The sequence below is a fragment of the Lithobates pipiens genome, unplaced genomic scaffold (genome assembly GCF_037356315.1).
Source record: "Lithobates pipiens isolate NorthernLeopardFrog02 unplaced genomic scaffold, aLitPip1_a1.2 Scaffold_22, whole genome shotgun sequence".
NCBI classification, from domain to species: domain Eukaryota; kingdom Metazoa; phylum Chordata; class Amphibia; order Anura; family Ranidae; genus Lithobates; species Lithobates pipiens.
Genome location: NW_027507784.1, coordinates 327,282,767 through 327,338,258, shown reverse-complemented (window position 1 = coordinate 327,338,258; position 55,492 = coordinate 327,282,767). Strand labels below are relative to the sequence as shown.

Sequence of the window (55,492 nt, the reverse complement as noted above, 5' to 3'; positions counted from 1 at the left end):
GGCCAGCCGACATATCGGTTGACCTCCAGTCAGGAGGACACATCTCCATTGATATCTGCCTGCCCATATTAGTCAATAGGTGGCCTGCTCAGATACGCCTGAGGAAGAACACCCCACACACAGGAGACCAATCGTGTTAAAGGGGCACAAGACTGGCCATACACCTATAGATTATCTGCAGATTTTCCATGGTCAGATGGGGGGGGGGGGGGGGGGGGTAAAGAAAAAAAAGATTCCATCTATGGCTGAACTGTGGATGGAAGAATCTCCCACTGGCCCAAGCTTCCATATCTTGCTAGCTGGCTGCAGGCATTGCTTAGGTGGGAGCGAGGAAAGAGCTGTTACATCTTTGGGTCTTAAAATGTTAAGTCATGAAAACCGAATAAAATATAAAAAAAAACAATTAAACTTCAGGCATGTTATGAGGTTTAAAGCTAGAGCTGCATGTTCACACTCCAGCCGTTCTCCATTGGGAGGTCAGCCAAAACTCAACCAAAGCTTCTAAAAATGGATCTCCAGCCAAAAAATTGTGTTTGCTTTGGATACAGTTGGGATACACACACACACTTTGGATCTTGTTTTTAGTTTTTCCCCATAAAGCCCCACTGGGAGATGGATTTTGCAGTTGTCCATCTGCATTGGAGATAGTATGTGCCATAATCTAATATTAGAGGGGAAGGCTCTAGATCTTTACTGCTGTCCATGCCTTCATTTTCCATTTCTGTAGGGCATACTGTCCAAGCGTCGGCAGTCTCCGGTATGGGAAGTGATAGAAAATCTTTTTTTTTTTTTTACACTGGCAGCTCCTGACCACAGGAAATGGCAGACAGTTTAGCGCAGTTTATGTTTTCCCACGGCCGGCGGTCAAAACGTTCCAATCCCTAGCGATTCTTCTGCATTCAGGAAAGGGGAGGTTTGACCTCACCTAAACTCTGCTCTAAAAGCCAATGTGTACATGGATATAAAAGGGGATTATTTACTAAAGCTGGAGTGTGCAAAATCAGTCTCACTTCTGCAGAGAAACTAATCAGCTTCTAACCCCAAATTGTTCCATTAAAGTTATTTTTATTTTTTTAGTATGAAAAATAGGACACGTCATACTTTCCACATGGTTTGCACAGAGCAGCCCCCAATCCTCCTCTTCTCGGGTCCCTCTTCAGTGCTCATGGCCCCTCCCTCCTCCCAAATTCCCCCACAGCAAGCAGCTTTCCCTCATTAATATGGTCAGGACACATGTATTTGGGGGGGGGGGGGGGGGAATTTACTAATTTACTAAAACTGGTGCAGCTGAACATAGTAACCATCAGCTTCCAATCTCAGCTTGTTAAATGAAGCTTTGACAATACCTGAAAGATGATTGTGTGCACCAGTTTTAGTAAATCTCCCCAATATAGTCTGTCACACTGGGAAAAAAAATACAAATTTTGCTCCTTCTACTTTTGCCAGATATTCAGCCTATATAAAGGTCAGTCACCTGACCATCAGAGTGCCTCACCCGAAAGGGTGACATCTGACATTATTGCTAGATCACTGCTAAACAGAACAAAGTCACAGACAGTCTGAGCAACAATAAAAGCTAAAACATTACAGAGACCTCTTCCACAGATGATTAGTGAAGTTAAAGCACAAATTACAGGCCGGGCTCAGAACAGTGAGCGTTTTTCTGCACTTCAGTCTTTCACATTCCAGGGAGATGCACTGACTTTGAACCAGAGCAAGTATGTAATGAGAAAGAAGTTAGAGATCAAAGAGATAAGAATTGGACAAATCCCAAGAGGAAGAGAGGGAAAAAAAAAAAAAAAAAATAAAATAAAAACACACACACACACACACAGGCCTTAAAATGTTAATGGAATTTCTCCTAAAGGGTTACTAAACCCAGTACACTGCATTCACTATATCTGGTCTCCCCAGTACCCAGAAAATAGAAGCGCAATTAGTTTAGTAAAATATAAACTGCTAAATATCTTCTCAGCAGTATATAGCAGTCTTGTGACTTCTATCAGTGTCTGTTAATGCTTGTAGGAGTTTTATTCCCTTCAGATAGTCCTTTGAGGCTGCAGAACCCCTAACCCACTGTCTGGACAGTGCTGATCACAGGCACCCCCCCCCCCCCCCCCAAGGAGGTAACCACCCCACCCCCAAAAAGGTACACACAATGAGCATGTGCATAGCAACTCCAAAATCTCTGTACTATTAGGAGATGGATTGGGGACTGTGAAAGAAGGGGAGGATCAGAAGACAGGATCAAACAGCCCGATTACACAATGCGGACAATTAACCCCTTTGGTGCCACCATGAGTGCAATACTTGACCAAATGGTGCTCTTTCCGATGCACTGCAGGTATGTGCCCACTACAGTAGTATGGCTGCAACACTATTTGTCCATAGAGCCTTAAGGTAGTTGTAAACCCTCCAATACAACTTTAAATCTTAGTAATCTACATTAGGGATGCACCAAATTTCAGAAAGTAAGGGGGGGGGAAAATAAAAGGGCAGATAATGGTGGCAAAAATGGGGCGGGGCCTGGGCTCCACCCCGCTTATCAGGGGGGCTTCCTATATCGTAGAAGAGAGGAGAGAGGCCGTCTGATTACAGCATCGGGAACTTTACAGCTTTCATTTCAACCAAATAGAGAAACTATGCCTACTGTGATTGCGTGTAAAATGAACCATAAATTGTTGAATGCTCCAACCCCCATACAGCCATATATCAAAAGAAAAAGCTTTCATTTCAATAGCTGTGTGCCGCCACATACCCACCCACCCCCCTCCCCCATCTGGGAAACTGATAGACAGATCACCCATCCAATCCTGGACGGGTGGTCTATTCATGTGCCTGTACAAGGGGAGGGGCTGTATGACGGCACGCAGCAGGGAACAGCTATAGAAATGAATGCTGTGATGTTCCCTTCGCTGTAATCAAACAGGTGGCTCTCCTCTCCCTTCAGTCTGCAATGGGGACACTGGCTGGCTGCATCCGACAGGCACTGGTGAGGCTCAATTGATCTCCTGTACCCAGTCACTGACCATCTCCTGTAAAAAATTGTTTTTAAAAACAGTCACTTTCAGAGAAAAAATCACCATGCATCATCACCATTTACAATCATTTTAAAGAAACTAACAAAAAAAATGCAGCGGTGTGAAGGGACTCTTAAGTCAAAACACTGGCAGCTTCATCATATTTGTTTCGCAACAGGTTTAGGGCTAAATTACATGAACAATTTAATCTCTTGCTACTGAGAGATTACAGAAGTTGATAGCGGTCACATTAGGCCAGAGCCACACAGCTCAATCAGGAAGGGAGACAGCAGCATACTTCTGCACCAACAGTTGGCAGTTTAACAACTTTCCAATCCTATTTTTCAGGGTGACCACCTATTAGAGCTGTACAAAATTAATTGTTAAAAAAAAGGTGATCTCAATTCAAACCCCTGACGATCTCTATTGCAGAGTTTGCCAATTCTTTCATATAAGTGGAGAGACTTATCTGCTCACTCAGCTGTCAAAAGAAAAAACATCTGGGCAGTCTGCCAAGTTTTTAAGATGAAACAAGGTAACCAACTCTTCCTTCTTAGATATAAAAAAAAAAAAAAAAAAAAAAAAAAAAAAGAAGTATAAATTTCTGTGTGTAAAGGAAAAAAAAAAAAAATCCAGGCAGTCTGTTAAGTTTTTAAACAACCTGTAAATGCAGGAAGTTTAACACTTCGAGTCTAAATCTTTTTTTTAGAGTCAGCAGCTACAAATACTAAAGCTGCTGACTTTTAAAATTATGGACAGTCGGCACGCTTGGGCCCCCCCTCTCCTGGGTTGCCACCGGGGCTGCCCTATGCCTCCCCGACCCCACACATATCGGGCATCAGCCTGTCCCCTCCGTGAAACTAGAAAGCACTTTCCGTTCTGCCGTATAGTGTCCGCCCTGTACTGCGAATACACAGTACGGAGCAGACGAAGCTTCGGAAAATCTCCGAAGCTAAACGGCGCCTGCGCCGTGAGTGGAGGTGGTAGCCCCACCATCCAAGCGGACATAGGGTTGTGAATATTAGAGGGCCCCTCGCGGGCGGGTCGGCCTCGCTGCGCTCGGCTCTTTTATTCCTACTCTATGTCCACTTGGATGGTGGGGCTAGAACCTGGACTCGCGGCACAGGCGCGTTCATCCTGGGCAATTTTCGGAATCTGTGTTGCTGTGTACTGCGCATGCGCAGTACGCAGCAGACACTATGGATGGAGGATGTTATATGACAAGACACCGGCAGGGCCACGGGTCCAAGAAACCAGAGCAGATATGGATATGCAGGGGACATTGCAGGTACTAGCTTAAAGTAGGGCAATGGGTCTTCGTGCCTGACTAAGACCATTTTCTCGTTGCCTCCCTGGACAAGATAAACAGGTCTAATTGTTTCATACAGTTTGACTTGTAATAGGTCCTGACATACTGTCTTATGTGTACTCAAGTGTATTCTTCTGTTAAAATGTTTCAAAATAAAGATTTCATTTTTTTAATTTTAATTAGGGACACTGACCTGTCCAGCGCACCCGTGATGTCTGCACCCAAAGCCGATCTGTCACTGCTCTTGGGTGCTGCCGCCACCCTCTTTAGTGTGGGAATCAGGAAGTGAAGACTTGCACATGTGCAGTAGGGAACCGAAGCTGCGAGTTACACTGCACAATACGGATAGTCCCTGCGAGATGTGTGTTTCCCAGCAGACAGCGGGGAAGGGACAGGAAGTGGTGTAAATACAGGCATCTGTACCTCCCCTCAAACCCCGAAAGGAGCTTGGTTCTGATGAGCAGAAGTTCTACTTTAAAGTGGATCTCCACTTTAAGTTAAAAATGCAATGTTTTTTTGCTAGAAAATTACTTGGAACCCCCTAAACATATTTTAGCAGACCCTAGGGAATAAAAGTGGATTGCTGCAATATTTTGTGTCAAACTGTGTTTGCATAGCGGTCTTTCAAATGCATTTTGGAAAAATACACAAAAAACAAAAACAAAATTGTGCTAACTTTACTGTTTTAATGTGAAAGATGATGTTACACCAAGAGACTCGTGCTCTAAGAAGAAAAATAAATAAAAAGGATTCTCATTTTAGCCAGGATTGTGCAGCTCTACCACCTATCCTTGCCGAGTCCCCAGAAGCCACCGGTAGGAGTGCGCTCCCACCTGGCAGGGAGATGCTCTGTGTGCCGATAAACAGGCAGGAGGGTTTATTACTCTACATGGGGAGGAGTAACTAGGGATTGCTAAACAGTGGAATAAATGGCTCCTTATGGAGCAAGCCACGCAAGCAACCTGCATGCTGGTAAAGCGCTCCAGTTGTATGATCAGAAAGGCCTCATGCTGTAACTAGGGAGGCACAGCTGCAGCACCCAGCCCTGCAGTCAGTGTGTCAGAAACATGACAGGCTGAAATATGTAGTGCCATGGTCTCCGAACACATGCAGCCATAAAGTCAGCTGCCACACTATATTCAGCAGTCCCATCTTTAAGTATGTCAGATGATGATAGGCTGCTGGCAGCAAGCTGGACATGGTACCTGTGCCTGCACAAGAACACTGGGATTTGATGGCCCATGCATGTAACCTATAAAAGATGCAGCTATGTGCTACATGAGCCATTGGTTCTCTCCTTTGTGGTTAATTTCTACACCCAACTATTAAGGATAAGGCCACCCCAACACTAAAATCTTTACATATCCACAATCTAACCCCAACCAGAAGAAGTCAGTATACCCATCTTTGAAGCCGATCTGCCCCCACGCTGAGCTGTGGCTTTGCTGTGGAGGAGAGTGCAGAGGACACAGCAGAAGCCCCATAGTAAGTCTATGGGTGACGTCACTTCCTAGACATGTCACACTTTGTTTTATTTATTTTATGTACCGTATATCGATTTCTTCTCTTCAGGGCTAGATGTCTGTATCGCTGGCAAAGTTACCTGCACATCAAGTCAGTAAAGATCAGTATAGTTTAGGGCTGAAACTTATTTTCATAATCGATTAGTTTGCCAACTAATCAGGTAATAAAAAAAAAAAAAAAAAAAAGTCCTAGTCTTTTCCAAATATGCAGCAGCTGAAAAATCATGGATGTGAACGTGTCCCATAGGAGACCATGTAAATGAAGTGTAGTGTGTTTCTGCAAAAAGCACCAAAAACCACCCAGAGATGTGACTCAGGCCTGAGAAAAAGAGCAAATTGCTACTTTAAGGGGTTCGTTTTTTACTATGGGACAGTGAAAGTAATATTTACAGTAGCGATTTGCTCTTTTTGTACTATAAAAAGCTAATTTTAGTTTTTTTAACCCCATTATGTTAATGGCCGATTTATCGATTATGAAAATAGTAATCAATTAGTTGTTTCGGCCCTAGTATAATTTTAACCCCATACGACTCCAGCAAGGGTTACATTTATCAGTAATAAGATTTACATCAGCCACGTAGCTTAGCCCTTGCTGTGGCCAACGTTACAGAGTATAGTTTATTGCAAGAAATGCAACTAAATGCTGCGGCACTCCTACCCCACGACATGTAGTGATTTTTTCTTTGCCTCCATAACTGTAAAATTACCAATGGTTAAACAAAAAGAACCGTACCAATCCAACAGCCTGCAGGCATTTAGCCCAAAAAAGTATATGTAAATTCCATCACAAAGCTTATATCAGCTGTAAAATGCAATCCTTAAATTGTAAAGATGTAAAAAAATAAAATAAATAAACCCCCCCCCCCCCCAATACTTACCCAAGCCCCTTTCAGGAGAAACAAGGGGATAACAACGGCAGGGCACTGTAGATCTCAGCACTCCAAGATGATGGGAATGAGTGCCAAACTGCACATGCAGGAGTGACGTAGTCCGAAATAGATACAGATATCTCAGCGGAGAGAGGAGACGTGGAAGACTACGCTGTCAACGAAATATGTGAAAAAAAATATGACTGCCGATGGGAGGGATTGAAAAGTTGGATTTACTTAAAAAAAAAAAAAAAAAAAAAAAAAATTGTCAAAGCCCGCATCTGTATAGAATACACGACACTTCTGCAAACCGTTTGCAAGTCTGGGTTTACATTTACGGTACTTTAGTGTACAGGGGGAAAAAAATATATATATATATATATAAAAAATAAATAAAAAAAGAAGTAGACAAATGGCAAAAACTCCAAGTTGCCTATTCACCAAAGTGTCTGTGAGCCTCCTCTCTGCTGTCTGAGCAATTCCGATCTCCCCTAGAGACTTTCTATACATCTGCATTTCTTTTTAAAAAAAAAAAAAAATCGGCACGGCACTCGTTTCACCAAAGCTGCATATGCTCCAATTTCAGGAAAGTTATCCGCTGGCAGAGTAACAAAGACTTATCACCCAGATATCGATTACCTTTCACATGCCCCAGTTGCAAGTTTGGTATCCGTCTCAAAAATACCACCAGCCAGGACTCACCCGACATATGGATTTGGATTCAGTTGTGGAATATAGAAAAAAAATTTACCGAAATCTGAGAGACAGGAGCAGAAAGGAAAAAGCACAAGTGAAAGCAACTAAACTTCTTGTTTCACTTTCCCAGCGCTGGCCAATCTATCGATATGGTCGGCAGCTGTATCTCTGCTCCTCCGCTTTAACCCCAATGAGGATTCAATGCCCTGTGACCAAGAGGACAGTAAAGCAGGGATTTGCTCACTTCCCGTTTTGGACATAGGACAGATAAACCTCTCCAAGGGATACAAAAAGGAAATGAATACAGATGTAGCACATCACAGAGAATGTCCCGTTTTGCATATAAAAAACCTTACAGCGCTGGTGTCCAAAATTTGATTTCCAACATAAGCAGAATCTGCAGAGAGATGAATGTTCATACAGAGTTTCCACAGCTTCCTCCAAAACGTAAATGTAGAGCAGAGGTCTCCAAACTGCAGCCCTTGGGCCACCATTCCATCCACTGACACCAACAGGCCACTGTTGCTCCCCATTGGACATTCTCATTCCACTGGCTCCTATCTGGCCAACCTGAAGACTGACGGACAGTAAACTGGCCCTTTATTTAGACGATTTGGAGACCCGATTTAGAGGGCTTATCAGAGAGAAAAACGTGTTAGGTGTGAATTCAGCCTTAGGCTTGATTCACACTATGCAGTTTTAGTGCATTTTGCACTACAGTCTATGGAACATGTTCTGTAGTGCAAATCAGGAAAATGCATAGGTGTGAAGTCACCCTTACATTATAATTATGGGAAGAGAGACCGTGCCCGAAGCATGGCGAGCCCGTGAGGGGCCCTGTGGCAAAGTGGTCTGACGACAGTGTTTGAACGCATATGGCAGCGTTGCACATGAGCACTCCAGCGGGTAGCAAAATGTGACAAGGGCTCTAGTGACCGAGAGAGAGACAAAGATATCTGTAAACTACACTACAGACCCACTAAAAGACCAAGAACACCACCTTGAAAATAAAAATAAAAAACAGACACAACCCAATTTCAGTACTTCTCGAATTGTTAGTTATTAATAACGGAAGAGCAAGAGTTACATTGCCAACATCTAATATGCAGAGGAGAAATGTCGCTGTAAATACAGATAGTCAGGGAATGAACGCCATAATATTTATATAGATGGGGAACGGACGCCAAATCATCTGTACAGATATTTCTCTAACAGGAAACAGGACTCTGAGAAAGTCAGGTTCAGTTTCTTTGCGTTACACATCAGCCTCTCGGTTGCATCATACCTTGTATGGAGGGGAAAGGAGTTCCTGAGTAAATACCTGTGAAGATAAACCCTCCAGCAGTATACACCTCCCTTATAGACAGAAGCATAGCAGCGGCCAACAGGGACATAAGCAAGCGTGTACACAGACACTATAGCTACAGGAAGACTGTCCATGAAAACTGCATTGGTGGCTTCATACTCAGCTCCTGTACCTATAATATCCCCATAGACCCCTCCATGGTCGGCATTTACCTATACCCCCCCCCCCCCCCCAAAATACATTTCTTATGGCTAACGACAAGAGATCATATAGAGCAGTAGTCTCCAAACTATGGCCCACAGATCAGATACAGCCCTTTGCTTGTCTTTATCTAGCCCTAGGGCTATGATCTCTCCATTAGATTTCTATACATAACACAGATACTTACAGATGTATATGTGGGCTATGCCCCATATAGGTCTCTATTAAAAACAGATGACCCCCCCCCCCACTATAATGGAAGCTCTCCTCTATACTCTCCTTCCTATACATTAAACACCTAAAGAAGCATATATTAAAAAAGGGCCAAGCCCCCCCATATGATCCATTATACACAGGAACCTACTGGAGGTGCATGTATAAGACTAACTCTCCCCCCCTATAGATTGGGGACATTACACATCTAGATATGTATAAAAATCTACAGGGGACATAGCCCCCTTTTCTACAAAGACACCTATAGACGGGCTATGCTCCCTGTAGATTTCTATACATTAGACACCTATAGGAAGTTTTAGTTTATAGTATGCAGGATAGGCTTCCCCCCCCCATTAGAAGAAATTCATACACAGTTGTGCTTATAAGTTTACATACCCTGGCAGGATTTATGATTTTAGCCATTTTTCAGAGAATATGAATGATAAACATTTTTCACTCATGGTTAGTGTTTGGCTGAAGCCATTTATTATCAAATGCGTTTACTTTTTAAAATCAATCACAACAGAAACTACCCAAATGACACCAATCAAAAAAGCGGACATACCCTGATAACATGCATACAAGTTGACACAAAGGGGTTTGCCATGTATGCATTGTAGGATCCTGGCTAAAATGAGAATCACGATTTTGATTAGAAGATGGATCACGATTCTCACAGCGTCTTTTATTCATGGTTTCATATTAAAAACTTGGCAGCCTGTCCAGATGTTTTATTTTGATAGCTGAGAGCAGATAAGTCTCTATACTTGTTATATGAAAGAATTGGCAAACTCTGCAATAGAGGTTGTCAGAGGGATTGACTAGAGATTGCAATTATTTTATTTTTTTTATTATTTTTTTTAAATGATCAATTGTGCAGCTCGTTATCTATGTATGTATCTGAACTCCTGACAGACCCTTGTATCTTTCATCCAGAGCTCCACTGATGTTTCTGGATTCTGAGTCATTGGGAAAGCAAAAGAATTGTCAAAAGGATCTGCGGGAAAAGGTAGTTGAACTGTATAAAAAAAACAGGAAAGGGATATAAAAAGATATCCAAGGAATTGAGAATGATAATCAGCAGTGTTCAAACTAATCAAGAAGTGGAAAAAGAGGGGGGGGGGGGGGGGTTCTGTTGAAATCAAACCATGGTCAGGTAGACCAACTAAAATTTCAGCCCCCACTGCCAGGAAAATTGTTTGGGATGCAAAGAAAAACCCACAAACAACGTCAGGTGAAATACAGAACTATGAAAACATGTGGTGTGGCTATTTCAAGATGCACAATAAGGAGGCACTTGAAGAAAGATGGGCTGCATGGTTGAGTTGTAGAAGAAAGTAATTATGACGCAAATGCCATAAAGTATCCCACTTACAATACACCAAACAGCACAGAGACAAGCCTCAAACCTTCTGCCACAAAGTCATTTGGAGTGTTGAGCCCAAAATTGAGATTTTGGGCCACAACCATAAACACTACATTTGGAGAGGAGTCAACAAGGCCTATAATGAAAGGTACATCATTCCTACTGTGAAACATGAAGGTGGATCGCTGATGTTTTGGGGGGATTTGTGAGTTACAAAAGGCACAAGAAATTTGGTCAAAATTGATGGCAAGATGAATGCAGTATGTTATCAAAAAATACTGGAAGAATATTTACATTCATCAGGAAGCTGTGCATGGGACGTACTTGGACATTCCAACATGACAATGATCCAAAACACAAGGCCAAGTGGACCTGTCATTGGCAACAGCAGAATAAAGTGAAGGTTCTGGAGTGGCCATCTCAGTCTCCTGACCTCAATATCATTGAGCCACTCTGGGGAGATCTCATATGTGCCGTTCATGTAAGACAGCCCAAGAATTTACAGGAACTGGAGGTGTTTTGCCAAGAGGAATGGGCAGCGGCAGCTTTACCATCTGAGAAGATAAAGAGCCTCCTCCACAAATACCATTGAGGTTAGCGGGGGCAATACACGGTATTAAGAACTGAGGTATGTAAACTTTTGATCAGGGTCATTTGGTTAGTTTTTTGTTTCCATTGTGATTTAAAAAGAGTAAAAAACACACCTGATTGATAAATGGCTTCAGCCAAAACACTAACCATGGGTGATAGAAAAAAAAAAAAAAAGTTTGCGTGATCATCCATGTTCTCCGAAAAACAGCCAAGAAATCATAAATTCTGCCAGGGTATGCAAACTTATGAGTGCGTATTTTCTAAGACAACGATGTCCCCTCCCCCCCCCCCCAGGACTAATATACATCAGACACCTACAAATGCCCCCCCCCCATATAGATATCTCATGATAGGAGAGAGATTATATATATATATATATATATATATATATATATATATATATATATATATATATATATATATATATACACACACACACACTAGGGAGTGGATGTATAATAAGACTATATCCATCCCCATAGACTTCTATACATTAAACCCCTATAGATAGAAGGCCTATGCCCACCATACAGCCCTCTATAGATCACACATAGCCTCCTATATGAGAATCAGTCTGTCTTCCCCTCCCCCCTATACACCTCTCTGTATAATATAAGGGAGGAAGCTCTCCCCTCCCCCCCATACAGGCGGGAGCCGTCTATAGCAGCGCCCCCTCCTCTCTCACTCCGCCTCGGACAGGCCGCCCCGGCTCGCACTCACCCTCCAGCAGGCGCTGTATGATGGAATCGATGTTGAGCTTCTCTCCGTCTCCCATGGTCCGGGTTCTCTGGCCCTTGTGGGGAGGTCACGTGTGTGCCGGTTCTCGGTTACTCCGCCGGCTAATGACGTCAGTGCGCACACGAGGCCCCTCCCCTCTTCCCGGGCGTGCTGCGCATTTCTGTGAATGGGAGCCCCGCGGGGCGCATGCGCCGCCCAAGGACGCGCCTCCCCTCCCTCCTCCCTCCATTGGATGCCGATGACGGAGGAATTCGAACTGGGGGGGGGGGGTCACGCCCTTTTCCGTTGCGTTGGTGAGTGCCAAAAAAGGGGCTCTGCCCCGCCGCGCGCTGATTGGCAGAGGGACCAAGGTGGTCGCTGGTTGGCGGAGGGTGGGGGAAACGAGGCTTTGCCGCAGAGGACAAACTCGACACCTCATTGGTTGAAATCGCTTCTGCGGACGTATGAGGGGAGGGGGCGAGCTCAATGATTTGGATGTAATTGATGTATGTAAGGGGCTTGTACGTTGTATGTACATGTATATACACTGTGTGTTGTACAGGTAATGAGTTATTACATAACAAAGGATTCCCAGAGCACCATGGGCTACCTAGGGTAGGTATAGTGCCCGCTGGCAGCTTTTAGACACCTCTGTCTGATTGAATACTGGTGGAGCTGTCAGATGAGGGGGCGAAGTCACTGATCAGCCAATGGCTGCACACAAGACTGTATAGTATGGTGTGATCAGAAGGAGGCGTGTCCTGGATAAAAAGGCTGTGGTCTAAGGGGTGGCACCAAACAATTACCATTAAAGTGGGATGGCACGGCATCTGAGCATAACAAACCATTCTCCTCCCCCCCTCCATGTCCTTCTCCACCCCCCCTTCTCCTCCGCCCCCCTCCATGTCCTTCTCCACCCCCCTTCTCCTCCCCCCCGCCCCCCTCCATGTCCTTCTCCACCCCCCCTTCTCCTCCGCCCCCCTCCATGTCCTTCTCCACCCCCCTTGTCCTCCCCCCGCCCCCCTCCATGTCCTTCTCCACCCCCCCTTCTCCTCCGCCCCCCCTTCACCCTCCATGTCCTTCTCCACCCCCCCTTCTCCTCCGCCCCCCTCCACCCTCCATGTCCTTCTCCACCCCCATTCTCCTCTGGCCCCCTCCATGTCCTTCTCCGCCCCCCCCATGTCCTTCTCCGCCCCCCTTCTCCTCCGGCCCCCTCCATGTCCTTCTCCGCCCCCCCTTCTCCTCCGCCCCCTCCATGTCCTTCTCCGCCCCCCTCAATGTCCTTCTCTCCCCATTCTCCTCCGGCCCCCTCCACCCCCCTTCTCCTCCGCCCCCCTCCATGTCCTTCTCCACCCCCCTTCTCCTCCGCCCCCCTCCATGTCCTAATCTTCCCATTCTCCTCCGGCCCCCTTCATGTCCTTCTCCTCCGCCCCCCTCCATGTCCTTCTCCACCCCCTTCTGGCCCCCTCCATGTCCTTCTCCTCCGCCCCCCTCCATGTCCTTCTCCACCCCCCTTCTCCTCCGCCCCCCTCCATGTCCTTCTCCACCCCCCCTTCTCCTCCGCCCCCCTCCATGTCCTAATCTCCCCATTCTCCTCCGGCCCCCTCCATGTCCTTCTCCTCCGCCCCCCTCCATGTCCTTCTCCGCCCCCCTCCACCCTCCATGTCCTTCTCCACCCCCCCTTCTCCTCCGCCCCCCTCCACCCTCCATGTCCTTCTCCACCCCCATTCTCCTCCGGCCCCCTCCATGTCCTTCTCCGCCCACCTCCACCCTCCATGTCCTTCTCCACCCCCATTCTCCTCCGGCCCCCTCCACCCTCCACGTCCTTCTCCACCCCCATTCTCCTCCGGCCCCCTCCACCCTCCACGTCCTTCTCCACCCCCATTCTCCTCCGGCCCCCTCCATGTCCTCCTCCGCCCCCCTCCATGTCCTTCTCCACCCCCCCTTCTCCTCCACCCCCCTCCATTCTCCTCTGGCCCCCTCCATGTCCTTCTTCTCCATGTCCTTCTCCACCCCCCCTTCTCCTCCACCCCCTCCATGTCCTTCTCCACCCCCCCTTCTCCTCCGCCCCCCTCCATGTCCTAATCTCCCCATTCTCCTCCGGCCCCCTCCATGTCCTTCTCCTCCGCCCCCCTCCATGTCCTTCTCCACCCCCCCTTCTCCTCCGCCCCCCATGTCCTTCTCCTCCGCCCCCCTCCATGTCCTTCTCCACCCCCCCTTCTCCTCCGCCCCCCTCCACCCTCCATGTCCTTCTCCACCCCCCCTTCTCCTCCGCCCCCCTCCACCCTCCATGTCCTTCTCCACCCCCATTCTCCTCCGGCCCCCTCCACGTCCTTCTCCGCCCCCCTCCACCCTCCATGTCCTTCTCCACCCCCATTCTCCTCCGGCCCCCTCCATGTCCTTCTCCGCCCCCCCTTCTCCTCCGCCCCCTCCATGTCCTTCTCCGCCCCCCTCAATGTCCTTCTCTCCCCATTCTCCTCCGGCCCCCTCCACCCCCTTCTCCTCCGCCCCCCTCCATGTCCTTCTCCACCCCCCTTCTCCTCCGCCCCCCTCCATGTCCTAATCTCCCCATTCTCCTCCGGCCCCCTCCATGTCCTTCTCCTTCGCCCCCCTCCATGTCCTTCTCCACCCCCCCTTCTCCTCCACCCCCCTCCATGTCCTTCTCCTCCGCCCCCCTCCATGTCCTTCTCCACCCCCCTCCATGTCCTTCTCTTCCGCCCCCCTCCATGTCCTTCTCCACCCCCCCTTCTCCTCCGCCCCCCTCCATGTCCTTCTCCACCCCCCCTTCTACTCCGCCCCCTCCATTCTCCTCTGGCCCCCTCCATGTCCTTCTCCACCCCCCATGTCCTTCTCCGCGCCCCCTTCATGTCCTTCTCCACCCCCCCTTCATGTCCTTCTCCACCCCCCCTTCATGTCCTTCTCCACCCCCCATGTCCTTCTCCGCGCCCCCTTCATGTCCTTCTCCACCCCCTATGTCCTTCTCCGTGCCCCCTTCATGTCCTTCTCCACCCCCCATGTCCTTCTCCGTGCCCCCTTCATGTCCTTCTCCACCCCCCCATTCTCCTCTGGCCCCCTCCATGTCCTTCTCCACCCCCCATTCTCCTCTGGCCCCCTCCATGTCCTTCTCCACCACCCATTCTCCTCCCCCCTCCATGTCCTTCTCCACCACCCATTCTCCTCCCCCCTCCATGTCCTTCTCCACCCCCCTCCGTGTCCTTCTCCACCCCCCCATTCTCCTCCACCCCCCTCCGTGTCCTTCTCCGCCCCCATTCTCCTCCTCCGGCCCCCTCCGTGTCTTTCTCCACCCCCCCATTCTCCTCCGGCGCCCTCCATGTCCTTCTCCGCCCCCATTCTCCTCCGGCCCCCTCCATGTCCTTCTTCTCTGGCCCCTTCCATGTCCTTCTCCGCCCCCCCCTTCATGTCCTTTTCCACCCCCCATTCTCCTCCGGCCCCTTCCATGTCCTTCTCCGCCCCCCCCTTCATGTCCTTTTCCACCCCCCATTCTCCTCCGGCCCCCTCCATGTCCTTCTCCGCCCTCCCTTCATGTCCTTCTCCACCCCCCATTCTTCTCCGCCCCCCCATTCTCCTCCGGCCCCCTTCATGTCCTTTTCCACCCCCCATTCTCCTCCGGCCCCCTCCATGTCCTTCTCCGCCCCCCCTTCATGTCCTTTTCCACCCCCCATTCTCCTCCGGCCCCCTCCATGTCCTTCTCCGCCCTCCCTTCATGTCCTTCTCCGCCCCCCATTCTCCTCCGGCCCCCTTCATGTCCTTCTCCTCCCCACCTTCATGTCCTTCTCCATCCCCCATTCTCCTCCGGCCCCCTCCATGTCCTCCGCCCCCCATTCTCCTCCGGCCCCCTCCATGTTCTTCTCCTCCGGCCCCCTCCATGTCCTTCTCCGCCCCCCCTTCATGTCCTTCTCCGGCCCCCTCCATGTCCTTCTCCACCCCCCTCCACCATTGGCTCCTGCTGCTGTCAATCAAATCCAATGATGTGGGGCAGAGTCCACCATTGGTGTCTCTGGATGCAAATGCTGGATTCAGGAGAGCAGCCCCTCAGGGAAGTGCTTCTCCCACCCCTCTACTAAAAAGCTGTCAGCAGCTGACCCCTATCTAATGCCTCCAGTAGCCTTGTCTTATTCTCCCACCCAGTGCGCATTCACTTTGACTCTGCCTCTGCTCCCATGGCATCCAGCAGCAATCACCACAGCTAACTGCTGGCTGTGCAGACAGCAGAACATGGCTGGGGCCGCTGGTGACCTGTCAGTATAGTGAACGGGCTCGGCGGCCGGAGGCAGCCACTCGCAGCGGCGGCAGAATTCAGCAGATTCCTGCTGCTGTCATTTGTGCCGGTGCAAAGGTAGCCAAAGGGAATGCAGTGTACATAAAGGTTATAGAGCCAGCCAGCTGCAAGCAGCTCTGTTCTGACATATCACCTTCATACATGGCAGGAAAAGGGTTCAGACTGGAGAGGGATTACAACCCATGTCACCAAGAGTGAAAATTAAAGAAAATCAAGAAATTTTGGGTTGTCACCAGGTAGGAATAGAGGGGAAATTGTCCAATGGAGACACTAGTTCTGGTGACAAGCAGGGATTCCCTCGCTTCCTTTTTTGTCTATGGGACAAGAAGTGCATGCTAAAAAATACATTTGCTGGGGTCCTGCATTAAAACTGTTTCTTTAAGTTGTTTATCATCTCTGAAATGGTTAGCCACCAGGCAAAGCAGTGTGCCATAGAAGTGAATGTGCAGCTGGTGAGCCAAGCTGTCAACCACAGAAGTGAATGGATGGCCACTGAGCCAAGCTGCCCACCATAGAAGTGAATGGATAGCCACTAAGCCAAGCAGAGTCAAGTTATTCACTACAGAAGTAAATGAACAACCACCAAGCTAAGTTGTCTACCTTAGAAGTGAGTGAGTGGCTGAGCTACCATGTTTTCCAGCACAAAAGTTAAGATGGCAGTGGAACCAAGCTGTCCACCATAGAATTGAATGAGTGACCGCAGAACCAAGATGTCCACCATAGAAGTTAATGGACAGCCATTGAGCTGAGGCGTCTATCCTAGAAGTGAATGAGCGGCTAAGGTACCAAGCTGACCACTATAGAAGTGAAAGAGGGACTTCAGAACCAAGACATCCACCATAGAAGCGAATGGACAGCCATTGAGCCAAGCTGTCTACCTCAGTGAGTGAGGAGCTGTGTAACCAAGCTGTCCACCATAGAAGTGAATGAGTGGCCGTGGAATCAAGCTGTCCACCATAAAAGTGAATGAATGGCTGTGGAACCAAGCTGTCCACCATAGAAGTGAATGAGTGGCTGTGGAACCAAACAGTCCACCATAGAAGTGAATGAGTGGCTGTGGAACCAAGCTGTCCACCATAGAAGTGAATGAGTGGCTGTGGAACCAAGCTGTCCACCATAGAAGTGAATGAGTGGCTGTGGAACCAAGTTGTCCACCATAGAAGTGAATGAGTGGCTGTGGAACCAAGCTGTCCACCATAGAAGTGAATGAGTGGCCCTAAAACCAAGCTGCCCACTGCGGAAATGAATGCATGGCTTTGGAACCAAGCTGTCCACCACAGATGTAAATGGATGGCAGATGAGCCAACTTGTCCACCTTAAAAGGAAATGGATGGCCACTAAGCCAGGTTGCCCACCATAGAAGTAAATGGATGGGCCTCTTTCCCAAGCTGTCCACCATAGAAGTGAATGAGTGGCTGTGGTACCAAGCTGTCCACCATAGAAGTGAATGAGTGGCTGTGGAACCAAGCTGTCCACCATAGAAGTGAATGAGTGGCTGTGGAACCAAGCTGTCCACCATAGAAGTGAATGAGTGGCTGTGGAACCAAGCTGTCCACCATAAAAGTGAATGAGTGGCCCTAAAACCAAGCTGCCCACTGCGGAAATGAATGCATGGCTTTGGAACCAAGCTGTCCACCACAGATGTAAATGGACGGCAGATGAGCCAACTTGTCCACCTTAAAAGGAAATGGATGGCCACTAAGCCAGGTTGCCCACCATAGAAGTAAATGGATGGGCCTCTTTCCCAAGCTGTCCACCAGAGAAGTGAATGGATGGCTACTGAGCAAGGCTGCCCACCATAGAATTGAATGGGTGGCCTTCAGGCTAAGCTAACCAAGGGTACTTGCACTTACCAGGCCTCTTACCAATCCTGGAACAGTTTTCCTATCACTGACCATCTTTGGGACAAGGCATTTCTCATGTTGACAAAGTGGCAAGTATGTTGAATCCGGCTACAAACTTGACATGGAAAGGAGGAGAAAGCCTCCTCTGCCCCGGTCACTATTCACTCAAAAGAGCGAAGATTCCATAAATGGGGCAAAGCACAAGTACAAACAACACTCGTTCTGTAGGTTTTTTTTTTTGGCAGCAACGCTTTCATGATTTTCACAAATTAAAGAACACACATGATGAACAGAACAATATTTTATTATCAGCCAATAAGATGACAGCCATTTTCTTTTTGTAGTATATTCAACAGTAAACCCTGCCCGCAAGGATATACATTTTTCCCGGTGAAGCCGGAGTCTCCTCCCTCCACTTCATTATAGCACAGTCAGTGAAGCAGGATGCACTCTCTCTAGATTAAATTTATTTTTGTGCGTGTTTTGATACATGAACAAAGCTTAAAGTGGAACTTCGAGTGTGTTTTATATTACAAAAAAGAACTCCCAGTAGTTGGTGCTGCAGCAATAACTTATAGGACTAAAGTACCCCCCACAGCTCCCAGTAACCCCCCCCCCGCAGTACATGTAACAGTCTGTAGACCAGTCCTTTGGCTGTGTGCTATAGTTGGTGTTGCTGAACTGTGTTGGTTTCTACGACAGGTCCCCTTTCCACATATGACCTTTGTTTATTCACTCGCCGGTTGCCGTATTTGACATAACGAAGCAAATTCAATATGGCGGCAGGGGTCATTCCTTGAATGCGAGAAGCTGCTCCGATCTATAAAAGAGAGTTTAATTTAAAGTGAATGTAAAGCTTGAGTTTTTCGTTTATTAAAAAGAGTAAACATGTCATATGGTACTCACCTGTTCTTGCAATGGTTTTCGGCATCTGATTCTCTTTTTCTAGGGTCCCCAGCTGCTTCTAACTCCTTCTCTTTGGCAAGTGCCCGCATGGAAAGGTGCTTTCTATGGGGGTACTCATGTTTGATTTCCGAGCCGCGCTGCCTGTGTCTATAGACACAGACAACACAGCTTGGCCCTGACCATTCCCCCCACCCCCCCTCCAATTTAAAATTTTGACTGACAGCAGCAAAAGCCAAAGCCAAAATTGCTAAAATGTAATTTTCCTATTGCGTATTACTGCAACCCTGTAACTAGAACCCACATTTACAGGATGGTATAGCATTTGTAAATAAGCTTGTAATTCACATTATTTTAACCCCTTCATGCCCTCTACAACCTCCCCAGGGTCCTTTTAAAAAGTTCCGAAAGCTCGAGGGGTGGGAAGGATCGGCGATAATGTGACTACCATGATTGGCTGTCACAGTGGTCACGTGATCGGGAGCCAGTCCCAGCACAGGTTAAACACAACCGGCGCACGCCGATGTACGTTGGCAGAATGGCACGGGCAGGCATATTGGCATACAGGTACGTCCAATCTTAAATGCCGCCCTGCCATTGCTCGCGTGCTGGCGGCGGAGCGTTCGGGTGCCCGTCGGGACCCCCGTGAGTCCGGTCGCGATCGTCTCACGGGGCAGCTGAACTGGGAGATGCCGTTGTAAACAGCATCTCCCTGGTCTGCCTAGCAACAAGTGATCCTGATCTCTGCTCCATGTGATTGGAGCAGAGATCAGTGTTCACTAAAAGAAAGCCCAGCCCCCAACAGTTAGTAACACGCCCCTAGGAACACTTAACCCCTACACTGCCACCCACTGGTTAACCCCTTCACTGCCAGTGTCATTTACACAGGAATCACTGCATTTGTATAGCAGTGATTGCTGTATAAATGACAATGGTCCCAAAAATGTGTCAAAAATGTCTGATGTGTCCGCCATAATGTCGCAGTCACAATAAAAATCGCTGATCGTCGCCATTACTAGTAAAAAAAAAAAAAAAAATATTAATAAAAATGTCATAAAACTATCCCCTATTTTGTAAACGCTATAACTTTTGCGCAAACCAATAATCGCTTATTGCAATTTTTTTTACCAAAAATATGTAGAAGAATACGTATTGGGCTAAACTGAGGGAAAAAAAATGTTTTTTTAGATATTTTTGATATTTGATATTTATTAAAAAGTAAAAAAGAATGCGTTTTTTTCAAATTTGTCGCTCTATTTTTGTTTATAGCGCAAAAAATAATAACCGCAGGGGTGATGAAATACCACCAAAACAAAGCTCTATTTGTGGGGAAAAAAAGGACGTAAATTTAGTTTGGGAGCCATGTCGCACGACCGCGCAATTGTCAGTTAAAGCGACGCAGTGCCAAATTGCAGAAAGTGGTCTGGTCTTTGGCCAGCAAAATGGTCTGGGGCTGAAGTGGTTGTAAAGACAGAAGGTTTTAAACTTTGATGCGTTTTTCTGCATTAAGGTAAAAAAACTTTCTGCAAGTAGCTCCCTTCCCCAGCCTCCCCCTTATATATACCTGAGCCTGATTTTGATCCAGCGATGTGCACGAGAGCAAAGGCTCTCTCACTCCTCATTGGCTCAGACACAGCAGCGGGAGCCGTTGCCAGCCAGTGAGGACGGAGCAAGGGGTGGGTCAGATCCACGCTCTGTGTGTCTTATGGACACATAGAGCGGGGCTCGGGAGTGAGCATGCAAGAATGCCACCATAGCAAACTACTTTTTATGGGGGCACTTGCTGGGGGGAGGAGGAGCCAGGAGCACTGGCAAGAGGACCTGAGAATTGGAAGATCCACAGCTGCTCTGTGCAAAATCATTACACAGAACAGGTAAGTATAAATGTTTATTATTTTAATTTAAAAAAAATCAGAGCTTTACAATCAATTTAACCTCTGGAGGATTTTACCCCCTTCTTAACCAGGCCATTTTTTGCTATTTGGCACTGCACTAATTTAACTGGCGATTGCGTAGTAATACAATGCTGTACGCAAATAAAATTTCTATCATTTTTTCCCCCCCAGAAATAGAGATTTTTTTTTGTTTTTTTGTTGGTGGTATTTGATCACCGCTGAGTTCTTTATTTGTCATTTAAACAAAAAAAGCCCTTAACATTTTGAAAAAAAAAACAAACAAACAATATTATTTTACTTTTTGCAATAAAACACATCCAATAATAAAACAAAAATGTAAAAAAGTCAAATTCCTTTATAAATTTAGGCAAAAATGTATTCTGCTACATGTTATAGTGTCTACAAACTATGGTGTATCAACTGTAATTTTTATTTTTAAATTTTTTTTTTATATATACTAGTAATGGCGGTGATCAGAGACTTATAGCGGAACGTCTGGAAATCTGACACTGACACTTTTGTGGGAACTGGCTATCTGCCACTGACATCTCCTCTGACACTAATACAGTGATCAGTGCTAATCATATACACCGATACTGTACTAATAACCCAGGCTGGGAAGGGATTAACATCTGGGGCAATCAAAGGGTTAAATGTGTGCCTAACCATGTTTACTGTGTGGTGCTTTTACTAAGGGGATGTGTCAGTTTTTATTCTCTGCTTTGCAGGGAAAGAAAACCCATCACGTCACTGCCGTCAGAAGAAAGCTTAGTGTTGTTTACATACACAAAGCTCTCTCCTGTCACTTGCTCCAACGATCAGCGGGTCCCGGGAACATAAGTCACTGCCCGGGAACTGCTAATCGGTATGTGCTGCATGGGCAGGCGAGCGCATGCCCCTAACTGGAAATGCAGAATCACATACATACATACACATATATATATATATATATATATATATATATATATATATATATATATATATATATATATATATATATATATATATATATATATATATATATATATATATATATATATCTAGAGAGAGAGAGATTAGATATGATTCTGCACAGCCGGCCCCGCACTGTAGAAACTCCTTATAGAAGACCAACTTACTGTTTCCGGCCGACTCTGCGTCAGTTTCTCTCGAATTTCATGGGACAGGACGGCATCAAGGCTCATATAATCCAAATCTTCTGGCAATGTCAAAGACTCATCCTTCCGAACTTCAGCGATATCCTTCCGCTGGAAAGTGATGTGCACTTCATACATGGCTAAAAAGATAACGGAAGGAAAAGTTTACATATCAAATAAACGATGGACTCCGAACCAAACTCCACCCAAAACTTTGTTTTCCTTTTATGTATAGAGTTGGGAAGGGTTAGAAAATCAGATGTATATTGCTGTCCGTGACGCCCTACGCCACATTTCCTTTATTTCTTGCCCTAGTCTAATAGATAGATAGATAGATAGATAGAGAGAGAGAGAGAGAGAGAGAGAGGAGACTGCAAATAAAAGACGGGCAGAGACTCCGGGGTCTGTTTCTAAAATACTCATTGCACAAATGTTTCTGACATAAACTAAATTTCACTGTATGTTATTGGAATAGATTCACTCCTGTATCATCAGCTCCATCTAGCGGCTCAGATGCAGTAGTGTTCTCTGCAATATCTCAAAGAGAAAATATACTGAATTTTGGTCACTAGATGGAGCTGAAGATACAGGAGTTAATCCATTCAAAAACACACGGCGACATTTCGTTCAGTTTACACAAATGTTTCTGATAATCACGCAACAAACATTTCCAAAACAAACCTCTGAATAAAGACGATCATAAAAGTTTAGTCCTGTACTGCATAGCGGACAACTCCCCTCCATTGTGGACAGGGCAGCCATCAGAAATTTTGGGGTCCCTTACACAGCTTTAGGCCTGGGCCCCCCCAGCCTGACCATCCAACATTACCTGGGCGGCACACAGTGGTGTAGTGGATAGCACTTTCGCCTGGCACTAAGAAGGGTTGCTGGTTCAAATCTCAACCACGACACTATCTGCCTTCAGTTTGCATGTTCTCCTTGTGCCTGTGTGGGTTTCCTCCTGTTTCCTCCCACACTCCAAAGACATGTTGGTAGGTTAACTGGATTCTGTCTAAATTGTCCCTAGTATGTATGAATGTGAGTTAGGGACCTTGGAGTGTAAGCTCATTGAGGGTAGGGACTGATGTGAATGTACAACGTATATGTAAAGCACTGCGTAAAATGATGGCGCTATACAAGTACCTGAAATAAATAAAATTACCCAGAATTGAAGGCATAGTTCACCGTTACCATGAAACTGCCTATGTAGATAAGGGATGTCTGTAAATAGAAAACAAACTGTGCAGCTCTGACTAAAGATGAATAATACCCTTATTATAGGTATAGGTCATTTACATACCTTATATATAGTTTGGCTCTGAAGAAGGTGCTCCCTTCAAAACGTGCCAGTCAGTTGGGGCCCCGATACGGTCCCCTCGAACTCTGGAGTGCATTGTGTCTAAGCCCTTGTACACACGGTCCGATATTCCAACAGAAAATGTACGATTGGACCGCGTTGTCGGATAATCCGACCGTGTGTGGGCTCCATCGGACTGTTTCCGTCGGAATATCCGATCGACAAAGTTTGAGAGCTGGGCTATAAAATTTTCCGACAACATGATCCGATCAGACTTTGTCCGATCCTTTGTAGAGAATTCCGATCGGACAAAGTGCCACGCATGCTCAGATCAAATTACGAGACCAAATCTATTGGCTACTGGCTGCAACATAGTCCCGTCGCAAGGCACGAACGTCATCACATTCCGAACGATTGGATTTTCCGACAACTTTGTCCGACAGTGTGTATGCAACACCACTTTCGGACAAAATCTGTCTGAAAAAAATCAGACAGATTTTGTTATCGGGATGTCCGACTGTGTGTACAAGGGCTAAGACTTATGAGCTATGGACGATTAGCTCGCTGAACATTTAATATTTACAGGTCTGTGAGCACGTTCTATGACATCTTCTTAGTAAATTAATGCTGTGGAATAATGCACTAGGCTAGTGCGCTCTTTTGCGTGTGTTTCTTGTACATACTTGTACCTCATGAAGCCTGACTGGAACACTCCCAGGACGTTGCAAAGTTACTGCTCACCTTCACCACCACAGGAGTGCGCTCTCTCTCCGATTCAAACCCTCCCACGTGCACTTTCCTTTTCCTGATATGGTAGCTCTGAGCTCAGCGTCTGAGAGCTCACTCCTGTGGTGGTGAAGGAGAACACCAATAACTAGATGTCTCTTAGCATTGTCCTTAGCCATCTCCTAGAACATGGGTCTTCAAACTATGGCCCTCCAGTTGTTCAGGAACTACAATTCCCATCACGCCTAGTCATGTCTGTGAATGTCAGAGTTTTAGAATGCCTCATGGGATGTGTAGTTTCACAACAGTTGGAGGGCCGTAATTTGCGGATCCCTGTCCTAGAAGTTTTCCAATCAGGCTGCATGAGGTACATACACTTGTCTACATCTATAGCAGGGGCACTATTCAACAATAACATTTGTTCACATTTAGTTGGTGAAATTTTAAAGCAGAATTTAGGATCCCAGTCCTCCTGTTCTTACGTGTCTCCAGAGGCCAGATATGTAAGTGGAAGAAGAGGCTGCTCCAACAAGCTCAGAATCATTATGTACACTTTGTATTTCAGAATATTTTATTAGGAATTTCCTAATAAAATATTCTGAAATAGGAAAAAAGCAGAATGTTTGTTCTATCACAAAATCCTCAGAATCAATGATAATTTTGTCTGTGGTCACAGGCCCATCACACCTTCCTACCACAAGACCAGCCATGGAACCAGAAGTTTGGAGTTAAAGCAGAACTCTGGGCAAAAATGTTTTCATCCCATGCAGTGGGGCTGTGCCTGCACTGCTTGGGTTAACTGATCATTTTTGTCTAGGGGTGATAAGAGCGGATTTACCTAATCCACTGAACCTCCCATCGCAAGACTAGTCCCCGGCACTCCTGCCCACCTACAGTCTACCGGTGTTGTGTGCAGTGGACTGTTCCTGATGCTGTCATGCCCGTAGACCAGCTCTGGATATGAGGATGGCAGGAACAGTCCACCACTGGACGTGGGGGTGCACTGTTTTCAGGAGGATCAAAGGATTGGGTGAGTAAAGGCTCTCTGTTGACCCCTGGACAAAACAAGCAGGCAACCCATGCAGTGCGGGCATAGCCTCACTGCATGGGACACACATTTTTTCCCCCAGTTCTACCCATTTACATTTAAATATAAATGTTTAAATTAAATTTAAATGTAAATATAATTTACATTTAAAGGGAACCCATGATTGTGTGCAGCAACTGCAGCATTAGCCATTGTGCTGAGTGTACACAAAGAAATCTTATAAAGATTGCACCAGTAAATGGGTTCCCTTTAATCCCAAACTTTGTTTCCATGGCTGGCCTTGAGATGGGATGGGCATGGGCCTGTGATCACAGGCAGACTGATCATTGGATTATCCTGATCATGTACCTGGCCTCAGAGGATCTTCACCCCAAAATGGGGACTGGGGAATCTTACTATTGTGGACTCCACACTGCATGATGCCATGGATGGTCACCTCACTCACTTAGGTGTTTGGAGCCAGAGCCGAGGAGCCGCACTGTGTGCAAGCTGCTGCCTGCTTGTAATCTATGTGAAAGAGAGACAGGGACTCAGTTTCACAACACTCTGGCTTACCGCTGAAGAAGATCTACAAGCCGGCTCCTCCTGCATGTCTTTGCAGGCTCTGGACTGCAGGCTCTGTGTCTCCACCCCCACCCTGGACAATGCTGGGTGATGATTCAGCCGGGTCCTCCATCTCCCATGGGGTGGGAATCGTGGGCCCTGGCCAACCGGGCACCTTGGGACACTCGGGTCCCTTATTTGAGTACTGCCTGTAGCCCCCTGATGGCGGCCCTGATTGTGGATACTAAAGTCACTTTATTTGTTTGATGCAAGCTCTTTCCTACTGTAACCCGTGTTCTAACCCAGGGGCCAGCAACCTTTTTCCACTTAAAGCCCGGGTTCAATGTATGTGAATGCATGGAGGGCCGCATTCACCTGCTAATAAATGAAGATAATAATAAGATACCAAACATATGCTTTAAAACTGGGTACACTCATGGAATAGCGAGAAACTACTGTAGTAATAAATCTTCATAGGTGACTGTTTTAAAACTTCTACAGGTTACCAGTTTAGAGTTACAGAGGAGGTCTAGTACAAGAACTATTGCTCTTGCTCTAATGATCGCCATCATACCTCAAAATGTGTGGTTTGAACACTGTTTAAATTTGTGGGTGCGACTTACGTATGCGTTCGCTTCTGCGTGCGAGCACAGAGGGAAGGGTCGCGTGAAGTTTTTTTTTATTATTACACTGGCCCTTTAATTTTTATTTTTTCTGATCACTTTTGATGCTGTCACAAGGAATGTAAACATCCCTTGTGACAGTAATAGGCATCCGACGGGTACTCTTTATGGAGAGATCAGGGGTCTATAAGACCCCAAATCCTTCCTTTGCACCGTTTTGAATACTGTAATTTTTTTAAATCTGGCGCCTTTAAGGCTTCTGTAAACCGGAAGTGACATGAAATTTCCGGGTTACTAGATCAGATCGAAGGCGGTTCCGGCTTTATTCAGGTCTCCGGCCAGCCGGTCACTCGGGGCTCCCGGTGGGACGGAAGAGCCCAGACGAGCCACGGAAGGCGGCGGGAGGGGGGCACACCCTCTCCTGCTGCTTGGGTATAACAGCCGAGAGGCTTTTTAGCCGCATCAGTTGTTATTCCAAGAAAGCCAAGCGCCGGCTCTACAAAAAAATGTCCACAGGCCGGGTGCACTTGATCATCACGTGCACTGACGGGCCGGACGTTTAGCGGCGGGAGCAGCCCGTGGGCCATAGCTTGCCAACCCCTGTTCTAACACTTCCCTTCTGTGTTCACAACTAACACAAAAAGTTGTAGCTATAGATATCCTTTAACCAGCTGCAATTAAAAAAAAGGGTATGAGCAGAGAGCGATGTTCAGGCTTCTGTGTCCTCCATAAAGTGTGACAGAGCAGTAAAAATGGATCTGAAGGTTAATCTGCTGATATTTTGCCTTCGGTGGTTCCTGCTTTCTGCCCCAGCAACATGTTAATGAAAATGATAAACCTGTTTTCATTACATACCTTATTTTAGACCCAGAGTGTTGTATGTGGCTTCCAAAAAAACCATAACAGCCCTCTTGCCGCTACTCCTCTCAAGAGCCCTCACTCCTGATACAAGCAGTGGGAGGAGTTATGAAAATATCAAAATGGCTTGATGGAGGTGGATGCAAACAGGTGTAGTGGCGGTGCTTCTTCAGTCCTAAGCTCCACCCAAGGCTCAGACTGAAAGGCTGCTAATGCCTCGGTGTACTGTAAACCACTGGAGGGACTGCCAGGACCCGGGCAAACATCAAATTGTAATATCCTTTACTTAAATGACATGAAACAAGTCAGGGCTGGGCTCAGCCATTCCTTCTCTGGGCTGGCCACTCAGCTGTCGGCTAATTGCCAGCTCCCATCTCTCTCCACAGTGACTCACCTACTGATGATATCCTGCTCATCAGTCCTGCCTACTTAAGCCGTCCAGTCCAGATGATCTCTGCCTTTGTCAACATCACAGAGACTCATCTCCTGCGTTCCTGTTAAAGACTTGCTTGGCTGACATTCCTTCTTGCTCCAGATCCTGCTTGCTGTTCCACTATGCTGATCCCTGCCTTCCTGAATCTCTGGCTTGTCTGACTATCCGTTCTGGTTACCAAACTTTGGCTATGTTTTGACTAGGTTTTTCTATTTACTTTTATTATTAAACAAGTGTATTTTAACTGTACTTCTGTCTCAGTCTGATTCATGGATTCTGACAAAACAGCTGTAAAACACCCAACGCGTTTCAGCCATCAGACCATGACTAAGGCTTGACAGCCAAAACGCATTGGCTGTTTGACAGCGGTTTCATGTAATTTCAATATAGGATATTGCCATTTGACATTTACCTGAATGCAGACAGTCCCTCCAGTTGATAGGTTGCAGGTCAATCTGGAGGAGTGGGCATTTCTATGCAGCTGCATTTATATGCTGCTGGTAGCCACATCAATGCATGTTTAGTCCCCGCAAGATATGCCTACAGCACACCAAGTCCATACCATCTGTGAGGTTTGCACTTACTGGGCCTCTATATATCTCCTGTGGTCATATACTACCCTACCTGCCTGGATGGGAGTAGAAGTCTTTGCTCTATCCAGTCAATTTCTCCAAGTAGCATAATAATCTACATTGGGAACGTTCTGCAGACAAAATATCCCCTGAAGAAGCCTAAAGAGTGAAACATGTCAGGATTTACCATCAAAGTATAACTGTGTAAAGCAAGACTGATATAAAATGAAGCCTAAATGCAAATATATTTTTTATTGGAGCTAAATATGTGTTTTTATGTATGTTGAAATAAATGTTGAAATTTTAACATAATTTAGTGTCGTTTCATGTAAACCACCAACAAAAATCACAATAACCAGTTTCCAAGTTTATTTATATGCAGACCAACCTAGGAAATGCCCGCATGTGATGCTGAGCCTCCATAACTAAAACAACATTTAATGAATGAAAGTGTCAGACCAGGGAAAGTCAGGCTGGGGAAGAATGGGCTACAGAACGCTGGACGTCCTCCAGCCAGGAAATAAGGCAGAGTCGGTCTGACTTGCTGCAGCTTCTAATGCACATTGTGAGAAGCTCACAGTGTGCAGTGAAATCAGAATAAGCCATTTCAGTCCGGGAGAGGAGTCGGTACAATTGTGCAAGACTGAAGGTCAGATTTAAGCTTACCTTCTATCTTCAGCCGCCGAGCTATGTCTGGCCTTTCATTGAATCTTTGCAGAAGTTCAGGAAACACTCTGAAGAGAGTACTAGATTCCACTCCATTATACCTGAGCACATCAAGGGCACTAGAGGAAGAGAAAATCAAACAAGGCTAGAAACAAAATAAAAGATCTGAATCGCCATAATCACACAGATCTGCTAAGTTCTAAAAAGTGAAAACTTAACCCCTTTATGACAAAACAACTAAATCCTGCGAGCCTTAAAGAGGAAGTAAACCCTGATGAGTTTACTTCCTCTTTCATTCCCTGCAAAGGCAAAGCATAATGGACTACTATGCATCGCATCCATTATGTGTCACTTACCTGACACAGGAGCCAGCGAAGTCGCCGCTGTCCCCTGTAGTCCGCCGCATCCATCTTGGTGGGGTCTCGCAGCTCCGCCGCTGTCATTCGGCGAAGCCGCGATGACGTCACTCCCGCGCATGCGCACGGGAGTCGACACGCGCGGCAGCTCCATTCTTGGAAATGCCGCGCTCAGTGTGCCTGCGCGCCGCTGTCTACGGCGCATGCGCCATAGACAGCGGTGCCCGTTTTTGGGCAAATATCTCCTAAACCGTGTAGGTTTGGGAGATATTGCTTGGACCTACAGGTAAGCCTTAATCTAGGCTTACCTGTAGGTCAAAGTGGTTTGTAAGGGTTTACAACCACTTTAAAGAACCCCCTATCTATCTGCCACTAACAAGCTGCAAACGTTAAAGAGGAAGTAAACCCTTTCAAACCACTTTGACCTACAGGTAAGCCTAGATTAAGGCTTACCTGTAGGTCCAAGCAATATCTCCTAAACCTATATGGTTTAGGAGATATTTGCCCGAAAATGGGCACCGCTGTCTACGGCGCATGCGCCGTAGACAGCGGCGCACTAAATGCGGCAAGTCCAAGAATGGATTTGCCTAATTTGTCGACTCCCGTGCGCATGCGCGGGAGTGACGTCATCGCGGCTTCGCCGAATGGCAGCGGCGGAGCTGCGAGACGCGACTCCCGTGCGCATGCGCGGGAGTGACGTCATCGCGGCTTCGCCGCTGTCATTCGTCGGAGCTGCGAGACGCCACCAGCAAGATGGATGCGGCGGACTACAGGGGACAGCGGCGACTTCGCTGGCTCCTGTGTCAGGTAAGTGACACATAATGGGCTACTATGCGATGCATAGTAGTCCATTATGCTTTACCTTTGCAGGGAAAAAAAGAGGAAGTAAACCCATCAGGGTTTACTTCCTCTTTAAACACGTCTCATACGTTTGTGCAGTTCTTTGTGGCAGCCTGCCTTGGGCTGTGATAAGAAAAACAAAATGTTGATTGATGTGAGACTAGATGCAGGTGACGTGATCTCCAGTGATCATACTATTGACATGCTTGTTACATCCAACCGTGGCTCTGAATCACGCATAGGTGAAATCTGGGAACCCCTTATGGTAATAAGCTCACCTCAGAGCATGTGACCAGCTTTTACACTGAGTCAAAACACGCATATGAACCACTATAGGGTTCTCAGCTGTTACACTGGATCAGTGGTATCCTCAATGCAATGATCTCAGAAGCGCATGAAAAAAGGAAAAAGACTAATAGTGCAATACCGTTTTTCAGAATTGAATAGACAAGTTAAATAACATTCCCCCGCCGGGGTACTCACATGTGTAAGGAGCGTCAGTGCACCATACTTCATGAGGCTCAATAAAGTACTGTAAACAGTATAGGTATGGTTTGTATCTCCTTTAGGCAGGTGTACTGTCTCTCGCTCCGTCCTGGCCCCTCCCCTACGCGTGTCGATACTCAGGGTGTGGTGTATCTTCCTCAGGGGGTTTCCAGATTTCACTTATGCATGATTCAAAGCCACGGTTGGATGTAACAAGCATGTTCATAGTATGATCACTGGAGATCACGTCACCTGCATCTAGTCTCACATCAATCAACATTTTGTGTTTCTTTTTACTGCCTAAGACAGACTGCCACAAAGAACTGTTTTTTAATAATATAGAGACACTTGTATGGTTCATGCACTTGCACCTTTTTACAAGTTTTTTTTATTTATACATGTTTGCTATCACATATGTATGCATTTAGCACTTTTTCATCCAATATTATTATTATTGATATTTTATTTCCTGGTGTGTTATTGTGCATGGCACCTTGTAACTCTAAGCCCCTGTACACACGGTCGGAGATTTCCACAACCAAATCCGTCGGATTTTGCCCGTCGGATTTTGCCCGTCGGATCTTGTCCGAAACTGTTGCATACACACGGTCGGACAAAGTTGGCGAAACATCCGATCTTTCAGAACGTGATGACGTAATTTCGTTACGATGGCACTATAATCAGGCTAGTAGCCAATAGCTTTGATGTAGGAATTTGATCTGAGCATGCGTGGCACTTGGTCCAATCAAAATTCTCTACACATGATCGGAGTATGTCCGATCGGCCCAGTTGGTCGGGAAATATTTCCAACATGTTGGAAAATTGGGTCCGACGGAATCAGTCCGATGCATACCACACACAGTCGGATTATCCGACGACACGGTCCGATAGGACACATTCCGACGGATTCTCCGACCGTGTGTACAAGGGCTAAGGGGTCCATATAACCTCACAGAGTTTTATTGGCACTTGTGCACTTTATATTTAGTAGTGCGTTTACAGATTTTGTGCACATTATTTGTTTTGCTATATTTTGCACTTGCACTTTACACCAGTTGTATGTTTACTATTTTATGCACATTATTATATTCTTGTCGATCTATAACTATAGATTAAAATACAGATTATTCAGTGCATAGCCATTCCAGCGCAGCAAATATTCAATTTTGGTTTTAACCCCTTTATGACCGCCTAACGCATATGTGCACTGGCAAAAGGGTGAGCTTTAACGCACACACACTGCACATATGTGTTGCCGTTGCTGGGCGGTCAATGTTTCTGTGCTGAGAGCAGGCTAACTGCACACTCCCAGCACAAAGACTGAGCTGTGAAACGTAGCTCTTGGCCTTCCCACAAATGATCGGTAGTTTATGATTATCAGTGCAGCCCTAACAGTGCCAGTCAGTGCTGCCAATCAGTGCCTCTATCTCGGTATCTACCCATCAGTGCCTCCTCATCAGTATTGGTATGAACAGAAGAAGTATTTCTCCTGCGCTTGTGCAGGCAGTATTGATGTAAAGTGGTAGTAATTTCAGATGGTAGGTTATATAGGAAGACCATGCGTGTCCCGCTACCTAAACTGACCAGGGGTGGTCCAAAGAAGGCTCGGTGAAAAAAGAGGAGGAAAGCGTGTGATCTAACGCATGGATCAAAATGATACAATTTATTCTTAAACAAAGTAGATGAGTACAAAGAATTTACTACGTATTCATGGAAACTAGGTTACAAAATGTTCATTTAAAATGAAGTATGCCCATGCAAGGGCAAATGCACAATAGTAGTAATTTCTTTGTTAGATCACGCGCCTTCCTCCTCTTTTTTCACTCGGCCTCCCCATCAGTGCCTCCTCATCGCCTCCTCATCAGTGCCTCCCTATCAGTGCCCATCAATGCCTCCTCATCAGTGGCTCCCCATCAGTGAAGGAGAAAAATTACCTGTTTGCAAAATTGTCTAACAAATCAGGAAAACTTTTTTTTCCCCTCCAAAATCATTGGTCTTTTTTTTTTCGTTTGGTTAGAAAAAAAATAAAAAACCCAGTGGTGATCAAATACCACAAAAAGAAAGCTCTATTTGTATGGAAAAAAGAAATGATAAAAATGTCATATGTGTACAGTGTAGCATAACCGCACAATTGTCATTCAAAATGTGACAGCGCTGAAAGCTAAAAATTGGCCTGGGCAGGAAGGGGGGGTAAAAGTTCCCAGTGGGCAAGTGGTTAAAGATTAGGAGTGGGTTCCAGTATACCAATTCTGTTCACATGTGCTCCTGAAGAAGGATTCCGAAACACGTGGAGTCCACATGTGAACTGTAATCGGAATCTTTGCTGTGAACCCCTATGTGGAGAGTCATTTTTAATGTTAGGTAATAGATTCTTAATGGTACATAAATAATAAAGTTTCTCTTCTATATGTTATCCACAATCACAGATTCTGTTGGTAGTTGTACATGATTTTCTAGGATGTGGACATATAGCTCACAGTCTGGGCTTCTCTCCAGTTACAGGGATGGCCCAGAGAGTCAGGCTGAGGAGGAAAGAGGCGGGACCTATTTGACTTGCTGTTGCTTCTAATGTACATTGTGAGATGCTCACAGTGTGCAGTGAAATCAGAGTAATCAATGTCAGTAGAGGAGCCGGTACAGTATACATGTGCAAGACTGGAGGGTAGGCTGAATGTCAGATTTTAAAAAAAATCTACAGAGAAGGCTCATCTGTGACTACTAGAGAAAGCACTGAACTGAACTCCAAAAAATTCTGGGCATCTCCCCTGCCTGACATCCACTAACCGAAGTCCTATATGGATAGCAATATCCGGGTTGGGGGTTACCTGAGCATGCCGAAGCGATTGTTGCTGATTTGCGCCTCCGGGACGAGTTGCTGCCATTTTGGTGGTGACAATTGTATAGAACGTAATACATCCAGGCCCTCCTCCAGGGTTCCTTTGGTCGCTTGTGTCCGATCGTACCGCTCCTGAGAAATGCAGCCTGCTTCCTCATATCCTGAAAGGTAGACCACAAAAATATAGTACCGTACTGCGCAAAGGAGAACTAACCAATGTAAAAATGATGGTGTTTCTGTGCGAGTCGGGAACCTGATTATGCGCGCTCTCCTGACCCGCACATATGTGAACCTAGCCTAAGAGCTTTATTACTACAACTAGTTTCTTCTGTGCTCCTCTCTATTTCTAGTTTTTAACCCCTTCACGCTCAGTTCCAGCATCCCTTCTAGGGTCTGTATGCCTGGAGGGCAGGAAGGATCGGCCAATCAGGCAACCACTGTGATTAGCTGGCACAAGGGTCACATGGTCAGGAGCAGGTCCTGCCGACTCCTGATCATCAGTACAGACCAAGAACACTCTCAACATAGAAATCTCTGGCGCCCATGGATGCACAGGTGCAGCATGTGAACGTTTAAGACCATTTGCTTATATGTTACATGGGTAGCTTCTTTTTTTTTTTTTTTCACAGACCCAGCTTTCCATGACTTCATGACTGTGCTCCACTGATTCTTGCCACTGGAATACACAGATCGGCCTTAATCATCTGCAGGACGGATGGCCCTGTGCTGTATGCGATGACGTCACAGCTTTGACTGCCAGCAGGGGCGCCAAACAGAAGAGGCTGCGGGGGATTGTAAGCAGTGAGCAAGTGGGAGAGAGAGATAAGGTCATTTATGTGCTTTTTATTGGTACTGGTGGAACATGGAAAGTATTGGTGGGCCATAGAAGGGGGAACCTGTGGGAGAGAGGGATATGGTAATTAAAGTGCCTTTTATTGGTACTGGTGGGGCATGGAAGGTATTGGTGGGGGAACCTGTGAGAGGCAAGGATAAGGCAATTAAAGTGATTTTTTTTTGGTACTGGTGAGCAGTGATGTAAGTAACTCAGTTAAAATAAAAAGGAGTTACTTAACACAGTTACTTTAGAGGGCAAAGAGTAATCTAACCGATTACTCTTCCCCTCATGGTAACTCAGTTCCCATTACTTGGGTGGCGCTACCGCAATTACATCTACCGCCCGGGAGACCCGTCGTGGCCGCGCTGCCTGGCCGTTCGTTCTGCCACGGGGAGGGGGTCTTTCGCCCACTGAGCTGAGAAGAGGCTGAGACTCAGAGAGACTGTCTGGACCGCCCTGCCTATCCAGAAAGAAAGAGAGAGAGAGAATGTAGGAAGGCGGGGCAGACACTGAAACATTAAGTCAGCTGACCAGCTGACACCAATCGAGTGAAGGGGAGGGTCTCTCTCTCTCTCCCCATGAGGAAAGGCATCCGTCGAAGGTATGGAAGGTATTGGTGGGGCATTGAAGGTAATGTTGGGGCATGGAAGGGGAGGGGGGTCTGTGGGAGAGAGGGATACAGCAAATGAAGTGCTTTTTATTGGTACTGGTGGGACATAGGAAGTATTGGTGTGGGTGTGGCATGGAAGGGGGAACCCGTGGGAGAGAGAGGAACAGTAATTAAAGTGCTTTTTATTGGTACTGGTGGGGCATGGAAGTTATTGGCGGGGCATAGAAGGAGGAGTCTGTGGTAGAGGGGATAAGGTAATTAAAGTGCTTTTTATTGGTACACTAGGCAAAAACAAGTATTTAACCCTTGCAGTGTGGGGGACGCCCCATTGGAAGTGTATTTTTCTAATTTCCCTGGAGTTTAGGGGGATGTCTGTGCCTTGCCATGACAGTTATAAAATCCTGAGCACCAACAGTGGCCACACACACACACACACACTTTGATATAACTCTCTGAATCATTCAAAACATTCCAGGCCCTCACCTCTAAGGGTAAGACGTGTGTCGGCATTGTCCGGTCGCAGAGACATGCGGAACTCTGCTCTGCTGGTGAACATGCGGTACGGCTCCCGGGTTCCTTGTGTGGTCAAGTCATCGATGAGGACACCAATGTATCCTTCTGTACGGCTAACCGTGAACGCGGGCTGACCTTTCACCTTAAGAGCGGCGTTTATTCCAGCGATGATCCCCTGACAAGGCAAACACGGCATCCAATAACAAAAAGGAAACGGTTTAGTGCAGTCCAGCATGGGAGTTTCCTGATGCCATTCATCCCAACTACACAACAATTTCACCGGCTGGACAGCAAGGATGACATGATGAGAACCGAATTCTAGCATAACAGAAGTTGCATAAGCCTGTAATTATTTGGAGAACCCACACACCCCATAACAGGGAGCCTTTGTTTAGTGCTGTCCCTAGTGTCATGTTAGAGGAATTACAGCACAGAGACATACAAAGCAATGAATAAAGCAATTACCCCATCGCTCATTACAGGTACAGTGACCCATTATAGGAAGTCAGAGATGAGCCAAATATGTAAGAAAAGTGTTTCCCAAGGCCCCCAGGTTCTTCCTTTCAGCTGTAAACCTTGCAACTTTCTGTTTGAGATTTAAAGCCAAAGTTTATTCTACTTATATTTTGCCTTCCCTGGTTCAAACTGACCCTCCCATCTCCACCAGCATGCTAATGACATCTTTAAATAAAACCCTTTCAGCTTTCATCACATACCTTATTTTAATAATTTTATAATGTCATCTCTTGTCATCTACATTTTTGTTATGCTTAGTATGCAGTTTATGTTATTACTGGAAATACGGGGAGACTGATCTGGTGGCGTACTAGAAGAAATCATTCATAGATTATTGCTTGTATGGTGCCACATAGTGGTGGAAATACACATTACATGTTAGCTTGTATATACAGTAAAACCTTGGTTTGAGAGTGTTTTGCAAGAGAAGCAACATTTTTGAATACATTTTGACTTTATATACAAGCAATGTCTTGATATACAAGTAGCGTCATGTCACAAATGAGTATAAAAGAGAAGAGAGGCGCCGCTAAGTGTAGCACTATAGTTACAGTTAAAGCGGAGGTCCACCCTAAAGTGGACCTTCCGCTCATCGGAACCCTCCCCCCCTCCGGCGCCACAATTGGCACCTTTCAGGGGGGAGGGGGGTGCAGATACCTGTACAGTACAGGTATCTGCACCCACTTCCGGGATAGCTCTCTGCGGAAAGGGGCGTAGATTACGCCCCTTTCCGCAAGTGCCCGCCCCTTTCCGCAAGTGCCCCGCTGCCTGCTGGGAAACACACAGATCCCAGAGGCAGCGGGGACCGTCCTTATTGCACCGAAAGGCTCCATTTCCTGATTCCCATACCCAAGATGGCGGCGGCAGCACCCGAGAGACGATCTACAGATCGGCTTCGGGTGCCGACATCGCGGGCGCTCTGGACAGGTAAGTGTCACTATTTTAAAAGTCAGCAGCTGCAGTATTTGTAGCTGCTGGCTTTTAAAAAAAAAAAAAAACGCGGAGTCCCGGCGGACTCCCGCTTTAATGAAGGGGCAACATTTAGAAACTCACATGGTTGATGATTAAAATAGGCACATATAAGTATGCAGGCATCTGGGGTAAAGCTGTCCACATAGACCGTCCTCCGCACCGCCATCAACGCCATCGCTTCCCCGCTGCTTTCCACGAGCGCTTCAAGCCTCGCTTTCAGATCGCTCTACTGCAGGGTAGTCTTCCCGGTCGTGATTGCAGACTGACAGGGGTGAGAGCTGGCAGTGCGGAGGATGGTCTATGTGGACAGCTTTACCCCGGATACTTAGATGTGCCTCTCAATCATCAACCATGTGAGTTGCTAAATGTTGTACCTTCATTAAATGGAACCGTATTACTACACTTAGAGGCGCCTCTCTTCCTCTTTTATACTCTGGAGCTCCTGCTGGATTTTGCTTCTTATCCCCTTGTGGGGGCTTCCATTTGTGGATGGACATTTTATAGTTTCACAACCTGGTCACATTGCTATAATCTTTTTATCTGGACTATAAACTGAGCTTCCATTATTTGTTATGGGGAAATTGGCTTTGATATGAGTGCTTTGGATTACAAGCATGTTTCTGGAACAAATTATACTCACAATCCAAGGTATTAGTGTACTATATCTTGAAGAAATATTCATGATTACCCTTATGCTAACACTGTATCCGTCAGGCATTTTATTTTGTCAAGTTGTTTTCAGAATAACAACAAATGCATCTCTTCGGTACCTGAGCTGCAGCCTCTTCATATCCTGTGGTGCCGTTGATCTGTCCAGCCAGGAAGAGTCCCTGTACTAGAAATGACTCCAATGAGGATCGGAGCTGTCTGGGGTCCATGAAGTCATACTGCACACCGTACCCTGCAAATGCAATACAGCGCATACAGCAGTCAGCCTAAACATTAGACCATGCGTATATTAAAAATTTGCGATAACCTGATGGTTGCTGAAAGTGAAACGTGCCAATTTACTGAGCATTCAATAGCTAGAGAGCTGGAACTCCAGTTCCTAATTTCTCTGGAGGCTTGTAGCTCTGTATCCAATTCAGGGATACAGGATGAGCGAACGATGGCATGGTGGGCAATAACAGGACTTACAGCCAGGGCTGTTGTTAGAAATCACGGGGAGCCCATACAGCCTACCTGACAGGGCCCCCTTTCCCCTGCTGAAAGTGACTGAGGTCATTTATTTATCAGTCCCTTCCTGTGTAGCCTCAGCTGCACAGATGAATAGGAAGCGCTTCAGAGGGTTCCTGCTCATTCACAAACTGAAGCATAGTAAGCACGGTTTACATTGCTTTAGCGATGAATGGACACAGTGAGTGATCGGTACCTCTCACTGTGTTCATTTAATAAAAGAAAGGGCCAGTAAATGATATATTTACCAGCCCCTTCCCCCACTCTCCATCCTCATTCAGAGATGAATTTTGACAGCCAATATCTGTGGCTGTCAGAATACCCCAACAGTGCTTTCATCTGATTGCCTGTAGGCACTATATAGTCAACAACTTTCCATCCTGCTCCTTCAACAAAAGCCGAATGAACACTTGACTTCTGTCCAACCAGGCGATGCCAACAGGGCCACCCCCAGAACATTTTCTGGCCAATTCAGCAAGAGTGGCTGACTAGCTTTAGAATGCACATGGCTCTTGTATGTAGACATTTCCTCATCCCAGAGTAAAGGTTTAATAACAGCTTGCAGAATTTGCGCATTGGGCTCTTAGCATATTTTATACAGAGGGGTAACTAACCTTCAGGGCCCCGCTGCAAGAAACCATGAAGGGCCTCCCTGACCCCCCCCCCCCCCTTTCACAGCTGATCACAGTTAACTGATTATCAGTGCAGCGTTATAATTGTAGCCCATCAGTACCACCTATCAGTGATCATCAATGCCGCCTCAGCGGGACTCTGAGCTGAGAGTTTCTCTTTCATACAGCCCAGAACCTGCACTGACAGTTCCTCCTCCTTCACACGGATGAGAGAGGCGAGAGCCGATCCGCTCCTTCTGCCCCTCTACTCCTGTGTGCACTGCATAAAGTGAGAATGATCAACTTCAGCTGCTTAGCTTCACACTTCCCACCTTTATTTTGTGATTATCTTTGTGGGTGTCACTCTGTTATGCACCTTTTATGGTGTGCAAATTTGTATTGATGAAAAAAACTCTGGTACTATTGTTCTTTTACTTAAGTAACACTTCCAATAAATATTTTGAAAGTAAAATAAAATGAGACTTTGGTTGAACCAAGGGCTCCCCCAACCATATCCACTGACCTGGGCGAAGCATCTGAACATTCTCCAGGCCAGGAATCTCCCTCAGAAGCCTTTCCTGGGCCTCGGCCGGCATCGTCACAGACAATCCTTGAGGATAGATGACCTCTGAATCCACCCCCTCTGGCTCCAGCCACACCTGATGCCTCCTACCTGGAAACCGTAAGATCTTTGACTCAATGGAAGGGCAGTACCTAGAAGAGGCCAGGCCTAAAAATCAGCCAATAGTCACAAAGATACAAAATAGGGTCATGTGATAAATACAGGCCACACTTCTACCTGGGGCCCATGCTTGTCTCCTTGACATGACTATTCAGGTGTAAGTTCTCTTGAATGATCTGCTCCACTGCCGGAGTTGTGTAGGTCAGATGACACGGAACTTGATCTTCAGGCTAGAGAGAACAAGTTACAATAATGAGACTCATCCAGTGGGCTCAGCAAGTCTTGGAAGACCCAGAATAAATACAAAATAAAAAATAAAAACCAACAGTGTATAAGTCACTCAACCCGATTTTACCTAAAACAAATATAACTCAGGAGTGGGCTAAGAATTTAATTCTCTGGTGTCTCACCTTGATCCAGACGTTGTCATTCATGAAGCTGAATGGTACAGGTGGGTTATCCGCATCATGCCTTTGCAAAACGCTGAAGTCTACAGATTCCTTTAAGATGCGAGGTGGGGTTCCAGTCTTCAGCCGACCGATGGTAAAACCCAGGCGTTCCAGAGTATGAGCAAGACCAACCGCAGGCTCCTCTCCCCAGCGGCCGGCAGGAATATGTTCCAGGCCAATTCTCACTGTTCCTCTAAGGAAGGTGCCATTTGTCAACACTACGCTGCTCGCCAATATCCTGCTTCCATCAGCTAGAGAGACAAAGCATGGTCTGAAGTTTATTAACGCTTTTTAAATCTTATGGGTACGTTTGTAAGAAATCCTGTTTTCTACATATTTTCTCTAAGTAAAAATGCTATGTCCTATTCTCCTACTCCAGTGCTCTGTGCTGGCAGAGCTGAGTAGTAGTCACACCTCTAAGTGTCCCCTTACAGACATGTTTTTTTTAGAGGAAGAGAAGGTGGCTGCATGTCTTAAAGAGGAAGTAAACCCTGATGAGTTTACTTCCTCTTTGATTCCCTGCAAAGGTAAAGAATAATGGACTACTATGCATCGCATAGTAGTCCATTATGTGTCACTTACCTGACACAGGAGCCAGTGAAGTCACCGCTGTCCCCTGTAGTCCGGAGCCTCCATCTTCTTGGTGAGTCTCGCTGCTCCTGCGCTGTCATTCGGCGAAGCCGCGATGATGTCACTCCCGCGCATGCGCACGGGAGCCGTTGACAGCGGCACGCTCAGTGCGCCTGTGCGCCGCTGTTTACGGCGCATGCGCCGTATACACCTGTGCCTGTCTTTTGGCAAATATCTCCTAAACCGTGTAGGTTTAGGAGATATTTCTTGGACCTACAGGTAAGCCTTAATCTAGGCTTACCTGTAGGTCAAAGTGGTTTGTAAGGGTTTACAACCACTTTAACACATCAGCTACTGCGTCCTGATTAGTGGAGGTATATAGGGTGCTTCTGTATGAAAGGGAACCTCTGGATATCCTAGTTCTCTGGGCTATCATTCAAACGGACTATGACCCCTTTCACACTCATACACTTTTCAGGCGCTTTCACGCTAAAAAAAAGCAATTGAAAAAGCTAACGGAAACCTATTTCTATTAAAATCAATGAATGCTTTCACACTGGGGCAGTGCACCAGCTGGGCAGTGAAAAAACACCCCTCTCCATTAAAATTTATGGAAAGCTCTTCAAAAGCGCCTGAAAAGCTCTTCAAAACCGCTCAGTGTTTTAACGGCAGTTTAGAAGTGCTTCAGTGTGAAAGGGGGCTTAGGGCACTTTCACACTTAGGCGCTGGGGTGTCAGCGGTAAAGCGACTTACTTAATTTTAGCGGCGCTTTACCATCGGCAATTTTCGGCCACTAACGGATTGCTTTTAACCCCCACTAGCAGCTGAAAAGGAGTTAGAAGCGACGGCAATGCGCCGCTGGATCAGCGCTCTGCCGGTGCCGTCCATTGATTTCAATAGGCAGGGGCGCTTTAATAGCAGTTTATACACCGCTCCTAAAGCCCCTCAAAAGATGCTGCTTGCAGGACTTTTTTTTAGGCTACTTTCACTCTGAAGCACTTTACAGGGGCTATAGCGTTAAAAAGTTTCCTCAGTAAAGCGCCTCTCCTGTCACTTTAGTGTGAAAGCCTGAGTGCTTTCACACTGGAGCGTTGCCCTGGCAAGATGCTAAAAAAAAAAAATGGTTTTGCACAGAGCAGCCCTGATCCCAGCGCTCCTGGGGGCACTTGTGAGTGCTTGCTGCCGAGCCCCGCTCAGTGTCTATAAGACACATAGAACAAGCCCCACCCTCCCTCCTCACTGGCTCTGATGGCTCCCACTGTCATCTCTCTCAGCCAATGAGGAGACAGAGAGCCAGGAGAGCAGCTGCTTTAATACCTATTGCTGGATTACGATCAGGCTCAGGTAATAGAGGGGTGCGGGGGTGCTGCATACTGAAGGTTTTTTTTACCCTCATGGCATATCACAAAAAAAAAAGATAAAAAAAAAATCCAATTTCAACAGTGGAAGGGAGTTGGGGTGTAGAATAGGAAAGAAGAAAGAAGGTGAAGATCTGCCTTAAGGATGGTGTCATGCTGAATCATTTTTAAGAAGAGAACATTTCTTACCTAGAATGACCCCACTGACTTGACACTTTCCAGAACGAGAAGGATCTGGTGGATCCAAAAGCAAATCTTCTACAGATCCTTCTCTCACGGTGAGGCCAGGAGTGTTCAGAATCTCTTTCTGTACAAAAAACAAGTGTTGCAAGTTTTAACAGTTGGATAAATCTACACATAAGCTAAAAAAAAAAAAAAAAAAAAAAGAAGGACGATTTAAAAAGCCTCGTCCAGCGATTGCACATATACATTTTTCTTTTAAAGTCATAACGCTGGTTAACGTGGTTGCAAAGTAATTTTTTTTTTTTTTTTTAAATAACAAACATGTTATACTTACCTCCACTGTGCAGCTCGTTTTGCACAGAGTGGCCCAGAACCTGCTCTTCTGGGGTCCCTCGGCGGCTGTCAGCTTCCCCCCGCAAGTACTTCTCACGTTCATGCAAGCTATAGCCGCTCACTGTATCACTCGGCCCCGCCCCCTCATTGGATGTGATTGACAGCAGCGTGAGCCAATGGCTGTGCTGCTTTCAATCCATCTACTCTAGCCAATCAGCGGCCAAGCTGAGCGGTGAAGAGGACGTCGGGGGTGAGCGCGGGACTTTCGAGGGGTCAGGTAAGTAAAACGGGGGGCTGGGGGCGCCGCAACTGTCAGATGTTTTTTCACCTTAATGCATTAAGGTGCAAAAAAAAATTTACCTTTACAACCCCTTTAATTCAAATGCACACATAATGTGTCACAAAGCCATGGTAGGTAGGTTGGTCGCAAGGCCATGGCCAAAGATACATGCATACTGCAGCCCTTGGTCCAAGACTAGTGCTGGCCATACACTACGGTTGCACTGATACCACTATTTTAAGCACAAGTACCGATACTGAATAATGATACATTTCTTTTAATGTCATGTGACAGTGGCCCTAAAATGCAGCACTGATGAGGTCAGTAGTTTTTTATTCTTATTAAAAAATTTTTTACAATTTTATTTTTTACAATTAATTTTTTTTAATTATTGTTTACAATAATTTTTAAAAAATTTTTGTTGTTGTTTTTTTACAATGCTCTCTTTTTGTTTGCTTACAACAATTTTTACTTTTAAATATTTAATACAATTCTTTTTTATAATTTTTTTTTATCAGCCCTGTTGGAAGGGGGGGGTCTTTGGTGATATATCAGGGGTCTAAACAGACCCCCGACATCTCCCCTTTGGGACAGAGAAAGGGATTGAGGAAACAGATTCCCCAGTCCCTTTCTCTGCAGCCTCAGCTGCACTGATGGTGGATGGACAGGAGACGGAGGCTCCTCCCCATTCATAAAGTCATCACGGACTCTGTTCATTCAAAAAAGGAAGGAGGCAGTAAATGACAGATTTACCAGGGGGACCAAAGGAGGACAAAGGGGACAGTCGGGGGCGATCGGTGTGGGCAGTTACAGGCCCCATCTCCCTGTATAGATTTTAATAAAGAACCTGAAAGTCGGCGGGGGAGGGGGGGCGCGTCTGTCAACTGCTTTATTGAAATCTATACAGGGACATCGGGCTTGTAACTGCCCACACTGATCGCCCCCCGACTGCCCAGGTATCGGAATAGGCATCAGAGCATTTGCACGAGTACAAGTTCTCATGAAAATGCTCGGTAGAGGCACCGATACTGATACTAGTATCAGTGCAACCATACCATACACGTATAGAATATTCGCATGAAAATTCTTTGTACAATCGCTGAATGGACGAATGTTGTTTGAAAATTTCACTTGCTTTTAACATTCAATTGTAAAAAGAGTGTAGTTTGTGACTGAAAACCACATATACTGTCTGAAAATTCATTAGATCAAGGAAAGTTTTCTATTCTGCTCCTTTGCATTTTCCCATTGCTGTGGTTGTAACTCCTTTTACCCAGCACAGGTACTCCTTGTTATAGTGTGTGGACTGGGTAGCTGAAAGTAGATGACATTATACCTGCATGTTCTGTTTGTACGTCTTCCTGTCGATCTGTGCTCGCAGTCCCCACACTGCTGGACCTTTGGCACGGTTTAAGACCTTGTAGTGGATTCCTGATTTATCGCAGATCCTCCCACAGACTCCATCCAGGGCGTCCACTTCCCGCATTAGATGACCCTTACCGATTCCACCAAACGACGGATTACAGGACATCTGACCTAGATGGGTAGAAATAAAGGAAGCCATTATTAGAGACAGAGCATTTCATGATTTGACCTCGACTGAGCGCTCTGCATAAGAAATGGCCACATAAAGCAAACATTTCACTTTTCCATTGCTAGCCTTCTTAAGAAGTTGTCAGTTTCCTGGTTACAATGCTGACCCTTTGAATTAAAGCCAAAACCTCCTACTTCACCCGCTACTACACATTCACAATTTTTTATTTTTTTTTGGAAAATGATTTTTATTGGTTTAAAAAAAACACATATAGTATAAAAACAAACAGTAAGGGGCATCGCGGGCGCTCTGGACAGGTAAATGTCCTTATTTTAAAAGTCAGCAGCTGTAGTATTTGTAGCTGCTGACTTAAAAAATAAAATAAAAAATTGGCGGAGCTCCGCTTTTAGTTGAAAAAGTGGGTGAAAAGCTGCTTTAAGGTAGAAAACCTTCTGTGTTCAGCTCCCCCCAGCCCTTACCTTATACCTACCTGACTCCAATTTCCATCCAACACTCTGCTAAAGAGCAGCAACATATCTAGTTCAGGTATGTAGGCTGTGCATTAATCATATCAGGAAGTAAAGTGCCCTCCATCCTTACCTATGGTTTCCACCTTGTGTGTGATGAGCAGTGTCTTGGCACCGGTCCGTGCTGCCGATGCAGCCGCCTCTGTGCCCGCATGACCTCCACCAACCACCACCACATTGTAGCACTGGGCGTTCTCGTCTTTAATGGTGGAGGATACTGCGCGTCTGAGAAGCCGGGGAACTGAATATCGAACTCCACGGGAGAGGATCCACTGCAGGAAAAAAGTCATAGTAATTTCTCTGATCAGTGCACACAAGTAAAACACACCCTATAACCAAATGATTCCTCAAGCCCATCCTAACTATGGTACCCTCTTATGACTGAACATGTGGTCCCAAGCAAATGGGCTTAGAGGATTGACAAAGATATGAAAGTCTAAAAAAAAAAAAAAAGAAAGAAAAAGAGGACAGGAAAAAAGAGGAGATATAGCTGATTATTCCCTAGCTATTAAGAACCTGGAAGCAACAAAGATTCCAGTTTCTGCTGTCACTTCTCCCGGCTACTTTGATCTACAGAAGAAGCTAATACAGCATGATCTGTATTCCATTATTTTAAAGATGAACTCCAGAAATTCATCACCTTAGTAAAAAGTGAAGGCACACTATGAGTTAAGTCCAACAAGGTGCATGACATCGCCTGGACTCATCTCTATTATTTAAATCTGACAGGTTTATTGCACTCCCAGAAGACGGCTATTGCTGTAGTTCCAGAGACTCAACGCTGAACCATCTGGCATCTTCAACAGCAGACGTGCTGCTGCTGCTATACCCTCCCTGCCCTCCTCCTGCCCAATTACAGAAGCCTTTGCATTATGTGAACACATTCACAAAATACAAAGGCTTCTGTGAATGGGCAGCAGAGGGGAAGGGTGGGCATAGCTGCTATGTGTGCCTCTCTCTCCTCTCTAAAAACCATAAGTATCTAAGTGTATGCTTTGGCAAAGCCATAAACCTGTCAGATATGAACAATAGAGATAAGTCAAGGAGGTGGCATGCACCTTTGTGAACTTGACTCAAAGTGTGCCTTCACTTTTTACAAAGTGGCTGAAATCCTGGAAGTCAACTTTAAGGGGAGAGAGAGGGAGAGGCGAGACATCAGGGGTCTCACAGACACTTGATGTTTCAATAAAGGGAACCTATCACAGCAAAAGGCTATCACATGGGGGATAATACACTTAAAAGTGATTCTAAAGGCTAAAGGTTGCAGTCTTTTTTTTTTACCTCCATATATTCTATGTATCACTGTAATTAAACTTCTGTATCCAGCTCCCCCCAAAGCCGCCACTTATACTTACCTGAGCCCCATCCCAACCCAGTGCTGTGCATGAAAGCAGCATCTCTCTCTGCTCTGTCCCTCCACACAGGGCAAATCCATGTCAAACAAACTCTGTGACAGTGGGGGACGGGGCCATGCCCCACTTTCTGTGTCTATGGACGCAGGCAGTGGGGCTCAGGGGCGAGCCGGCATGAGTGCCCCCATAGGAAGTGGCTTCCTATGAGGGCACTGGATAAAAAGGAGGAGCCAGGAGCACTAGTGGGGGACCTGAGAAGAGAAGGATCGGGGCTGCTCAGTTTTATATTTTTGTAAAACACTTTAACCATTTCTCGCCTGCCGGCCGTCATATGCCACCCTTGACTTTGTCAGATATTGTCTTTTTCAGCCAGTGATTCCCTACACCATAAGAACGATCATATTGATAGTTTTTATGGGCAGCCAGAGGGGAAGTCCCCCCCCCCCCCCGCCTCCCTCCGGTGCTTCTACTGACTCACCACTGCCATTGGTGAGTCGGTACCTCCGACCCCATGCTGAAGAAGTCCGCCCACAGGACGTTACGTGAACGGGAGGAGGAGCTACATCTGACGTCAACCGCAGCCATCTATTTGGGTTGAAACTATACTTAATACATGCTTGTTTGCCAGAACTCGGCTGGAGTGCTGTGTATATAAGTGGATTTCCTTTTATTTGATCATTAAAATTTTAAGACGGAGAGCACTAGATTTTCACCTTCTTTTTGTTTATATATGTGTGATATCACATCCGGTTGGATACACAAGTAATCAGTACCCCAGGTGTGAGTTAAATGCTGTGTGACCTTTTTACAGGTTGAGTCTATGAGGTGAGAGGCTGGAGTATCTGTGGTGGAGGGTTACAATCACTGCTTCATTGTCTTTGTCTCAGTGCACGTTAAAGTGGTTGTAAACCCTTACAAACCACTTTGACCTACAGGTAAGCCTAGATTAAGGCTTACCTGTAGGTCCAAGAAATATCTCCCAAACCTATACGGTTTAGGAGATATTTGCCCGAAGACGGGCACCGTTGTCTACGGCGCGCAGGCGCACTGAGCGTTGCATCCTCGATAACGAAGATGCCACACGTCTCGGCTCGCATGCGCAGGAGTGACGTCATCGCGGCTTCGCCAAATGACAGCGACGGAGCTGCAAAACCCACCGAGAAGATGGATGCGGCGGACAACAGGGGACCGCGGCGACTTTGCTGGCTCCTGTGTCAGGTAAGTGACACATAATGGGCTACTATGCAATGCATAGTAGTCCATTATGCTTTGCCTTTGCAGGGAATGAAAGAGGAAGTAAACTCATCAGGGATACTTCCTCTTTAAGAAGCTCTTTATGTGTATCTACTGACAGCACTGTTCATCATCAACTGGATGAAGATCTGGACTGTTTCTTCTTAAATTTATTGCGCTGCACTGTATTCTTTTATGTAACTAATTGAGAGTGGTGGAAAACTCCCTTGTTCCATTTGAAGCCATAAGAGATTCAAAGTAGGGCTGTTACTGATTAAAATTTTCCTGTTCGATTAATTGTTTTTTTTTAATCAATTAATCAACTAATTTTGATTAATTATAATGCACATACAGATCCAACTACTTTTAGCTGATCTCCTTGCATTGCAACTCTGCATTAGTCAGTGGTAAATGTGGTATACACTATATACAATCACCCGACACTAGTTAGTTGTCACAATGCATGACTTAAACAACAACTTCACAGTTCACACAAATACGTTTTAAATTCAAACCGTAGCACTGACGTAAGTCATTTTTTTTCCACAGTAGCGTGACAATCCCTCCACCTCCGGTCTAACTAATCACTCCACCTTATGGCATGGACCCCTGTGCAAACAGGTGGTCATGCAAGCGAGTATCAAAAGGGTTAACATGGACCATAAACTTCTCTCACGTCTCCTTAGATCTCAGCAAGAAGGCCAGGTCATGGGTAGAAAGAAAAGATCGAAGTGCTCACCGCTTAAGTATGAGATTTAATTTTTGTGTTCAAACACAAACTACTCACATAAAGATGATAAAAACACAGCATGTAAAGCCGACAATCGTGTTAGTTCCGTAGTGCAGCAGCGGGTGACATCATGCATGGCTCCCCCCCCCGTACCTTCAATCAGAACTTCAACGTCACCGGACTCCTCCCCCCTTCCCTTCATTAGCAGACGGAGGCACTTGGGGAAGGGGGAGGAGTCCAGTGACATTGATGTCCGTGACATCACTGAATCTCTGTTGGAACTCCCTGAAGACCCGGAAGCAGGCGGAGAGGCGAGTACCGATCAAAAGAATTTTGATCAATCGAAAAAATTAATCGATTAATCGAGGAATTAATCTTTAATTTCCACAGCCCTAATTTAAAGTGATATAGACCGCTATAATAACATGAAAGTCTGGTGAATGTGTTATCTATGTGGTGGAGAGAAAAGCACACATTTAGTTAATGGATTTATGACATGAAAAGCATCATTGAAAAATATCACAAGGATTTATGGACACTCTATTATAAGGGTTTTGAATTTTTTCACATGATTTGTCACTTGGAGGGCCCTGTATTGTTGTATGGGCACATAATTAAAGGATTTAACCCCTTGGGGTCTATGATCATGGGACCACCGTGATTGGTTGTCACTGCAGTCACATGATCGTAAAGCTGCTTGCAAACGGGAGCGAGCAGGGCGTGTCCTCTCGGTACAGCTGTATTTGCAATCTGGTCAAAAAATATGTGACAGATTTGGCGCCAAGGCCCACCCATGGGAGGCTGCATATTTGTGTGCCATCGACCCCAACAGGTTAAAGCGGCGCTCCACCAAAAAGGGGAAGCTCCGCTAATAAGGATGAACTCAGGCGTGTTCGCAACCCGCAAGTGCAGAGCTCCCCAGGAAGTTGGCACTGCACAGCGCTAGTCACAGGCAGTGAGACATTTCACAATCTCTGCAGCCGCAGATCGGGAAAATGTCTCACTGCCTGTGATAAGCGCTGTGCGGTGCCGACTTCCTGGCGGGCTCTGAGCTCATCTTTATCCGCTTATTTGCCTCCTCCCGACCTCCAATGCCACATTTGGCACCTTTAGGGCGGAAGCGGGTACCTGGTTTTGACAGGTACCCGCTCCCACTTCTGGCTGACGTTACTGCAGAAGACTCATCCAGAAGTTCGACCCCCTCCTCCTTCCTGATGCTGGGTCATTCACAATGCGCAGCAGGGAACTGGCTGTGAAGCCGCAAGGATTCACTGCTGGTTTCCCTTAACTGAAATGGCAGTGGCAGCACCCGAGAGCCAAATAAAAAATTGGCTCAGATGAAGACACCGCTGGATTTGTGGACAGGTAAGTGCCCTAATATTAAAAGTCAGCGGCAACAGCATTTGTAGCTGCTGGCTTTCACATTTTTTTTACTGGAGGAGCCTGGAGCTCCTCTTTAAGTACCATATTTATTGGTGTATATCGCGCACTTTTTTCCCTCTGAAAATAGGGGGGGGGATCGTAGGTGCGTGTTATATGCCGACAACGTACCTCGGAGTGGAACGAGTGCCGCTAGAAATCACGAGCCGCCATCTCCTCTCCACTTGGCTCGCACGTCACAAACACAGTCCCGCCTCCGCCACCGGCATTGGACCAGTGTTCTGTCTATCACAGGAGCTGGTCCAATGCCGATGGCGGAGGCGGGACTGTGTGTGTCACTGCAGATTGAAGAGCCGAGGAAACTGATTTAATGGGGGAGTTGGGCACAGATTAGGCTGCACTGAAGCTGCAGATGGGCACTAATCAGACTGTATTGATTCTCACTCACCATTATTTTGCTTCAAAGTGGTTTATTTAAAAAAAAAAAAAAAGTTTTGTTTCCTGAAACATCCCTCTTAAATTGGGGTATGTGTTATACACCAATAAATACGGTATATAATTTATGATTATTGTATTTTGTTGATTTAGTATAACAACAGTGCCTTGTCTTTTATCAATATATTCTTTATACATTGAGGAATTGCACTATTGAGCTGCAGCTTGGAATACAAGGGGGGCTCTGCACATTATTGTATTGTGCCGGTGCATTCATTTATATATATATATATATATATATATATATATATACACACACACACACACACCATAGTTCTACTTTAGTATCATTTCATGGGCATTCCCAATATAAAGCTTGGCATGTTGGGTATTTATTTACTCAGCACAATCTCATCCTTCATATTCTGGCAAACATTGGGTAATATATTGTGTTTTTGTGCACTAATATTAATGTTTGTTAATTTTTTTATGAAAATGTGCGCTTGAGAATCTGATGCAGTAGTATTGCGTGCTGAAAATGTGGATCTGGCAGCAAAAAGGTAAAAAAAATTTAAATAAAAAAAAGGATAAAACACTGCAATGTAACTACACATCACAACTCCCCTAATATATCTTCAGTAGAAGGTGTCCCCCTTCCATGTCAGAGAGTTGTCAGGCATGTTATTGTTGTCACTGATCCCACAACACAAGGATCCCTTCATATTTCCATTGTGGACCCAAAACTTCTCTGCTGTTCCCTACAATGATTCCCCCAGGTGTCACCTTCCCTGTGTCCCCCCCAACAGCTAAATTGTCATCCTCCTTACCTTCCCCCCATGCTCTGCTATGGACGTCGCCATCTTGCTGATCTCATGACTTACCATAGAGGGGACAGGGAGAGAAGGGAAGAGGTGCTCTCTGTAGCCCTCTGCTGGTCTTGAGCAATGCGGCTGTTCATCCTCTGGAGCCTTTCCCTCTAGGTTGGCTGCATTCATGTGACGCTCTACAGAAGAAAATACCACTATGGGGGTGGGGGTCAGATGTTTCAGAGAATTCTACGACTCCGAGCTCCAAATTAGAAGTTCCAATTGTGGATTCATGTTTACAGTCTAGATCAGGGTACTGAAATCTAATGGCTGTACTATGACTCAGATCCTAGTTTATATACAGTATGTAATCATTTAAAAAAAATAAGCAAAGTACAATTTCCATAGCATTTCATTGACACCATCCCCCTAGGGTCGCCACCTTTTCTTCAAGTCAAACCCGAACACTTTCGCGGAGCACGCCAATTTTTTTTTTATAGTATAAACTTCATATATATTTTGCCTTTAAATAACATTTCTAATCATATGAAGTTAATAACAAGAGTCCCCCCCCCCCCCCCTTTACATCAGAGTCCACAGAGTTCCCCTTTTTCATCTGAACTCGCAGAGTTTCACTGTAAGGGGGGTCTCTGCAGACTCTGCTGTAAGGGAGAACTCGGAGGCCTCTAACATAAGGGATGCTCTGGGAACCCTGATTTAAGGGGGAACACTGAGAACTCTGATGTACGGAGAGGACTCTAATATAAGGGGGAACACTGTGGCTTCTGGTGTAAAGGGGAACTGTGATATAAGGGGTGCTCTGAGAACCCTGATTTACCTTAGTGTGGTCACTCAGAGGCAGGAGAGAGAAGGGGGGAGACTTCAGTGACAGACAGGGACGGATGGTGAGCTCACTCACCCCTTGGAAGTCAGAACCTCTTATCCAGATGTATCCAAGGCTGCTGAATTGAAATTTTCCAGCCTCAACTTTCCTTTTCTGAGGCACAGCGCCGGGGATTGGAGTGTGGGCAGACACAGAGGGGTAGGGGTAGGAGGATGAGGTGCTGATCGAGCCCTCTCTCCTCTCCCGTCTGTGTGTGTGTGTGTGTGTTTGGGGGTGGATTGTTAGTGCTGGCTTTGGGCAATGTGAAAGAGTGTAACAGACACTCTCAGCCTAGACAACTGCAGCCAGCAACCCTGCTGGGAAGCCATAGTCCAGTCAAAATAATGTGTCCGGGTTTCAGACAGTCTGAAACCTGGACACATGATTCCAAACCCGAACTGTCCGGGTGAATCCTGGACAGGTGGCAACCCTACATCCCCCCCCCCCCACCCTTATTTTGTGTCCCTATCACAGTCTCCTCTTACATCTGTTGTCCCCATCAGAGACAGACCCCCTGTACACCAGCGGTACCCAAAACAGTACCCCTTATTTCAGGTGTCCCCATCACAGTGCTCCCTTACCTCAGATGTCCCCATTACATTTCCACTTTACATCACGTGTCCCCGTCAGAGCGCCTCTTACATCACGTGTCCCCGTCAGAGCGCCCCTTACAACACAGGTCTCCATCCGAGCACCTCTTACATCACGTGTCCCCATCAGAGCGCCCCTTACATCACGTGTCCCCATCAGAGCGCTCCTTACATCACGTGTTCTCATCAGAGCGCCCCTTACAACACAGGTCTCCATCAGAGCGCCCCTTACATCACGTGTCCCCAGCAGAGCGCTTCTTACATCACGTGTCCTCATCAGAGCGCCCCTTACAACACAGGTCTCCATCAGAGCACCCCTTACATCATGTGTCCCCATCAGATCGCTCCTTACATCACGTGTCCCCATCAGAGCGCTTCTTACATCACATGTCCTCATCAGATCGCCCCTTACATCACGGGTCCCCATCAGAGCGCCCCTTACATCCCGTGTCCCCATCAGAGCGCTCCTTACATCACGTGTCCCCATCAGAGCGCTTCTTACATCACATGTCCTCATCAGATCGCCCCTTACATCACGGGTCCCCATCAGAGCGCTCCTTACATCACGTGTCCCCATCAGAGCGCTCCTTACATCACGTGTCCCCATCAGAGCGCCCCTTACATCACGTGTCCCCATCAGAGCGCTCCTTACATCACGTGTCCCCATCAGAGCGCTTCTTACATCACAGGGCCCCATCAGAGCGCTCCTTACATCACAGGTCCCCATCAGAGAATTTGCAACCTATGGAGGTTTTCTTTGTATAGCTCCAGAGAGTTTGTAAGTGAATGTTTTTATTATTGATGTGCATAATAAAATTTGGTCCTTTATATAGATCACTGAGTAAGCGTGGTTCTCAAAGGCATATGTAAAGTTACATTTTAAATTATTGTGTTTTTTTTCTCCCATCATTGTGCCCCCCCCGCCCCCCATACATTAAAGGTCCCCATCAGAGTGCCCTCTTACTTCAGATGCCCTCATCACATTGCTCCCTTACAACTGGTGTGCCCATTAGGGATGAGCTTTCTGTTTCGGGGCGAACATGAGTTTGACTCGAACATTGGCTGTTTGCCCGTTTGTCGAAAACCAAACGTTATGGACCGCTCGCGCCAAATTTGAGCGGAGCATAACGGCCCATAATGCACTTAGGGAGTGCAGTGCATTGCTGTATGATGATTGGCCAGAGCATGCACCATGATCTGCATGCTTTGGCCAATCACAGCTGCCTCAGCTAAGAGAGCCATAATTGGCCAAAGACAGGGTGCCTTTCGCCAATCATGGCTCAGGGGGACTAAGTCCATGCCCACACTATATAAGGCCGCCTGCACGTCGGCCTCATGTAGTGTGTTGTTGGCGTGGACAGAGAGAGAGTTTTATTCAGATTGAGCAGGCATGCAGATTATTCAGTTAGCTGCAGTGTATGATACGTGTGTGTGTGTGTGTACACATTATATATATATATATATATATATATATATATATATATATATCCACTTTAGCTAGATCTGACTGCAGTCCGTTCCTGGTGTACTGTTTCTAATATACTTAGCGTATACTAATATTCAGTATACAGTACTTTGCACCCATAGTGCAGCTGCTACTACTTTTCTGGTGTTGTACACAATACATACAGTGTACCCATAGTTGTTATTACACTTCTGTTGGTGTATACAGTACCATGCAGTTGCTACTACTTTCCTGGTGGTATACACAGTACACAATACATAGCTCCCAACTGTCCCTGATTTGGAACAATGTCCCTCTGTCCCTCCTTCCCCCTCATTTGTCCCTCACTTTGGTCTTATCTATACAGTTAATTAAAAAAATTTACTGTATAGAAATTGTTGAAACTCTTAAAATGACTGCTTTTGTACATTTCAAAGTTCAAAGAAAAGGAATAGTAGAGGAAAAAAAAAAAGCACTTGTGGGTTTAAATAATATATATTTTTTTGTATAATGCTCATTTAAGGGGGCGTGGCAGGGGGTGTGATCTATGCCTAAACACTTTTGCTAACAGTTGTCCCTCGTTCCCATCTCAAAAAGTTGAGAGGCATGCACAATACAGTGTAGTGTGGTTTTGCTAAACAAATTTTACAGCAGGTCCGGAAGGCCACCAAGGAGAGGCAGACGCTCACAGTCCACTAAAAGAGGGCAAACAGGCTCTGTGTCTACAGTCGACAATGCTGGTTGTGGAAGCGGTGCATCCTCAGCACGTGGCCTGCAGCTGGACATGTTATTGAGCCACAACATGCAGAAGAGTTGGTGGAATGGATAACAAAGCCCTCCTCATCCTCTGTCACCGAGGCTCAGAGTAGTGTGTCTGCCAATGCATCTGCCAAAGCGGCCTATTCCATCGGCTCCATGTCAACAGGAACTCCTTCCCTAGCCCCATCATCATGCACGAAGAAGTCCCCCAAACTATTCAACCACAGTGTCGGGTACATGCTGCAGGAGGATGCACAGCGATTTGAAGGCTCCAATGATGGTACCCAGGTTGAGGAAGGGAGTAACGTGAGCCTAGAGAGAGGGGGTGCCCAAAAAGGTCAAGAAACTGGCAGTCATGTTCCCCGAGCTGAAGCACACTGCCAAGTTTGTTCCAGTGACAAGGGGGGTGGGGATGATGAGGTCACTGAGTCTACTTGGGTGCCTGATAGAAGAGAGGAGGAACATCTCCAATAAGGTAGGATGCCCTCCAGGGGCAGCTTAAGGGCAGCCACCCTATTGCATCACACCGCAGAGCTAAGCAGGTACAGGGCACTGCTGACTCCCCACATATTTTTAAAAGTTCTTTGGTGTGGGCTTTTTTGACACGTGTGCAGCAGATCGCACCATTGCTGTTTACAACATATGTCTGAAGGGTATCAAGCGTGGCCAAAACAGCAGCCGCTTGGGCACCACACGCTTAACCAGACATATGAAGACCTCCCATGCAGTCCGTTGGCAACAGCACTTAAAAGACCCACATCAAAGAACAAGGAGGACCGCTCCTTGCTCCTCATCAGCTGGGATCTCCAACCCCACTATACCTCCAGTCCTCTCAGAAACCTGCACTAAGAGCCGATCACACAGGAAGAAGAGGAGAATTGTGTGAGCATGGAGGTGAAGGATAACACTCAGCATCCACAGCAGTCTTCAAGGGATCTTTTTCAAACCCCAGAAACCCATGGGGTTGTACGTGGCTGAGAGGAGGTGGTTGAGGATAATGTGCTCCTTAGTGACCCAGAGGACTCAGGATCGAATGCCTCTGCAAACCTACGCTGCATGGCCTCCCTGATCCTGTAAAGCCCGTGAAAGGACCCTAGGATTTGTGGTATCAAGGAGAGGGATCATTACTGGCTGGCAACCCTTCTTGATTCACGTTACAAGGGTAAGGTTGCAAAACTTAACCAGCTTTCGCAGAGGATGAAATATTTTTGGGAGGCCTTGCAGAAAGGTTTGTGCAATGCGTTTCCAGAGCCTGGGAGGTTACAATTTCCTGGTGCTGGACAACGTGTTGCTGAGGCTTCGTGCAGTCACAGAAAGAGCAATGGATTAGGTGGCTGGCTGACCGATGCCTTCAGACAATTCTTCAGCCCAGGTCTGATCGGTTCCAGCAACCATTGCCAGTGTCTGAATTATATGGTGCAGGAATATATAAGGGCAAGATCAGACTTGGAGACCTTTCCAACAGAGCATCCACTAGGTTACTGGGTCTTGAGGAAGGACTACTGGCCAAGCTTACACAATATGCAATTAAGTTACTGGCCTGTCCTGCATTCTT

At 46.2% G+C, this 55,492-nt stretch overlaps 2 protein-coding genes across 2 annotated transcripts in view; both read right to left on the bottom strand.

Annotated features, from left to right (window-relative positions):
* LOC143925033 (serine/threonine-protein phosphatase PP1-gamma catalytic subunit A-like) overlaps positions 1-11,983 on the bottom strand; it is a 39,129-nt gene extending 27,146 nt beyond the window's left edge. The window contains exon 1 of the mRNA XM_077449612.1: positions 11,818-11,983. Within this exon, the coding sequence (XP_077305738.1) occupies positions 11,818-11,872 (55 nt within the window). The 5' untranslated portion in view covers positions 11,873-11,983. The remainder of the gene's footprint in view (positions 1-11,817) is intronic.
* A 6,261-nt stretch (positions 11,984-18,244) lies between these two features.
* On the bottom strand, positions 18,245-50,465 carry MTO1 (mitochondrial tRNA translation optimization 1). The gene is made up of 13 exons (XM_077449611.1): positions 50,283-50,465; positions 44,399-44,597; positions 43,601-43,800; positions 41,658-41,775; positions 39,502-39,791; positions 39,209-39,321; positions 38,933-39,123; positions 37,393-37,523; positions 35,105-35,309; positions 33,166-33,337; positions 28,659-28,777; positions 21,875-22,032; positions 18,245-18,778 (listed from the first exon to the last, which is right to left on the bottom strand). The coding sequence occupies exons 1-13, from the start codon at positions 50,448-50,450 to the stop codon at positions 18,620-18,622; spliced, it is 2,223 nt and encodes a 740-aa protein (XP_077305737.1). The 5' UTR covers positions 50,451-50,465; the 3' UTR covers positions 18,245-18,619.
* Between the last annotated feature and the right edge of the window lie 5,027 nt (positions 50,466-55,492).

Excerpts from the sequence above, each read along its gene's own strand:
- MTO1 (XM_077449611.1), bottom strand. The coding sequence starts at position 50,450 with ATGAATGCAGCCAACCTAGAGGGAAAGGCTCCAGAGGATGAACAGCCG. Across the intron at positions 41,776-43,600 it reads CGTACAAACAGAACATGCAG|AAAGAGATTCTGAACACTCC; the intron begins GTATAATGTCAT and ends TTTTTTGTACAG. Across the intron at positions 35,310-37,392 it reads ATGAAGAGGCTGCAGCTCAG|GGGATCATCGCTGGAATAAA; the intron begins GTACCGAAGAGA and ends TTGCCTTGTCAG.